Source organism: Triturus cristatus, chromosome 11, assembly GCF_964204655.1.
Source record: "Triturus cristatus chromosome 11, aTriCri1.1, whole genome shotgun sequence".
Classification (NCBI taxonomy): Eukaryota; Metazoa; Chordata; class Amphibia; order Caudata; family Salamandridae; genus Triturus; species Triturus cristatus.
Genome location: NC_140594.1, coordinates 1093664310 through 1093736398, shown reverse-complemented (window position 1 = coordinate 1093736398; position 72089 = coordinate 1093664310). Strand labels below are relative to the sequence as shown.

Here is a 72089-nt window from a genome sequence, read left to right as displayed (position 1 = left end):
GGTGATGGGCAAGCACACAGGCCAAGAAACATCAACCATTTGAAACCTTAAACTGTAATTTGTAGTGGAGAGAAAGCTGTAAACCTTTGCAGCCTGTACGATACACGCATGGGGGATGCCAGCATAAATGTGAATGTCAAATTAACAGGAAACATTAGCAGGACTTAGAGGAGTGGCCCGGCCCGGGTTTTTCCTGCCATGGACGGGAGCAGATGGGCCTGCCCTTGGGCTGGGCATCGCCAGTGTGTGGCTTGTTTACGTCATGCACCACGGGAGATATAAAGGTGCTTTATAGCGCTGGCAGAGGCTGTGGGAAACTACAGGCGGCCCCTCCTCCTCCTGGAGGGCATGGTGTTGTGGGACAGCAAGTCCAGAAGATGGCCCTGCACAGAGCCAGCAAGTGGTGTTTCCCGCCCTGCGGTAAAACTGAAGGTGCTTTATAACGCTGGTGGAGGCTGCTGGAATCTGCAGGCAGCCCCTCCTCCTCCTCAAGGATATGGCATTGTGGAACAACAAACACCAAAGTTAGCCCAGCACAAAGTGCTGCCTTTGGGGCATGTCCTAAAATTGTGTGAAATAAATGATTACATATTTGATTAGTTTTAAAATCAACAGGTAACTAATTTTAATATTATTTGAAAAAGTTTATCAAAAGTTAAAATGTCTTTTACATGAATTGAAAAAAAAGTTTAATTACATTTACTAAATATAAATTACAAATATAATTACTAGTCAGGGTGTTTTTATTTTATTTTAAAATTATTTATAAAATAAATCAATAATTTAAATTATTTAATTACTTAATAAACACATTTTAAGGAGTTAATGTGCTCTAACATTTATTTTATCACTTCCATGGTAAAATACTTTTTGTAATTTATTTAACAATTCAATTTTACAGTAAAATAAAAAAATTAAAAAATGTAATGTCGTTGTGCCTATTCTTTTCACAGGGCGCTTTCCAATTGGCTTGTTGAGATCTTCTCTTTGATGCTGGAGATCGCCACCAAGATGAATGAAGTTCCTACATGTGTGTGAAAAATTGCAAGTAGTAACTTTTTACACTAGTAAATTTGGCTCCACCCCTTGGTTTCAGGAGTGGCAGACATGTAAGTTTACACATTGGATTAAAATTGTGATTCGCCTATTACCATGACTAGAGAATCTGGATTTCATTAAAGACACGGAGGCTGACATTGGCTGCGATTGCTTACGAGCATCCCCATGGCAACCAGCCTCGCGATCGTCAGGGGACAAATCAATCGCATTTTAAAGGGCAACTCTAACTACTTAACCACTATTCTGCCCTTCCTACTCTTAAGAGTTCATTACCGGTCTCTTTTTATAACTATATGAAAACAAAAAATATGTCTGACTCTGATTCAGAGGAGGCTAGCGCCACTATTCCCAATTTTGATAAAGAGACCTTTAGAAAAATGTTGCAAAGGGAAATGAAGTCATGCATGTTAGAGACCTTAGGACAGGTCATTCCTCCTAAAAGACCTCTTCCTACTCAAGAAGACGAGGTTAGTGAGATTCTCATTAATGATGATTCTGAATTAAGGGGTAAACAAATTAAAAAAAGTACAAATATTGAACTAATTACCCCTCTGAGCACTCTAGGAGGTCCTAGCACCTCTTCAAATATGGGAGGTCTTAGCACCTCAACTCTGAATGGAGGTCCTCACACCTCAATCTCCCTGGGTGTCCCTAGCGGCACAACATTTGTGGGTGCCCATGGCAGCACAAACTACATGGGTGTCCCTAGCGGCACAAAATCTCATAGTGCTCTACTTAACTTGGGAGATAACCCCTTTAGCAACAACGACGAATTTTCAGATGTCCCTGATGAGTACATCTTAGATTTGGATGAAGAAGATGATAATTTCTACAAAACAGAAGAAGACCTTCCTACATCTTCTAAAGATAACATTCTTGACCCCTCAGGGGAAGAAATGTTCACCCCTTAAACCTAAGGCACCCTAGATCTTCAGAATGGTGCTCTCAAGACCACGTTTCAAAATGTATTAAAAAATGGCTTCGCAACCTCCTAGAGAGGGAACCTAGGAATATTCTCAGAGCAGAATTCTTGAGGCCTTCCATTGAAGATAAGACTTGTCAGACTCCCAATCTGGACCCCGAGCTAATAAATGTTCATTTTAAGCTCGGTCATGACCCTAGAAAAGGCATGGCAAAATTCCTTAAAGGTTGCCAGGACCGCCTTCTTGACGTCCTTGGCCCCCTCGCAAGAATACTTGACTCAGCAGAAGAGAGCCATATCCGTGGCACACCCCTCAACACTGAACTTATCAGAGGCTGGAGCCAGAGAGCCATAAGTCTCTTAAGTAATGCCAACGCTAGCCTTAATGCCGAAAGGCGCAGAATAATTCTTACTAAAATTCATCCCAAGCTTAGTGATATGGCCGATAAAGAACCATCTAACAATCCAAAAGGCCTCCTTTTTGGTGAAGACCTCATCAAGTCGCTTGGCAAATATGTTTCTACTTTTACAGCCCTAGATAAGGGCCAGCAAAATATGTAAAAGTTTTTTAACAATAACCTTTTTGGACGGGCCGGAAGAAGAGGCCTTTCTTCCGGCCGGTTTAACCAGAGGACCTATCAAAGATCCCGTGGCTTCGGATGCGGATACCAACAATTCAACACCCCTACCTTCTTCCCCCAGCATGGGAGAGGAACATGTTCGAGAGGATTTAGATCTCGTGGCTCCTTTAGCTCCAACCCACCAAGTAAGTATCTTTCCCCTCCCTCCTTCCCCTTCTTTTCCCTTAAAGGTGGGAGGCAGACTCAAACATTTTTTCCAAAATTGGAAGTTGATAACTCAGTATCCAGGGGTCCTAAACACTGTCAAGGACTTTATGATAGATTTCGTCCAAATACCCACACAAACCTCTTTCCCAAGAGACATGCCTCTCTCTCAAGACAAACAAAAGATAGTAGAAGAGGAGATATCTTCCATGCTCCAAAAAGGCGCAATAATAGAGGTCCCCTTGGATACTTTAATATTTATAAGTACGTTATTCCTCATAGAGAAAAAAGGGAAAGGTTGGAGACCCGTAATAAATGTAAAACAACTCAACAAATATCTAGTCTACAGACATTACAAGATGGAGGGTATCCACCACCTGAGAGACCTCCTCTTGAAGGAAGACTGGTTGGCCAAACTGGATTTAAAGGACGCCTATTTCACCATTCCTATGGCCCAAATCCACCAACCTTTCCTCCAATTTATGTGGAAAAATCATCTTTACCAATTCCAGGCCCTCCCTTTTGGGCTTTCTTCTGCCCCTTGGTGCTTTACCAAGGTCACGAGAACGGTTGCCTCTTTCCTAAGAGAAAGAGGTATCCGCCTTATCATATATCTCGACGACATTTTGATAATGTCACAGGACCTTCCACAAATACTCCATGATCTGAAAACCATAGTGGATCTCCTAGAGAGTCTAGGATACATTATAAACAAAGAAAAATCTATCATGACTCCCTCCAAATCTCTGGAGTTCCTCGGCGTCACAGTAGATACCTCCAAGTGCCTCCTTCTTCTCCCTTACGCCAAAATAACAAAGATCAAGAAAGAGATAAGACACGTCTTGAGACAACAAGACCTTCCCCTGAGGGAACTAGCCAGACTTTTCGGCCTTCTCTCCTCCTCTATTCAGGTGATTTTTCCAGGGCCTCTGAATTATCAGGCCCTACAAAGGATAAAATGAAGGGCCCTAAGATCTGGTCTCTGGTACTAAGATCAGATTAGCCTGGACCAGGAAGCCCAATCGGAACTAACCTGGTGGCTAGACAACCCAGAGGCATGGAATGGCAAAGCAATCTTTGGTTCAGAGCCAGATTTTGTTTTAGAATCAGATGCTTTCCTCCACGGTTGGGGTGCATGCCTTCTCAATCAGAACACGGGCGGGATCGGGTCCCAAGAGGATTCTTCTCACCACATAAATTATTTGGAGCTAACAACTGGCCTTTATGCCCTAATGAGCTTCAAACATTCTCTCCAAGGGAGGTCAGTCATCTTAAAGATGGACAACATATCCGCGGTTGCTTACATCAATCGTCTGGGAGGTACCAAATCTGCCGACCTCTCCAATCTAGCCAGGAGACTTTGGATGTTCTGTCTGGAGCACAAAATTGCGCTCAAAGCAGAATACCGTCCCGGGAAGTCGAACATCTCTGCCGATTGAAATTCCAGATTCCTGTGAGATCACAGCGATTGGAAACTCAATGTTTTCATTGTCAGAACCCTGAACAAGATCTGGGGCCCACTGGAGATAGACCTTTTTGCGAGCAGACTGACGTCACAACTGGAGAAATATTTCAGCTGGATGCCCGATCCCGGTGCCCTAGCAGGGAACGCTTTTCTGCAACCCTGGTCAGGAATCAATGCATACGCATTTCCTCCCTTTGCCATGATCCAAAGCGTCTTACAGAAAGTGAGACAAGACCAGTGCTCCATTGTCCTGATAACTCCGTTCTGGCCCTTTCAGGCATGGTTCCCCACCACTCTGGAACTTGCATGTAACCCCCTTCCTAATCCCTTCACAAGAGAATCTATTTACAGACGTAAACAGAGATTTTCATCCCCTAATCCAAACAGGGAGTTTGAACCTTCTTGCTTGGAGAGTGTCAGGAGATCCAACGAAATCTCAGGGTTTTCGACGTCAGCTGCAACTCTCCTCAGAGAGTCTTGGGCCCCAGGCACTCACTACAGATATAACAACATTTGGAAATTCTGGGTTTGTTGGTGCCTGGAAAGCAGCTTGGATTCCCTACAGGCTCCTATCGTTGACGTAGTGAACTTTCTGGTCAAACAATTTGGTAAGGGTTTAAGCTATAGGTCTGTCAATTGCTATCGATCGGCCATCTCCGCTGGCCATAGACTTGTCAATGGGAAAACGGTAGGTAAAAATGCCATTGTTTGCAGAGTAATGAAAAGCATTCGGCTAAAAAGGCCTCCAAAACCCAAATATAAAACCCTCTGGGATGTAAACTTAATCCTGGACCTTTTCAATTCATGGCCAGATAATTCCCTTCTGAACAGGAAATTCCTCTCCTTCAAGCTTGCTACTCTTCTATGTCTTATCTCCTGTCGTTGACTCTCTGACATCAAAGCCCTGGAGATCTCTATCAGATCTTATAACATCTTTGGGGTCAAATTCGATATTTACAGAAGAATCAAAACCATGTCTGATTCAATCTTCTATCCACGTTTCGACCCATGCCCAAAACTCTGTGTGGTTGAATGCATGCGAGTATACGATCAGAGAATGTCTACTCTTCGCCCCGCAGATGAGAAACAACTTCTCATTTCCTTTGTTAAACCTCATAAAGCTATAACCTCAACTTCCATTGCTAGATGGGTTAAATCTGTCATGAACCTAGCAGGTAATGATTTAACAAAATGTCAAGCTCATTCTGTTAGAGGTGCTATGGCCAGTAAATCTCTATGGTCTGGAGGTAAGTTGGATGACATTCTTAAAGCGGCCGACTGGTCAAACGCTAGCACCTTTGCACGACACTACTGCAAGCCTATCGAACATATGTCTAATGTTGTGTTACAAAGCTACCAACATGCATAATGTAGCCTCCGTTCTTGTAATGAAATTGCTATTCTCCTATTACCATGACTAGAGAATCTGGATTTCATTAAAGACACGGAGGCTAACATTATCCCACCCATCCCATTCCCTAGTGTTTGGTGATTTCCTCACCAATACTTATTTGTTTATATTGATACCTGTGATGCTTTTGAAATAACTCTTATTTCCTTATTTATCTAGTTGTTATATTCTTTGCTTGTTCTGGAGAAATTTACTGGTCTCTCTCTTTTCAGATAACCCTTCATCATAACCGCCCGTCGCTGTGGTTTACTCCTCGTTTGGTTACTTCCTTCTTCACGCCTCCACTAGGATCCTTTAGAAGCTTTAAAAGCCTACAAACCGAAATTTCAGAAGTTTATCATATTTCTGAAGTTACTTATTTCCCCTCGTCATTTAAAAGAGGCAGATTTTTGTCAGCTCATGCCATTTATTTTCTTTCAATGTTCTTGTCTGGAACCTTTGTATTGTGATGTATGCGGCTGCTTGGAGACTGCATTAAAAGATATTACATAATCTAGCATAATGTAGCCTCCATTCTTGCAATGAAATTTACACTGAGACAAAGTGCATAGCCACACGGAGTAAAGTTACTCCAAAGTGAAAGAGTACATTTTGCACAATTTGGCACCCTTTCTTGAATTACAGTGATGAAAATGGTGGAAATATATAACTTTGAGTGAATTTTGTCAAGTTTTGATAAAAATGGCCAAGATGCATATTTTTAAAGGCATTGCAAGAACTGTCTCTCGCCGTAAAATCTCAATTGCTTTAGTATGGGAAATGCTAACCTGAACACCACTGAACAGAATTATACCATCTTTATCCTTCTACCTGCCACTAATGAATATCTGTAAGCTTTAATCACAATATGTTGTGTATGGGTTTTAGAAATATTTCCCACAAATCTAAATTTGTATGATAGATCTGTTTTGCCAGTTGACCTTAAGTACCCTAATATCCAGGATCTTGTTAAAAAATGAAATCCCTTATTCAGGGTCTATATTCAAGTTTGGCACATGAGATACTCCATCACAAATGTGGAGTAATCCCTGCCACCAAAGTGCATTTAAGTCTCTAAATAAGGTCTTCAGTGTATAGTAGTGAGCTCCATGTACAATTTTTAAAACTCCCATTTTGAATTAATAGATCTCTGTAAATACCTAAACGTTAAGTATGTTTGGCACAAAGTTTGCATTTTTAAGCATATGGCGGCGTCAAATCATGCAGTGAAAGAGGCATGATGTTTGGACCACATGTGAACATTAAGGGGCTTATTTACAAGCTCCTTGTGCCACCCCTACGTCACTTTTCCCATGTTAAAAATGACGCAAAAGTGGCGCAAGGGGCTTGTAAATCTGCCCCTAAGTGCTGTATTGGCCAGGAGAATCAAAGATTCACTGTTGCTATATGAATACGTTCTTCAGCATTCTTTATACTTCAATAATGTAGGGTATGCCTCTGTTTAGTGCACCAGAGAGAATTCAAAGAGCATTTTGGGCCCGATTCACAGAACTAACTGAAGACAAAATCCTAAACTTACTACTTTTGGTATTCACAGAAGTTAGGATTTTGTCTTAAGTTTGTCTTAAGACAAACTTAAGACAGACTTAAGACAGTCTTAAGACAGACTTAAGACAGTCTTAAGACAGACTTAAGACAAACTTAAGACAGACTTAAGACAGACTTAAGACAGACTCAAGTTAGGATTTTGTCTTAAGTTTGTCTTAAGTCTGTCTTAAGACTGTCTTAAGTCTGTCTTAAGACTGTCTTAAGACTGTCTTAAGTCTGTCTTAAGACTGTCTTAAGTCTGTCTTAAGTTTGTCTTAATACCAAAAGTAGTAAGTTTAGGATTTTGTCTTAAGTTAGTTCTGTGAATCGGCCCCATTGTGTTTAATGACGCGTATCACCGTTGTTCAGTTTTGCAAAAGGAAGTCTTTCCATATCAAAATGCGTTCTGTTATTTAATCGGATGAAGTTTGCATAGGAACTGTAGGATGGTCATCTGCAAACCAATGGTGTTTCACAGATCACTGGGACTGTCTTTGTGGTCCACTGTAGCATGTGAATGGTAAAACTATGCATCAATCAACTAAGAGGGTCTGGTCTTAGAGTGGCTTAAAACGTATAGTCTATGCTGAATGTGCACTTCTTCTTAACAGTAGTGGTTATTTGTGTTGAAATGTCATGATTTTATCAAAATATTTTGTCCTTTTGATGGTCGGTGTGATGAGAACCCTAGCGGCAATGGGTGCTGGTCCTGGCAGATCAAGGGATTTACCAGGCCCCTCAAGAATAGAAGGATTAGGAAGAACCAGAGTTGGTTCTTCAGTTAAAGTTAAAATTACATTTTGATAACTTAAATCAGCAATTTAAGCAACAAAATAACTAAGCATCCACAGCCTTGGGCCTACCCCCACCAGCTGGTCTAAATGCAGTTGCAGCAGTGTTTTGTTTATTGAGCAAGACTCTCTCAGTAACTGATACATAAATATTATAGACACTGCCTCATTTCAACTGAGACTTGGACTACTCTTGAAGAGAGATGACAAAGAACCACTGTCTTTTGATCCCAGTTGTTTACAAACGCTTATAAAACTTATTATTAATAGCCCGAATATCACAAATTAATTTTCCAGGAAACGTTTTTGAATCATCACACATCCAAGAAAGAATCTTTAAGATTCAGAGATTTTTGATTTATGTGCCTGCTTTGCATTGGTAATGTCTAAGATAGAAAGGTTATGCTAGGTCCAAGTAAAAAATATTATATTTATTAGGTTAAATAAGATCAAATGCAAGGTAGACCATTTGGTGGCACAGTACATTTGGGCAGGCAAAATAATTGTTTACACCTAATCTGTAAAAAAAGGGTTATTATTCAAAAGGAGCCACGACTGACCTTGAGTAATAATTAAAATCCTTGTCAGGGTGAGCCCTAAAAAATCCTAAATTAACCTGATTTTTCGGGCACTTTTTAATGTGATTGAGTGCTATTCAGATAATGGAGAAGATTGAATGACTATTTAAGGGGAACAACCTTTACAACGCAACTTTTACAATGCAATACACTTACAACGCAATTTTTACAACGCAACATCCACTACAACGCATTCCATTACATCGCATGACACTACAACGCATGTTTAAAAACTACCTTTACAACGCATTCCATTACATCGCATACTACCTTTACAACGCATACCATTACAACGCATAATATTACACTACACTATCCAACACTTACCCTACTGTTGCACCCCCTGGAGTTAGAATAGTAATTTTTACCCCTATAGTATCCAACACTTACCCTACTGTTGCACCCCCTGGAGTTAGAATAGTAATTTTTACCCCTATACTATCCAACACTTACCCTACTGTTGCACCCCCTGGAGTTAGAATAGTAATTTTTACCCCTATACTATCCAACATTTACCCTACTGTTGCACCCCCTGGAGTTAGAATAGTAATTTTTACCCCTATACTATCCAACATTTACCCTACTGTTGCACCCCCTGGAGTTAGAATAGTAATTTTTACCCCTATACTATCCAACACTTACCCTACTGTTGCACCCCCTGGAGTTAGAATAGTAATTTTTACCCCTATACTATCCAACATTTACCCTACTGTTGCACCCCCTGGAGTTAGAATAGTCATTTTTACCCCTATACTATCCAACATTTACCCTACTGTTGCACCCCCTGGAGTTAGAATAGTCATTTTTACCCCTACACTATCCAACACTTACCCTACTGTTGCACCCCCTGGAGTTAGAATAGTAATTTTTACCCCTATACTATCCAACACTTACCCTACTATTGCACCCCCTGGAGTTAGAATAGTAATTTTTCCCGCTATACTATCCAACACTTACCCTACTGTTGCACCCCCTGGAGTAAGAATAGTAATTTTTACCCCTATACTATCCAACACTTACCCTACTGTTGCACCCCCTGGAGTTAGAATAGTAATTTTTACCCCTATACTATCCAATACTTACCTTAAATGCAATGTAATATTATGCGTTGTAATTGTATGCGTTGTAAAGGTGGTATGCGATGTAATAGAATGCGTTGTAAAGGTAGTTTTTAAAAATGCGTTGTAGTGTCATGCGATGTAATGGAATGCGTTGTAGTGGATGTTGCGTTGTAAAAATTGCGTTGTAAGTGCATGTGTTGTAAAAGTATGCGTTGTAACGTCATACATCCACTATTTAATATTGAATTCAATACTATCAGTGTCAACACAGCCTAGAGGAAAGTATTTGCTGGTGCCTGGAATTAAGCTGGCTCTGGAAATATTGCTTATTTCAACTGCTGTTGTTGCTCTGGAACACAGTTCTCATAAGAACATGCCCCACTGAAACCTTCTTGTATAATGTCGGAGAGACCCTTGCATGAAGAGTGTTGCATTAATGCCAAATGCCAAAACACAGCCATCATCAGCAGGTATAAATGTGCCATGAATTACACTCAGCCATTCATACCATTGCTTTATCATATTTCCCCTAATGCTTCAAAGGAGATCTTCATTATTGCCAGATAACTGTTGAATTGTGCCTGTGGCTCCACCTGAATGTCTCCCACCGTTAATGTCTACAATGACTTTCTAACTTCTTTTTTAACAAAATCAGTTTTCCTTCATCACCATTTATTTCTCTCAGCAACTCTTCTGATCATTCTTAGAATATAGACACGCTTCTTTAGGATTAAAGAAATGCCTCATCTTTGCACAAATCCTTTCTGGATGGATGCACTTAGGCTATTTTTCTCCCTCTCCATAAATCAGATTTTTGCACCATCAATAGTGGTGTTTCCCAGGTCTGTCCTCAGAGACACTCTTTTAAAATATATGTTGTATTTTTGCCAAATTTAAGGACTAAGGTAATCCCTTTCGTCATCCTCGGATGACATGACACAGCAAGGTAGAACCCCTGAGGGTACCTTTGGGGTGTATATACACCATATCTTTGCTGGGGCAGGCAGAGGAGAAAGACTTCCATGCTGACAAACTGATGCGAGACGCTGAGGTTCCTGCATGCAGACACTCCAGCACGCAGTAGTCTGACATCCCTCGCGGGGTGTCCATCTCAAGACCAAGACGGGGTCCTTCATTCTCTCACACCAGGTAATGGGGTTGGTTTCATCCTATGGGGATTCTTGGCTCTACAGCTACATACATGCTAGGAACTCTTAGGTACGTCTGGTATGGGTTGCATTGTAGGAGTTTGCATTATTATTGTCATGTATTTATATACCTGCCTATATTAATTGTTTTAGCACTATGGTAGAAATCTGCCATCCATTTACTCTGTTGGTCCTTATAATCATTTATATGTCTTTCTGTCTTATGGTTGTTTCAGCACACCTATGTTACACTAGAATGATGCTGATTCAATAAATGCTTATTGATAACATCCCCATTTACTCTGTGTATCTATCTGAGACAAAGTGAGCATGAGTGACTGTGCGAAAAAGTACTGTACTGTTTCCTCGATTGCTGATGGAACAGAGTTGTCATGTTCAATAGTTGCCAACATCTATTCTCTCTTTGGTAAGAGGGGTTCATAGTGGCACTGTGAGTTAGCTGGTAAACAGGTGAACATATCCAGTGGGGGTGTCTGGAATCAGTCTGGACACCAATACCACAGTTTCTGTTGTCTAAACATGCCGATCCTATATCGATTTATAGGAACTACACAACAGTAGATCCGTTTCTTATGTGATCACTAAGGGGCTGATTACGATCTCGTCAGAAACCATTCCTACCGAATCGGTCCGGAATGCATTCTGAACGATTCAAATCGAGCGATCTGGATGCATTTGGATGCTTCCAGATACGATTCGGTCAGACTCCCATTGACTTTTGACTTCAATGGGAGCCTGTGTTCCGAACAAATACACAGGCTCCCATTGAAGAAAGGGGTGGTTGGGGAAAATCGGGCACCCTGTGGCCGGCACCCCATGGTGCCTGCCACACTGTGCATGGTCTGAAAGATGGGTCCCTTGGTTACCCCCACGGTACTGATTCAGAAGACACCGGGTGAAGGGGGGCCTGCTACGAGCCCCCAAAGACAGATTCTCGCAGCCAATTCATTCCGGAGAAACCGATTCGGAAAGGCTGGCCGAATCGGTCTTTGTAATCGCACACTCAGAAACCGAGTCCATAGAGCTGTACGATTCGGCTCTGAATGATGCGACCTGTCCGAATGCTTTTCGGAACCGATTCGGACATCCCTAACGGGTTATAGGCATCGTCATCGGTTGTTGGGAAGTGTGTACAATTCAGTCGGAAACAAGGGTTCTGCATTGGATTCGGCAAACCTGAATCCGATTCAGAACCCTTGGAAAGGCATCATAATCGACCTCTGAGTAGTGCAATAAACATCCTAGGTCACTACTGTGGCACACTACTGTTATGAAGCAACATAGAATTGTTAGTGGATCTATGAAACTTTTCCTCACTGAGTAGTTTCAAAGTGCAAACCACATGAACATTGGTTAGATGGAAGTATTTGCTAGTGATGGTCCCCTCCTTTTCCTCCCACTGCATGTTTCATCTCCTCTGAGCAGGTGAACATTGGCAGATTATTTATCCTCCAGAATTGGGCAAAATGTTGAGTTGTTCCCAATCTCAGGTAGACAAGTTGTGATATAAGAATTTGGGGGAGGAATACTGATCAGAATTAAAAGTATCCCCCCATAAATCTGGCAAACTCATAATGAGGGTTATAAGCTATATTTAGTGCGATGGGTTTAGTAACCCACACAAAGTCTAACCAGTAATGTGAATGTAGCACACATACCTCAGATGGAAGTGTTTAAGGTAACTTCAAACATTTTCAAGGCCCATTTCAGCTCTGGCCACGGAGGGAGAGCCACTGCTGTAATGAAAAACGATTAAGGTCAATTTGGGTTGTATGCGAGGTTTAGGGTAAGAAGCTAAAGTTAGCAACTGCCAGTTCACTTTTCAAGCCATTTGACTTTGAACAAATATACAGAAGGTACATCTAGATGTATAATTGTTTGTCAATGTGAGCATTCTTTTTTAATGTAAATTCCAAAATAATCTTACATTTGCCAAAGGGTGAACAAATGTGGGGGATTCTTACTATTTGTTAGTGAGTCGTGCAAAAAAATGTGTTTCCTAGTAGAAGGTGACAATGGCAGCAAAATAAAATTCAAACCATCAGGTGTGGCTTTGATGGATGCAAATACAGCAGGTTTTATTTTCCACGTCCCTCTCTCGTAAGGCAAATTTATTTAAATGAAAACCACATGGTTCAAGTCCTCATGCTCCAGGTTTCATTTTCCTGTGATCACCAACACATTAAGAGTATACAAATGTTGGCAGGAGGACACAGAGCAGAATATGGGTTCGATTCAGTTCCTGATTTTATCTTACTATTTAGAATGTACAATGGCTTTCCAAACTTTAAATAAAAACAGTATTACATCACCATCCCCCACCACCTCCACAAGTGCCCACCGGTATTTGCACAGATACAGGAAATACAGTGGAATAGCATAGAGTAGAATAGCTTAGAGTTTAGTGGTGTGCACTGGAATGATGTACAGTGGAGTGGGGTGGAGTGAAATAGCACATAGTGGAGTGGCACAGAGTGAAGTGGCGTCTAGTGGACTAGTGTAGAATGGAGTGGGTAGAGTGGAGTGGTATAGAGGGGAGTGGCCTATAGGGGCGTGGCATACATTTGAATAGCGTAGAGTGGAGGGCTGTACAGTAGAGTTGCATAGCCTGGAATAGCTTATAGTCGAGTAGCATACAGTGCAGTGGCAGAGAGAAAAGTGGTGTAGAAGGGAGTGGCATACACTGGAATGGGGTACAGTGTAATAGCATACAGTGGACTGGCAAGCAGTGGATTGGTGTTCAATGGACTAGCCCAGAACTGAGTGGGGTAGTGGCATACTCTGGAGTGGTGTAGAGTGGAGTGGCATACAGTAGAATGGTGTAGAGTGAAATAGCATATACTGGAGTGGCATATAGTGGAGTGGCACACTCTGAAGAGGCATAGAACGGAGTTGCATACAGTGTAATAGCATACAATGGACTGGCGTAGAGTGGAGTTGTGGAAAGTTTAATAGCGTAAAGTGGAGTGGGATAGAGCAGAGTGTTAACAGTGGAGTGGCATAGAGTGTAATAGTGTATAGTGGAGTAGCATACAAAGGAGTGCCATATATTTGAGTGATGCAGACTGGAGTGGCATACTGTGGCATGGGGTAGAGTGCAATAGCAGAAAGTGGAGTGTCGTACATTGGAGTGGGGTGCAATCAATTAGCGAAGAATGAAGTAGTGTAGAGTGGAATTCCATGCACTGGAGCGACATACAGTGAATTAGCGTACAGTGCAATGGAGTGGAATAGCATATAGTGTATTGTTGTACAGTGAAGTGGCCTACAGTGGAATAGAGTAGAGTGGAGTGGCGTACAGTAGAATTGCATTGAGTGGAATAACGTGTAGTGAAGTAGCGCCCAGCAGAGTGGCATACAGTGGAGTGACGTTGATTGGAGGTGTGTACAGTGTAAGAGCATCGAGTGGAGTGGTGTATAATGGCGCAGCATAAATGTTATAGAGCACAGTGGAATGGCATATGGTGGAGTCTCGTACAGTGGTGATTCATAGAATGGAGTATTGTGGAGTGGCTACAGTAGCCTGGCATATGGATGTATGTGAATGTTAGCAGCAAAGTAGATTATGGTGAGCATAGTCAGACAAAACAGCAAATTATGCTGCCTTTTTTTCTCCAGATTTACCAATGAAAGCAGGGTCACTGATGATGGCCTTGCGTTGCTTTTTAAATCAGACTTAAGTATTGCATTGCCCATGCAACACTATGTGTGATGCTAGTTTACTGCAATCCAATAATACAGCTCGTACTTAGTTGCTATTAGGGAATGTTAAGGATTCGCTAGATTAATTACGAATCCTTCATGCATAGGCATTTGCGAACACCAAATAGCGAATCCTTAAAAATCGCTATTTGGTACTCGCACATGATTACCTTGAGGCATGTGTCCCTTAGCCCCCTAACTGCTGGGCATTCCCCAAACCCCAGTGTTGATTGTTTTTTTGACTATTTGAATAGTTTGCCCTTAGGACTCCCTAAACCTTTTCTACATAAGGTATCCATGCCAAGTGTTTGTCCTGTTTTTCCAACATCTTGTGGATTCTTAAGTACCCAAGGTTTGTGGATTCTCCTGGAAGGGACTGAGAAAATAGGTAAAATATAGCAACATTTTGAGTTTTGGAGGAAAAATAGGAATGGCATCAACAAACAGTTTGCTCAGCTAATGTTTTTTCAAAGAGGTTGTCCATTTTCCTATTTTGTGCTCTCAGCCTACTTCCAGTTTGTGGTGGAAACCAGTTTGAACCCCATGGGTGATCCAGTAAAGCTGTAGATGTAATTCCAAATACAGCAATGGGTCATATATGTAGATCCCTCAAGGAGTTCCCGAAGAAACCTACTGTTAGAATAAAGAAATATCGAAAATGAATAGGTAAAAACAGCCATTTGTGACAAGGTTTTCAATGGTAAATTTTTGTCTCAATCCCCGATTTACAAAAACCATATGCCATTACGTCCACAAGAACTTTCCGGTTGTGGGGTTGCATAGAGTTTAGAGGTTCTTAAAGAACTCAACATACCCAGAGCCAACAACTGAGCTGCATTGTGCAATGGTTTTTCAGTGTGTACCAAGTATAGGCCAATTCATATGGTGAAATAAGTTGAGTGAAAAATGAGTATCAAGGCAACCTATGTATTTCTGAAATGGGCACAAGATATGGAGTTTAACAACAGTGGTTATTTGTACAACTCTGGATTCGAGGGTACCCATACTAGCATATGACTTAGAGGGTATTTTTCATAATATCTTCTTTCTTTCACACTGGCTTACTTTTGGAAGGGAGAAATGCAGCGAAATCCAATTGGTAATAACAAATGTTCTACTATTCTATGCTCACACATGACTTCAGATAAATACAAGACCTCACTTGTGTGGCTTTGCCTTGTGCCCATGACAGGAAATGGGCCACAACGTAGATGCATCACATTTTTCCCCTGAAAATTGACCCTTTTTTCCAATGCGGGTAGCTATGGGTGTTGGGCACTAGCTCAGATGGCACCTAGGTAAACCTAGCAAACCTGTACATTCTTGAAAACTAGACACCTAGGGAAATCTAGAGTGGGTTCACTTGCATGGCTCTCATCAGCATTTTCAACCCAGAATCTTAGAGCCTTTTGTGTTGCGATCTCTTGGTCTACCCACAAAAGTAGGGTACCATTCTTATTGGGAGAAGTGTGGGAACTCAAAGCTGTAGGAAATATGTGGCTCACCCACAGATTCCAGAAGTTTTCCTCCCAGACACATGAAAAAATATGAGTTTTTAGTCAACCTTTGATGTTTCAGGGCATTGTGGGTAAGAAAATGTTGTGGGATCCATGCTAAGCACACCACCTTGGACTTTCAGGGGTGTCTACTTTTCAGAACTGTCTGGGTCTGGTACGTTGGTGGCAGCCTACCCAAACCCAAACCCAAAAAGTAAGGCCATTCACCATTGCAAGTGAGATGATATTAGGTATTAGCCACACTCTCCTGGCCCATATATAAAAACAACACACCCCAAAAAATCAAATGCTTGCCATTGGGATGGGATTCTTTAATCCACAGAGGAACACAAAGAATGAAATGTAAGGGTGGGGCCTGATGTTAGGCTGGGCCAGACCCAACCCAATCTTTTATTACAAATATATTCCTTCCATACAGTGGGCTTTTTAAACAACAGGGCCTACTTGGGGGCGAACCTCCAGTCTGTCCCTGTTGGGGGGCAAAAAGACTGGAATGCCAGAGTGCAACACCTGCATCGCTTTCTTTTGCCCAAGGAAAAATTCCCTGGTGTCAGGTGGGTTTACTACCCCAATTTGGGAAGATATGGGGCTTACTACCCAATTGTGACAAGCCTCCTATCTGCCCCTGGGGGAAGAAAGCCACTATTGCCCCTTCTGGGGTGGTGGTATGGTTTGATGCAAGGGTAGGCCACCCCTTCTTTTTGATTGTTTTGGCACTTATTTGAAATCTCAGGCATTAATTGGCTTTCTGACTCACAAGGGGTGGCAGATTGGGGGTGAATATCCCTATCTACCCACAGGGAGCGGAAACTCTATTGGGCTGCGGGTGGGGTAGACACAAGCCCATGCCCAGGGGGGATATCCCAGCCCCAAACAAATATTTCATAAATGCAGTCCCTGGTATCTACAGGATTTTCTGCCCCTCTCATCAAATTGGGGGCAATCATCCCATCCACCCAGAAGTGCAGAGAAACTGTCAGAATATTTCTTTGGGAGTGAGGGCATGGCAATGCCCGTGGTGGCCAGCCCCACCCCTATGTGTTTTTTATACTAATCCCTGGTGTGTAGTGGGCATTCTGCCTCCCCAGCGCAGATGGGATAGAATCCACCCATCCATCCCCCAGATGGAAGAAAGACTGTCTGACTCGGTTGTTGGGGTGGGGGCACAGCCATGGGGTGGGCAAACCCTACACACTACACACATATATATATATATATATTATATATATATATATATATATATATATATATATATATATATATATATATATATTTGCATCGTATCTAAATCTCCTATTACTAGATCATAGAATATGTCAATTTTATTTCCAGGATGGAGCGCTGGACAGATTTTGGATTTCTTTTTGAAATCAGTTGGTACTCATTTGCTGGTATTCACCCCCATTTCTTCCAACATTTGAGTGTCTGAAATTTGGGAGTTGTCCGTCTCATTTGCCAGGTCATATGCAATTTGTAGATGCGGCATTTCAGCAATCGAATATGTTCCTGAATCTTTTTGTGTTGGTGGTTGGTTCATTGTTTGTTCGCGTTGTGGTGGAAGCTTAGCAAAAAAAAAAAAATGTATTTCAGCTTTCTGATGTATTTGTATACATCTATTTTCGTTTCTATTGGATCTTGCTGTTTGTCGGGACAGAAACATAATCCTTTATTCAGGAGACTGTATTCTATTTCTGTCAGATTGTCTCGAGATAGATTTATGACTAGGTTTGGGCTTTTGACTTCCTTTAATTTCATTTTCTCATAACAATACGGTTCCTCAGATTGTATCTTCCGTTTTTTCCGGGAGCCTCTTCTTGTCTACCTTCCTGTTCTCTTGAAAGAATCCCCTTCCCCTTGCTCTCATTCTTCCAAAGCCTCTTCCTCCAGGTTTGCTTCTTGGTGTTTGCTGCTCCTGGTATAGCACCCTCATTTCCTCTAAAAAAGAGAACTTGCGTGGTCCCAAGGCTCTTTGTTCTCCCTCGCTTAAGTCTAATTCAGATTCGCTGGTAATTTGAGTATTGGCGTCACCTTTATCTGTTTTCTTGTGATCCCATTGTTGTTTGAATACCTCAAATCTTTTAGCGAAAGTAAAGATGGTCCCATATTCATAATCATCTTCATCCCTGCGGAATTTCCGATGTTTTCGTTCTTTTACTTCATTCTCGTGTTTGTCAAGGTTGTGGTCCATATCGGCTCGTAGTTTGTTTATTATTTCGTTATCCTCATTTGATGACTTTATTTGAGTTTCTATTTCGGTTATTTTATCATGCCATTCCTCCACATCTTTCCTTGCATATTTAATGATGATTAGTATCATATTTCTCGAGCAGGTCATATTATTTTTGCCCCATTCCTCAAGCATCTCAGGTTTAGTGTCCGGGTGATTAGGTAGGGTGAAGATGCGGAGTCCCCTAGGTGCCATTTCACATTCCACATATTTTTCTCGGGTGATGATCTCCCAGCTTTTTGAGATTTCCTTCCGCAGTAATCTCTCAAGTTGTATAAACAATTGTTTGGTTGTAGTTAATTGAGGCTTCGTTGATTTGCCTGCTTCCTTTGCTGCTGCCAATACCGTTGAGCTTCTCTGAAACATGCTCTCTGCCTTTGATGCACGCTTGACTGCTCTTTCTTCCATTACTCCTTGTTTAACGTTTTCTTATGTGTTATATTAACAATAGCTATAATGTTGATTTCATAGCTTAATTTCCCAATTTTTCGTTATCCGCAATAATACTTTTCTGATTATATTGATTGAACCCAGTGTTGCATATCCTGATTGTTCAGAACTTCCTGTTGCGTTAATCGTTGTAATTAAGAGTGGGGGTAGCCGTATTACGATCAACCCCATATTGCATCTGATAACATCAAGCCAAAAGAGGTTTGAGAACGTCAGTAATAGTTCTCTATACGTTGTTACACTTGCGCCTTCTTTTACTTGGTAGCAATGTCCGGACGCTTTTAACCTCACTGCAGCCTAAACAGACCTTATCCCTGCAAGCACTGCAAATGCGCTCTTACCTGGGAGACTCCCGATCGTCTCAGCGTCCTCCGACCCTGCACGCCGATGCTCTACCCGGTACTTGCGGAGCGTTTGGTCAATTCCTTTTCCTTAGTTGCTCGATTCAGCGTGTTGGCGATACTTCAATCATTTTGGCAAAAGTTGAATCATTAATCTCCAGTGGCCAGTTCTTTACTCCCTTCGATGTTTATTATCCACAAGCAACTTAGAGGGTGACGCTGGGCTCTCTCTCGTTTCTTTATTAAAACGCACAATGTCCCATGTGAGAGGAGCACCTTGACAGTTGGTGCCTGCGGCGAGACCAGGACAGTGCCCCGCTATCTATTATCCCGCAAAGATGATCACGCAGCACTCCTATTGGCTTCGAAAGGTCTTTATTCGAATGCAAATCTCCTACGCGTTTCGAACTCTGTTCTTGATCACGGTAGTTTTAACAAGAAGTCCTTTATCAGTTTTCTGTTTTTATCCGTATGCACGCTGCTATTCATTACAATGCATTCTGGGTAGGGTAGTTTTTCATATAGTTTTCATCTACAATGAACTTTATTGATCCATTTTATCCTGACAGGTTGGGGCGACATTGCAGAGATGATCATGTTTTATGAGCACTAACAGGTGTGCGAATCTAATACGCGCACTTCATGTGTTGTGTAAGACAAATACGATCGGATTTCGAAGTCGGATGAGCCGATCAAAATCAGTGCTCCTGTGTGGATACTTGGTCCAGCTGGACCAGTTATCCACACAATTTCCCATAGGAAACTTTAGACACGGGTATAGCAAGAACTGCTGAACGGAATTGCACCAAATTTGGCAAAAATGTACTCTTTGGCTCAGAAAGCGTCCTTTTAAAATATGGTTTAAATCCGTTCAGTAGTTTTTGAGAAATTAAGAAATAACAATAGTGATATCTAGAGGCACGGAGAATCCGCGCACCCTCCCGATCACAAGCTTAATGCTAATTGGCTGTCAACACTCCAAACCAGGAAGTGTTGGCAGCCATCTTCACAGAGAAAGAAAACAAGAAGAGGGGGCAGGGTAGAAACACCCTGAACCCCTAGGCCTGCTCAGGGGGTCCCACAAGGACCCCCAGGGCCAAAAAAAGCATATTTTAAAAAAAATAATCGGCGAGATTCAGCCGAAAATAAAAAAAAACAAAGCACGCTTTGTTTAATTAAGCCCGGTCCCGGGGGGCAGTTAAAAAATGTGGGGTGGGGCCCAATCCCCCCACACTGCCCTGGGGACCGCCAACTCCCAGGGGCTTGATCAAAGAGGTGCGGGGGGCATGCAGCCCCCCCGCTGCCCCAGGGACCTCCACCCCTGGGGCAAATTTTTAAATGTGTTGGGGGCCTCTTAGGCCCCTCCCCAGCCCTGGGGACCGCCACCTCTGGGGCTTTTTAAAAAAATTAAAAATAAACCTATGTGGGGGGCTCGAGCCCCCCCACACACCCCGGGGACCACCACTTCTCCAGGGCACTAATTATTCAAATTAGGGGGTCCGTTACGGACCCTCGAGCCCCGGGGACCACCACCCCCGGAGTTTTGCATTAAGGTGGAGGGGGGCCGTGCGGCCCCCCGCCTGGAGCCAGTGATGGGACCGCCACCCCCCAGGGCCGGCTCCTGCAGTGTCCCGGGGTGCCCACCCCCAGGACACTGCTGTTTGCAATGACAGGGTCCGTGGGAGCCAACTAGCCTACCAGGTACCTCCAATATGTGCCAGGGAGCTGCGTTGCAGAGAGGTGTTCAGAGGCAACGCTCCTTTTTACACCTCTCTGCAACACAGCTCTGTGGCGCTTACTAGAGGTACCTGGTGAGCTAGTTGGATCCCAGGGACCATCAGGATTCAAGGAGACTTTATCCCCCTACTCAAAACGCGCCACGGGGTGCATTTTTGATCAGTGGTGAAGGGAGGGGGCAGGGCCTGAGGTGACATGTGTGCAAACACACCCTGTGGTGCGTTTTAAGTTGGGGAATAAATTCCTCTTCAATCCTGAGGGTCCCTGGGGGCCAACTAGCCCACCACTTACCTCGAGTATGCATCACTGCGCTGCGTTGCAGAGAGGTGGCCCAGGCCGTGCCCCTTTTTACACCACTCTGCAATGTAGCTCTGTGCCGCTTACTGGAGGTAAGTGGTGGGCTAGTTGGCCACCAGGGATCCTCAGGACTCAAGGGGACTTAATCCCCCAATTTACAATGCACCAGGGGGTGCGTATGTGCAGTGGTGCAGGGAGGGGGCATGGCCCCTTGAATCCTGAGCGTCCCTGGGGGCCAACTAACCCACCAGGCACGTCCAGTAAGTGCCACAGAGTTGCATTGCAGAGAGGTGTAAAATGGGGCACGGCCTTGGACCACCTCTCTGCAACACAGCTGTGTGGTGCTTACTGGAGGTACGTGGTGGACTAGTTGGACCCAGGGGCTCTCAGGATTCAAGGGGACTTAATCCCTCAACTTAAACCGTGCCACAGGGCGCCTTTGCACAGCGGTAAAGGGAGGGGGTGGGGCCAGAGGTGACGTGTGCAAACACGCCCTGTGGTGCATTTTAAGTTGGGGAATTAAGTCCCCTTCAATCTTGAGGGCCCCTGGCGGCCAACTAGGCCACCAGGTACCTCCAGTAAGCGCCACAGGCCTGCGTTGCAGAGAAGTGGTCCAGGCCATGCCCCTTTTTACACCTCTGTGCAACGCAGCTCTGTGGCGCTTACTGGACGTACTTAGTGGTCTAGTTGGACCCCAGGGACCCTCAGGATTCAAGGGGCCTTAATCTCCCAACTTAAAACGGCCACAGGGCATGTTTGCACACATGTCACCTCAGGGCCCCCATCCCTTCATCACTGTGCAAACGCGCCCTGTGGCGCGTTTTAAGAGGTAGTTTTAATCCCCCTGCCCTAATATGTACTAGGGACTTACAGAGGATGTCATGCTAATCACAGGGGTACCCCAACGCATAGTGTTCCCTAGTGTATGTAGGTGTTTTCACTGTATTCTAAGTGTCTTATAGCATAGCACTGGCTTTAGGCCTGGTTAGTCAGAGTCAGTTACCACCAGTATCCGTCTGAAAAATTTTGTGGGCACAGGATGATTTTGTATCAAGGCCTGTTTCTGCTCCTCTGTTGGTTCTTTCTGCACATGTCTTGATTCTTTCTGCATTTTCTTCGTCTTTGTGGACTTCTTTTGTTTCTTTCTACATTTCTTTTGCTTCTTTCTGTGCGTGTTTTCTTCTTTCTTCACATGTCATACTTCTGTAAGCATTGTTAGAAACTAGCATTTAATAAACCTTAGAAATTTACCGAAAAAACCATGGGTTTCAGGCACGTTATAGTTAGATATTAGCATTTAAAAAACCTTTGAAATTCACTGAAAAAACCATAGGTTTCAGGGGCGTTATAGTTAGTTGGACATTTCACTTGCGCCCCCGCAATTCACTGCTGATGACGTCACATATTACATCAATCATGACATGGTCAGTGACATCACTGATGACATCTCCAATGACATCACTGATGACATCACTGATGACATCATCCACGTGATAATCTGATGCACATGCTGATGCCCTAATATAAACTTTGATACACGCACTCTAAAATACAGACTACTATTTTTGAAACCATACACAGAACAATACCAGATACTACATACCATCCACTATTTCCTAGGTCTACACACACATCCAGTCACTTATACACGCAGTTACTCATCAATACAGTACTATAATATGCACTCATACACCTATACATACAGTCACACTCCGCCACTCATCCATAGAGTTACTCACACACCTAGTCAGTCATGCAAAGAATCAATCACATACCCATTTACTCATGTATACAGTTATACACACCAACTCCGTTATTTATACACACACCACATCGCTTGTTTATGCAGATACTAACACATACTTACTGTCTTATACAATCACTGATACAAGCAGAAACTCATTTATACACCCACTCTTCAAATAACTTACTCTCATGTATAGTCATTTACATACCGCAACACTCACATATACTGCCTTAAAACATATGTAGTTAGTCACAAATATACCACTGAGACATTCATTCACTCACCAACACACCCATACACATACTAACTCACCAATACAGCCCTTCCAGATGCACTTTTGAATCCATACAACCAGTGAATCACCCACTCAGACATCTATGCACAGAGTCACACACCCCCACCCACTCACACAGACACTCATGCACCCATATAGATACTTAGACAACAAATCAATAACCCATATAGACACTCATGTAGCTACTCACCAAACCATGCAGTTGCTTACACACCAACTGAGAGACTAATACAGACTTTCACACAGTTTATTCACTAACCCATGCATTCAGTAAGACACGTTCAATCACTCACTTATACAGTCAGTCACGTACCTACTAAATAATCCCTTCAGGCACTTGTTAAATCCACTCATTCTTCAATACACCTTGGCATAGATATATATGAAAAATATTTAAACTTTACAGAAACACACATTCACTGGATGATGTCATCAGTGATGTCATTTGAGATGTCATCAGTGATGTCACTGACCATGTCATGAGTGATGTAATATGTGACGTCATCAGCAGTGCATTGCGGGCGCGCAAGTTATAGTTAGCTCAACTAACTATAACAGGCGAATTTCTCTGGTTTTCTATGAGTCAAATGTCCAAGTAACTATAACGTCTCTGAAACCTATGGTTTTTTCAGTGAATTGCTAAGGTTTTTTAAATGCTAATTTCAAACTATAACGTCCCTGAAACCTATGGTTTTTTCAGTGAATATATATATATATATATATTTTTTGTCAATGTCCTTAGTGTCTAGTGGGCTTTCTGCCACCCTGGTGGCATACTGGTGGTAATCACCCCATCCACCCTCCAGGGGGGGCAGAGAGACTGTCAGTATATTTTGTTTGCGGTGGGGGAATGACTATGCCCATGATGAGCAGCCCCCAGCCCATTGTTTTCTTTTAATAATTCCTGAGGTCCAGTGGACTTTCTGCCCCTCCCCGAGGGGACAGAATGCGGCTGTCACCACATCCATCCACTGGGGGGGCAGAAACACTGTCTTGATGTTGGTGTGGGGGCTGCCCATCATGTGCATGACCATGCTCATGATTGACAACCCCCACCCCTATATTTGTTTTACATGTCCCTGTTGTCTAGTGGGCTTTCTGCCCACCGGAGCTGCAGATCGGGGATACTCACCCTATCTGCCCCACAGGGAGGGGCAGAAAACTGCCGACATATTTTGTTGGGAATGGGGGCATTGCCATGCCCATGATGGGCAGTCACCACCCCTATATTATTTTTTGGTAAGCCTTGGTGTCTAGTGGGCTTTGTGCCCCCCTGGGTGTCAGATTGATGTAATTACCCCCATCCATCCTTCAGGGGGGCAGAAAGACTAATAGAGTTTGAGAGTGGGACGAGCATAAGCCGCTCCCTCCAAATCCCTTGTCTAGTGGGTGAATACCTGCTTGTGGATCTCTCTTCTATGGAAATACCCACGCAGGGATCCACAAGGCAAAGATATCATTTTCAACAGGAGATTCTCCCCTTTCCAACCTGTCCCCCCAGTCAGTGCTCAGGGGGCTGAGATATGCCAGCCAAGCACTGATACAGTGATTTATGCAAGCACATTGGCCCATTTTACTTTCACTTTAGTGTAATGACATCAGCTCGCCCTGCGTGTTGATCATCATTACACTAAAAGAAAAAAAGACTTATGTTGCTCAGGAAGCTCACCCCAAGCAGCCCAAGTTTAAAACAGAATAAAGAATGACATCCAAACTGGCCTGAATTCAGTTGAGGGTTTCCTGCCTTTCAGCAGTTCGAAAGGAGACGCACCTGTAGTGCAATGTGGTGTAGTCACATAGAACCACAACATGGTTCTCACAGCAACAGGTTCTGCCCTGTTGTGGGCAATGGCCCACCGTATGCAATCACCCAAAAGCCTGTTCACACGCTCAACCAAACCATTGGTTTGTGGGTATTAGAGTGAACTCTTGAGATGATTGATGGAACTTTCTTTGAAAGCTGAAGCCACCTCAGTGGGACAAATTGTACCCCATTGTCAGAGACTATGGTTTGAGGGAACCCTTCCCACATAAAAACTTCCATAAAAAAATCCAACATAAGCTTTAGAATCAGCACTGGCAACAAACTTTACTTCAGGCCACCTGGAGTAATAATTGACCAGGACTAAGGCAAACTGAGACTGATGTGGTAAAACCTGGAAAGGGCCCATGACATCAATCCCTAGTTTTTCCCACGGTTTTCAGGCAAGGATATGGGATTTAAAAAAGGAGGGAGCGAAAGGCGCAATGTCTTATCACTGCTGGAGCAAATGACACATTCGTGTTCCATAGTGTCAATGTAAAGATCCATTTGAGGCCACCAAAAATACTCACGCACTCTGCGTTTCGTTAGAGTGGCACCCAAATGTCCTTTGTGTGCTTTTGTCAGCAAACCTTCCTGACATCAAGAGGAGGGACACTCTTCTCTGATCTGAGCACTTAACCATTTTCAACTGACAATTCATCACACACCTTGACAAATGGTTGGATGTCAACATCGACATGCCTTTCTCTTGGCCAACCATCTACTATATATTTGATCACGCATTTCACAATATCATCTTGTTCCATAGCTTTTCTCCACACCATTTCATCAATAGCACTCGTATGTTTGATTTCTACAGCTGCAATTATGCAGTCATCAAAATCATTGTCAATACAGTGCTTATTTTCACCCTCAGATTCATCGTCCTTCATGGGGAACCATAAAAGAACATCAGAACGGATGTTCTTGCTACCATAAATGTGTTCCACATTGAATTAAAACTGCAACAGCTTGGAGGCCAATCTGGCCATGCCAGGCGTATTGTTTCTGTTAGAAGTGTTACCTAGGATAGCTACCAAAGGTTTGTGATCGGTCTGTAGTGTAAATCTTCTATTCCACAGATAACACCTAAACTTCTCTATGACCCAAGCAAGCCAACAATTCCTCCTCGATTACGGAATAGTATACCTCTGGTTCTCTGAGTACTCGAGGTGCAAAGCCAATGGTGCGTTCTTCATTGTTAATAATTTGAGTGAGAATCGCACCAAAACCATACTTGCACGCATCAACGATCAAAGTGCATGGTGCAGCCGGATCATAAGGTTGGAATGCTTTGACCACACTCAACATTTTTTTTAGCCATTCAAACTCAGTTTTACACTCTAAATCCCAAACAAACACAGTGTGTTTTTTTAACAAATTTGAAATTGGACGTACATTTGTGGCATAGTCCAGAATAAAACGTGAATAAAATTCACTTAATCCTAAGAATCATTTGACAGCAGATTTATCACAAGGTGCAGGTGCCTGTAAAATATAGCTTTGACCAAGCCTGGTCTTGGCTGGACACCTGTGCTGGAATTCATGTGCTCCAAGTACTCCACCGAGTTTTTACAAAACTCAGATTTTTCACGCTTGAGAACAACACTCTAATTTTGAAAAATAGACAACACCTTATTTAAGATTTCATCATAAGTCTTCCTATCATGGGCATGAATAAGAACATTGTTCTGAAATATTGCATTGTTATTCAGCCCTTTCCGTAAGTTCACCATAAGGCACCGCGCGGTGCCTGCCACCTTGTGCATGCCAATGTAGGGGGTCAAGTGCATCCACCCAACCCCCACCCTCCTGGGGACCCGCAATGGGCCCCCAAAGTTTTAACCACATGCCTTTCCATGGCAGAGTCTCCGCCATGGAAAGGCATCCAACCACAGGCATACTAATATGGATGCCTGTGCCTGCAAGGAAATGCCACCATATTGTGTCCCTTTTCCGCTCTGCCGGCAACCCGACCGGCGGAAAAGCAGTGGACGGTCTTTCCATCCGCCGTGCTGCCCCTTGCCATACTAATATGGCGGGGGTGAACCAGGGACATTTGGATGGTGTATCACCACCACCGGCCAGGCGGTGGCGATCCACCCGATATCATAATAGGCCCCTTAGTTTCTATTTAGACAAAATGCTAACAATGAGCTTTCCTGTCGCTAACATCAATTAGTAACCAGGGGCGGCCAGCATGACCCACGAGTAGGGGGGCGAGTGTAGGGGTTGCAAGCGGGGCTTCTCCGAGGGGGGTAGGGAAAAAAAACTTCAGGGCTGGTTCCTTGTCTCTGCTCCTGCTCTCCTGAGTCAGTTTCTAGGAACAGGAAGCAGGCAGCCTGGCTCCTGCCCCCTAAGCCAACCACAATGCTGCATATATGTGGCAGCGCGCCGGAAGGCAAGGTCACCAGAGTTTTTAGCTGCTGTTTTTTTACGGTGTGATGCAATGCTCATGAACTGTCTATGAATTTGCTGCTGACTTTTTTATATAATGCTTGTTTTAATCATTTTAAATAGTTACCTTGCACTTTCACTTTCTTTCTCTCGCCGGTCCCTGTTCCACCGCAGCTTGGTGCTGAATGAGCGGAGGGACGTGGCTCCTCCTTCAGTTCACATACTTCCGCTACCAGGGGCTGTATTTAAATCGCATGTGTGCTCGGCCGCGCAGCGATAGGTGGCAGCGCGCCGGAAGGCAAGGTCACCAGAGTTTTTAGCTGCTGTTTTTTTATGGTGTAATGCAATGCTCATGAACTGTCTATGAATTTGCTGCTGACTTTTTTTATAAAACGCTTGTTTTAATCATTTTCAATAGTTACCTTGCACTTTCTCTCCCCGGTCCCCGTTCCACCGCAGCTTGGTGCTGATTGAGTGGAAGGACGTGGCTCCTCCTTTGGTTCACATACTTCCGCTACCGGGGCCTGAATTTAAATCTCATATGTGCACGGCAGTGCACCGGACGCGGCCAGTGGGTGCGCCGAAGGCGCGCCTAAGGTAAGCCCGTCTGCACCCGTCCACAGCCGGTTCGCGTCCAGCGCCAGCCATGCTGCCAAGGTACATTGCTGTAATCTGGCAACTAATGTGTTCCCCCATCACGTGCACTGAGTGCAACTGGGTTTTAGGAGCCACAGCAGGTTATCCAGGGAAAATGGACTTTAAAAGGGGGCAGAGTAAGCAAGTTGAACAGATTAGGGCATGCCTAATAAACTGTAGATCCTAACCTAAGCATGCGGAGGATTTATGGGTATGACTGGCAGAAAATGAGTGTGAGGTTATGTTCTTGACAGAAACGTGGATGAAGGAAGATACCTTAGCAGCAGTGGCATTAGCTATTCCACAGGGCTTTAAAATTTGTTGTGCGAATAGGGAGGGAGGAAAAAGAGGTGTGGGGTGAGATTATATTAAAGAATTCCTGGGATATAGCTTCCTCAGCGCTGTCAAATATGGATGTGATTGAGGGCCTTAATTTTTGTATCAAGATTAACCCTACAACCTCCTTTGCAGGGCTATTGGTGTATAGACCTCCAGATTGCCTGCCAAACATACATCCGTAACTTTGCAATTATATTGCTCAGAAAACTCTATTGTTCTCTAACTTTACTGCATTAGGGCCCTTCAATCTGCATGTAAATGACCCCACCTGTGCCCAGGCAATGCAGCTGGTCTCTTCTCTCGCTGGAGCTAATCTGTCTCAACATGTCATACTTCCCACTCATAAAGCAGGGCATACCCTAAATTTGGTATTTTCCAATATACTGTCACTAAAGATGGAAGCACCGAGCCAATTGGCCTGGTCTGACCATTGCCTAATTCCCTTTTCTTTTAGCTTGGCAAAAACCCATTCTGCCTGAAAGTTCTCGCTACTTTTTAAAGAGAAACTGGAAGAAGCTGAAGGCTGAGTTCTTAGGTCCAGTTTTGCTAGCCAGCCAACCTTTACTATCCATGGACCCCAATGTAGATACTCTGGCCTCAAATAAATGGATCGCTGTTGAAGTAGAGTCTACTGCCCCAGCTAGAGTCACTAAATCTATGAGAAAATCGCCCTCAGCCCCATGGTTCTCAGAGTCGCTTAGGACAATGAAAAACAGGTGCACACGCCTGGAACAACAGTGGAGGGTGGACTATGATGCAACTGCTAAAATGATATATAAAAAGAAATCCCTGAAAGAAATGCATAAATTGATGAAGGAGGCTAGGAGGGCTCACATTGCTAAGTGTATTGATAACGCTGATAAACCTAGTAAGTTAATTTTCAAGGCTGTCAATTCCTTCCTCAAACCTCGTGAACTGGTGATTGATGCCCTGCCCTCTGTGGCACTGTGTAAGAGAATTTCTGATTTTCTTTGATAGAACATTTGTAAGGTCTACAATTCCTTTTCTGCAGTAGTTGAAACGGCCAAAGTAGATTTGATTGAAAGGAGAGTACCAGTGCCTCTATTTCCTGAATTTGCTCCTATCTCCCAGAAGGAGACACGGGCTGTGATCCGGGGATGCAAGTCAGGCTCTCCAGATGACCCGTGCACCCCAAATGGTGGAATGAGTTAGCACATTTCTCCACCATGTGTTGTCCAAAATATGGAATGCCTCCCTTACCTCCGGTATCTTCCCTGATTCATGGAAGTATGCCACTCTCTTTCCCCTTAAGATGAAACCTAATGTTGATTCAGGGGAACTGAATAATTTCCCTCCTGCCAGCAAAAATGCTAGAAAAGGTAGCGCAGCGACAATTGGCCAATTTCATTGAGAGCTACAGTATCCTGCACGATACCTAATCTGGTTTCCACCGAGAGGGCGTTATTAGAAGTGACTGATTCAGTAAGGATGGCGTTGGATTCAGGGGCATCAGCGATGCTGGTGCTGCTGGATCTTTCAGCAGCATTTGACATGGTAAACCACTCAATACTGGTTAAACGTCTTTCGGACATCGGTGTTGAAGTCATTCCTCTACAAGCGCACACAAAGGGTGGCTTTACAACTATATCAGTCCAGCCGCAAGCACTTATGGTGCGGGGTGCTGCAGGGGTCGGCCTTAAGCCCGTTGATGTTTAACATCTATCTGGCCCCATTATTTTCACTGACAGCCAACTGGGGTGTGAAGGCAATTTCCTACACCCAGTTGGTTTTCCCCTTTAATGATCAGTCTGAAGATTCTTTTAAGAGTTTTAAGGGTTGTCTAAAAGATATTGCTCACTGGATGAATAACAACAAACTTAAACTTAATGCCGAAAAAACTGAAGCGATGTTTTTCGGTATAAACCAGCCCCCTGCTGCAGACCTTTGGTGGCTGGTGGAAATTAGTTAACCCCCACTCCAGTAGGCACTGCCAAAAACTTAGGAGTAAAGTGGGAGGCTGACTTATCCTTCTCAGCCCAAATTCAGCAGGTGACAGTCACCTGCTTCGGCAGATTGAGAAATTTGCAAAAATGTATACATCTGCTGCCTGAGAATTGCCACCGGGTCGTAGTCCATGCCACAGTGACTTCTCAGCTGGAGTATGTGAACGGCCTCTACCTGGGCCTTCCGGCCTACCTTGTGAAGAAGCTTCAAATGGTTCAAATTGCGGCTGCGAGATTGATTAGACGTGTTCCATTCCGGCATCATGTCTCTCCGTATATCAAGTAACTACATTGGTTGCCAGAAGCCAAAAGAATCATATTTAAGGCCTTAACCCAAGCTTTTCTGTCAATCCATGGAACTTGATCCAGTTATTTGAAACAACGACTAGGCGCTTACAAGCAGACTGGTGCACCGAGGTCTAATTCTCAGAATCTGCTCTGCACCCCATGAGTCAGGAAAGCTCGGTTGGGTGGCAGATCTTTTATGCTCGGGCGTCCATGCTATGGAACTCTCTGCCTAATGTTTTGCGCCAAACATGGCTTTTTAGCCTAGATTAACTTTCTTGGAGCCTTCGGTTGCGTGCTACCTGTTGCTATAGCACTGGGACACCTCCACTGGAGGTAGCTGCTCGTGCTCTACAAATGGCTGTATTATTATTTTTATTATTATTGGTCTCAGTGCTGCGACACAGCGCTCAGTCACGGCCTGTAGGGGTGGGCATGTTCTCCATGCAGGCTGTAATGCATCCTGCATGGAGAAGGGAAAAGTGCGCATGACTGGTTTGGGAGGCCCAAGAAGGCCGACCATCCACTGCGCACTTGAGTGGGCAAACCACTCCGCCCCTGCCCTGCCCCATGGGCAGAGCAGCCCCGCCCACCACCCCCCTAACTGAAAGATATTCTCATGATATGTTTCCTCTTTCCGAACTGCTTGAAAGCAGTGGGGCGACGCCATAGCGAAGGAGCCACCACTGTTAGTAACACAAAAAGAAAAAGATAAAAATAGCACAGCTTTTCGCTTCGTACCTACATATAATACATGGACGTTTGCAAAATATGCAGAAAAATCTCATCTCTCGCTTTCTTTTCAGAATCAAGTTGTGACATCATTTGTCACCTGTAATAACATAATGATATACATCTTATACTGTAATAAGCTCCTTAAGTTGATTTGTGATGGTGCAATGCCTTCTACCAGCGGTCAAGAAGCAGAATTACAACTGTGTTTTACAAGCTGAAAGAGAGAACTGGCTTTGCATTTCTTCTGGAAGATTATTACCTGAAATAAAGTAATTTGCTGACTTTTCACTCTGCTACTGTTTGTTGCAGGAATGCAGGAATTATTACTATTTAGACCAGTTTTGCAATATGATGCAAATAATATAGGGCTAGATATTAAAAGAAAGGATTTATTAACAGTTGTCTCAAATTGTGCATCAACTGTTACCAAATGCATTCTGTTTTTGTAAACTCACCTGTGCACTAATAGTTCGGGTCGCAAAATCCTGATACGTAGTGAGTTACAATTCAACCTCACGATAATAAAGTATGTCACAACTGCGACCTACTAGGAATCGCTGAAATCACAGATCCCAATATCTGTTATTGTTTTTTAATAAAGTGATTGTTTTTTTTTATGCAGGCCATTTCTTTAAAGGATAAAGGGATGGGTTAAAAAAAACAAAAGTTAACTAATATTTTTTTAGACTAGGCTGTGGTCCCTGGGATCATGTTTAATCATGATTTGCCATCTATTATGGTTAGTTAAACTGATTAAAGGTTATTATTGATTGATTGATAGCTTGATTGATATATATTTATGTGATGTATTCTGAAAATCAGATAAAAGAGTATATTACTGACGCTGAGCCAAAAAACATAATGGCTGTCTGCCTGTTTAGGAAATCCTCTCTATCACATTTGTCAATTAGCCATTCCTGTGAGTTCATGGTATCCTCTGCCATTTGTACAAATATCTTCAATTCAAAAGGGTTTATAACAGTTAATTCTATGAATTCTAGGAATTACCTTATTTCTTGTCTATAAGAACCTCCATTCAGAGGCACATTTACTATTATTTAATGCAATGTGGCGCAGCAAGGGAACTAGCTGCGAAGTTGCAAGAAAGGGACACAGCAGAAAAGCTCCATATTTACAAAGCATTTCTGCTCACTCCTTGTGCTGGAGATCTTGCACTATAGAGCAAGAGTGCCTACATTATGGGCAAGATTGTTTTTGTGCAGGAAAGGACGTCTTCTTGCACAAAACAATCCTTGGAGGCATAATCCTATTCTATGTGTTGCAGAATGCTCCAGACATGGAAAGAAGAAGTAACAAGAAACAATAAATGATGATCTAATCTGCGGTGAATGATTCACTAAGCGATGCTCTGAATTGAAAATTCAAAAAGGAAACTAGGAAATTCTGGAATTGAAGTTAATATTAGGGGGCACATTTATAATTCAAAATCAGCTTTCCCAGTGCTTCAAAGTTTTAAATTGTGATCAATTATCATTCAAACACATGTTTAACATAGGACTATGTTTGAGCACAAAAGTTCAGTTAACTCAAATACAGATGAGAGCAGAAAGCTGTCCAGGGACATCACATCATATTTGTTTCACAGATATTTTAACTGAGCAGGAGTGTAGTTATCATTGGTGCAGCAGGTGCAGTGGCCCAGAAGTCCGAGGTGTGTGTACCCATTGAAAGACAAGTACCTCCTTTCTACCACACTGGGGGCAGGTGGACAGTTTTCCTTGCTTGCGTTAGGGTCCATGACTCTCTAGCCATGTCACAGGCTCAGCTCCTCATTTCTTCCAAGGTTTGACAAACTTCCAGAAGGTTTGCCTCAGTTTGGTGTTTCCCAGAACCAGAATGATGGTTTGTGCAGGAATACAGAACACAATGATGACCTCAAAAATAAAACGGAAACAAAATGCTTGTAAAAATAACAAAGCACACTGTGCAAGGACTTGTAAACTGCAGGTCAGGAGGAGTGACCCCACCATCCTGGCTGCCCCAAAATGAGCTTCCAGTCGGGGCTTACAGAACCCGGATGAGTTCTCTTTCATTCGCCGGGTGTGTCTGCAGAGCGACACAAGGATGAGTGTGATGGAAGTTATGTCAAGCAGAAGAGGCGAGATGAAGCCAAGGAAACCACCTACATACTGATGTGAAGTTCTTGCTTTCACGTCTTCACTCAGCATAGAAGAGTTCGCTGTGAGATTAGTTGTTGATTTCTGTGGATGTTCTCCTCCTGAACTCAAGCACCAGGGCACACTGAGGAAGAAGGATCCAACCACAGATCCCAGGAGCAGCCAGGGCACCACCTTAGAGATCCTCGGCTTTAAGAAGAAGAAAAGGCGATTGTTGAAGTCTACGATTTTCACACAGTAAAAGACACAGAGCCAGGTGATGAACCAGGAATTACAGCCACCAGACCACGCTTTCAGTTGATTTAGGGCTTGTGCTACTAAAGCACCGGGAAAAACTTGTGACAATGTCATAGTGGCATGCCTAAGTCCTAATGTTGCACATTGATAACATGTGCAGGAGATCCCCAGAGCCACTAAGATGAGGTAGCAGGTGTCCAGTTGTTTCCCTTTAACCCTGTCCTGGAGAATGAAAGTCATAATGAAAGAGCTGAAGAAAATTCCAATCCCATATGTTACTGAAACGATAATCAAATATTCATTCATGAATTCATCTTCCGTCATCTTCATTTTTTGATCTTCTTGCAGATAAGGTCACAAACAGCAGCTCTGTTCTGTTCTTAGGAGAGGTGGTGAGTGAGTGCCCCAGGCAAGGGTTCTTTCCATGGATTCCAAACTCCCAGCAGCTGCCCCAGGTTCAAGTTACCAACAGAACCATCCTCTCAGCAAGTCTAAATATGACTGAATTGATGCAAATCAGGTGGTTTGCATTTTCTACTAACATCATTCACAAGGCCAAACCATTTAATTTACCACCTAGCCCTACGAATGTCATTCACCAAATGCATGCAGTAGGTTTCAATGTCCTATGCTCACAAACACAATAAGAACATTACTGTACATGTAAACAGAAGATCATCTTGGTTGTATTTTGTTTGGCATGGTCCCTCAATATTTTAGGGTTTTGAAAATTGAAAATAAAAAAAGAACATTTATTAGTGATTTCACATCATCATTCACTGTGTAAAACAGTCATCCTTGCAAATGTATTTTTATTTTTTAATTAGTAAGGCACACAGTGCACACATTAATAGCTTCTTTGCACTTGAGAGCAAATGCAGTAATCAAATACTGCACACACTACAGCTATGCATGACTGGCCTAACCTCCTTATCGAAAGATGCCCATAATAGTAAAGCTAACCCATGATTGGGTATGGAGGTACTTAATGCATGATTATTCCTGACCAAAGGCCTGACTGCCTCCCAGATCAACTGCGTTCTCAAGTTTTCCTGTCAAGTAGGGCCTATTACATGTGTGCTAATGTTTATATTGGCAACAAACTTTACATTGTTGATCCACAACAATGCATAACAAAATCTTATGTGCCAATGGAGTGTCTGCCAACTCTTCCAGTGTAGAATCATTGGAGACGGCTTGTTCACCTCAGAGCAGCTATCATCAGTTCTTCTAGAGACCTTCTTCATTTAGGGGTGTATAGCATGGCTCTCCTGGCAAGGTAAAATTAGCAGTGGCCCTGATCACAGTGAGTTTTCTCTCCGTGCAATAGGGCCATTGTACATTATGTTTCTCAAAAACAAACCCCGCTTTAGGGTGATATCTCTAAGAGGCAAAAAATGTGCATGTAGTCCTAAAGTAATATGGCAATCCGGCTGGCATTCAACTTTGCTGAAAGTGGATGCACCTCTGGCAAAATGACACCCTCTTACATAGGAGAAATCTTTGTACAGGGCAGTTCTCTACTGTGATGGTGGAGACTACTTTTGGGGGTGGGGGACTTTAGCATGCAAGGTGTGAGCCACATGTTTTTATAAGAACTGCCTCCATCTGAATTCTGCATTAAATTTCCGGTTGTGACACACTGTTTGCTGCCTGTTCTTTGGCTGGTGTGCATTTACATCGGATGCTTGTCACCTGTCCTTTGCTTTCCAGGCCAACAGCCTAAGTTGCACCATGCAACAATCTGTTTGTGCAAGCAACAAAGGCCTCTCTGTGTCTGATCTGAGGTGAATCCTCTTGGTATAATCAAATCCAGAGTTAGTCTGCTGCAGGTTTAAAACAGCTTATTGCTATATTACATTGGGGGGCCTCACTTCAACTTCACTCGTGTAACATTATATACATTTTCAAACAATGATTTTTTATTATTCTTGTTAGACCTGGCATCATTTGTGTGATTCCCCCCAAACGTTTTGTCTTCAGACCTCTTGTTTTTGCTGACTTTGTTTTTGCTGGCCTTGGGACTCTGTGCACTTTAGCACTGCTAACCAGTGCTAAAGTGCTTGTGCTCTTGCCCTAAAACATGGTAACATTAGCTTACCTCCAACTGGCACTGGTAAAGTGGCACCACATGTGCCCAGAGACGGTAAATTAAATACTACGAGTGGGCCTAAAGCACTGATTGTGCCACCCTCTTAAGTAGCCCTTTATACATGTCTCAGGCCTTCCACTGCAGAGCCTCTGTGGGCAGTTTTAAACTGCCATTTCGACCTGACAAAGTCAACCTTTTACCAGGCCCAAACCTCCATTTATAATACAGTTTTGTACGTTTCTTTACTTATTTTATTATGTGTTTTTTTTGTTTTAATTTTTGGGTTATTATTGCTGATGTTTTTTTAATTTTATTTTGATAGTTACTTTGATTTGTGTTGTTTGAAGTATTTATTTAAATTGTAATATGTTTTTTTTACTTATATGTAATTTCAATCAATCAATTCTTCTTTATTCGATCTAATAAAAAGATCATAAAAGCACAAGATAAAAACAATACAATAAAATATGCATACGAACATTCTTTATCACAGCATTACAATCACATTATAGTACAATAAATAGTTCAAATAATCGCTACAATTCATAATTCCAAAAAACTGCTAAAATCGCTTTTTATCTACTCTCCATTGATTTTCGACTTTGGATGGCCATCTTAGAAAACAACATACATTAAAACAGGTTTCAGGACTATTCAACAATTAAAGATAAGTTAATGCCACCCTACATTGTGGAAAGCAAGCTTAGGGTCTGGGCGGTCGGACAAGCGACTGACCGCCATCCTGTATGGAACCGACTGGCCGACAAGGAGTCGGCGGCCCCACCAGAACAAATTACAATCCGACCACTGTGGAGGCAGTCGGAAACATGCCTCTTAGCATTGAGGCTTGTGCTGGGCCCAAAAAAGGGCTGCAGCACAGGCCTTATTGCTAAGAGGCATGTTTGTAAACATCCCTGCACCTTGTGACAGGCACCATGCGCTGCCTGTCACATGGTGCAGGGATGTTTAAGAGGGCACCCCGGACACCATAGCGGAGGACCATGGGCAAAGGGGGGCCCGCTAGGGGCCCCCAATGTCACTTTCTGCCGGCCTTTTCATGTCTGGCAGAAAGGGAAATTGTAATTTCTACGGCAGTGCCTGAGCAGGCACCGACCCTATTGTAGGGATTGCAGTCCCTCTGACAGTCCGACGGGCTTCTTCAGCCCGTTGGATGCGAGGCGGATGGTCCCTCCGGCCGCCGCATCCTAATGTAGCGAGTGGGCCTGCAGGGGTCGATGGCGGTAGGACCACCACCAATGGCCTGATGGTGGCAGTCCCACCTCCATCATAATCAGGCCCTTAATTAATAACGGTTTAAGACACGATTGAAAGAATTGACTGTAAAATCCACAAAAGAATATAAAGTGCAATAAAGACTGTTCCGACTTATCATGACAGGGAAGGAGTACTGTACTCCATGTACCTTCTGTTCCATAAAAACGTGCTAGACGCCAGACCATGCCTGACCTAAATCTAAATTAAGGGACCTTGCCCATTTGGTTAGCTATAATGTTAAATACAAGGCTGTGTCACATGTTGCAAACATGGTATGGTAATGGCAGATGGTAAGTATGCTTACTAGTAGCCTCCTGAATCCTCAACGTAGTAACATACTCTAAAAATCTATGCTTGACCAATTCTTTAGCAGTTTTAGTGATCAGCGAAACAATCAGGGAAGCCAATATCATCCAAAGTTATGCAAACATAGCTCAACCAAGGTATAGCAGAGCCCCTATCCAACTTCATACAGTCTTCAATAAGTGATCTCTTAAAACTAGCCTCCTTATTACTCCATACACTGACCCAGGGGAGCTAATTTAATGCGATCTATCATATACTCTAGATTTAGTTCAGAATGCAAGATAAAATAGGCACTCGAGGGCGGGAGATTTAGCAAGTTTCTACAGATTCTATTCTCTTCAACCTGAATGGGAGCAGCATTATGGAACACCCAAACCCTGGCTCCATAGGTGGATGTAGGTACACATTGCATTTGATAAATGTTAAGGAAAGAAGTAATAGGAGACCTACCATCCCTCTTGGCTAGTTTCGTCAAGCAGTATTTACTTGCATCTGCCAGGAATTGCTTGCATCAAAATCCAGCCCTAGATAAATAAATTAGTAACTGCACTTAGCTGCTTATCACCCAAGTTTAGTAATGGCCCAACTTTTCTACCCTGGCTGTAAGCCATAATATGTGACTTCTCATTTTTTTTTTCATATATAGGGTTTCATAAAAAGAACAGAAGATTATATCAGATTACGAAGTGCTGGCGGGGTTCTTGCCTACAACACAGCATTGTCGGCATATAATTAATTAGAAATTGTTGGTACATCCTTAGTCGAGTCCAATAAAGTCACACTTAAATTAATATATAAATATAAAGTAACAGGGCTAACACACACCCCTGGCACATTTCACTGGCTGGAGAAAAGGTTTTGGAGAGTTTGCCTGATTGACCCTACAGAACCCGTGCACTCAAATTTTCATGGAGGCCATTAAAAAAATTCACCAACGAAATATCTGCCTACAAATTAATTAACATCAGCCATAATTTGGTTCTATTTATAAAAATTGAATGCGGTGGAAAGGTCCATGAAGTCTAGGTACAGCGGACAGAGCCTGGTGACAATATACTTCCTTACTATCAGATGTAAATTCAGGCATTGATCCACTGTACATAACCCAGGGCGTAAACCGTATTGACAATTGGATACAATTCTATTATCCACAGCCCATGTCTGCAAGCAAATAAAAATAACCCTCCCCAATATCTTTATAGAAGTATCCACCAAACGGATAGGTCTATAACATTTAGGTGACACCCTATCACCTTTTTAAAAAATACGCACAATTATAGATAGGGACCAGGACTTGGGGATAGTGCAACATAAAGAGTTATTAAAAAAGGTTCATGAGTAAGGGTCCCCAGAGTTCAGGGTTATATTTGTAAAGATCCATAGGGATCCCACTGGGGCCTGGCGCCTTGCTGCCGGGGCTTGCTCGTATAGCATCTTCAACTTCCCCTGTAGTACACTGTTATAGGCTAGTTGCAGTAGAAGAGATAAAAAGGTTTTTCAATGCATCCTCTCATTCAATATCCCTTTCTGAGTGATAAATGCTACCAAAATGCTCAACCCAGTTATGTCCTTAGATATTACAAATTAAAAGGGGGTTTGAAGTGGCATTGCACAATATAACCTGTTTACTGTGTCCCCAAAAATCTTACAGCCAGTTCTAACATCTCCCAATCCTTAAGAAACAATATATGTTTATTTATGTCCAACAGTCCCCCTGTCTCAGAGAAATAGGATATGGGAGAGGATAGTCAACAGGGTGAACGCTGAAACACCTTGCATGCAAACAATGGATGATATCAGGAACTGGTACTATGATGTGCAAAGGAGGGTCAAGAAACTGCTGGGCAGGGAACACACCCAAAGCCAGCAGACTGGTTGTGGCCCTCCTGCACCACCTGTGCACTTCACTTCGTGGGAGGAGAAGGTGTGTGCCATCCTTCCGCCTGAGAACATCCATACACTCACAGAAGCACCTGCGACTGGTAAGTAGCCAATCCACATTCAAATAAAGTTACCAATTACACCCCTAGAAACATCACTGTAAAGGATAAACTTAAACAAATTACTGGTTTAACATATAAAAAAAGCTAGAGTCAAAGAGCATGCGATGTGTATGTCATTTTGATAACAAATATACCTACAATTAAACTGAAAATGCACCAAACTATTGCCATGTAAATACTTCTCACAAACTCACACCAAGGCTGTGTGCTCCAAACAACATGCACCAGCATCTGACATCTTGCCAGTACTTTTCTATTCACTCACAGGAAAGCTGAGTCACTGGTAGGCTGTTTGGAATGGCTGGGAAGGTGAGTGTGGGCACAGTCCTGATAGTACTTGTAGTCACAGCAAACACTCCTTCTCATACACAGCCCAAACAGATCCACTAGAGCTATGCATCCCTCACAGTGAGTGCAATCAAATGTACTAGCAAGATGGCTGACACTGCTGTATGGTGTCTGGAGACAAGGGTGCCGATTATGATCCGGTAAAAACCGGGTACGAACCGTCGGTCGGAGCGTATTCTCCGTCCGACTCGTACCCGGTTGTAAAACTTTACAAACATGGAATTACGATTCGCACGGAAACACCATTTCCGTACGAATCGTAAAAAACACCGACCGACGAAAATATGCATACGAATGTGATCCGGGAATGCTGCGACGTGACGTCGGGACGCTTCCAGGCAGCATTTCACGACCCAGGAAGTACGATTCGAACCGACAGCAGTCCGGACGGCAATATTTTCACGTTACCCAAAAAGTGCCGAAAAAGCGAAGTACGGCGCGAAACGACCAGAGTAGGTGGCCCGGTAAGCGCCGTACCCCCCCCCAGCCCCGTAAGTTCGAGTCGACCCCCCCCTAGCCCCCGTACGTTCGAGTCGACCCCCACCCGTGTATGTACACCCGTGTACGTGTCGAACTGTACGTGTCGAACCCCCCGTGTATGTACACCCGTGTACGTTCGAGTCGTACCCCCACCCGTGTATGTACACCCGTGTACGTGTCGAACTGTACGTGTCGAACCCCCCCGTGTATGTACACCCATGTACGTTCGAGTCGTACCCCCACCCGTGTATGTACGGTGCGTACCCCCAGCGCGTAGTACGCGGGTACGACTCGAACGTACACGGGGGGTTCAACACGTACAGTTCGACACATACACGGGTGTACATACACGGGGGTTCGACACGTACACGGGTGTACATACACGGGTGGGGGTCGGCGCATACATACGGGGGCTGGGGGGGTCGACTCGAACGTACGGGGGCTGGGGGGGTCGACTCGAACATACGGGGGCTGGGGGGGGTCGACTCGAACGTACAGGGGCTGGGGGGGTCGGCGCGTACATACGGGGGCTGGGGGGGGGGGTTCGGCGCGTACCGGGCACCTGTTTGGACGTCTCCATGGTTGCTATAGGAGTTCGGTGCGGACGGTCTTTTTACCATACGGTTGTAAAATCGGACGCCCGGGACGGATCGTACTTGCACGGTCGGACTTCGCTTTTCATGTTTGTACGGTAAATCGTCCGAGGACGTGTCGGACACTTTTTCCGACCCGTGGACGTGTGGGGAATAATTCCCAATGCAATTCGTATGGACTTTTTCCCATGCGAATCGTACTTGCCAGTTTGTACGGCACTTGTACGATTCGTACGGTAAAAAGACCGGATCGGATACGAGTCGTACGGGAATTTTTTTTGCCGGATCGTAATCGGCACCAAGGTCTGAGGGGAGTTGTAGTCAAGTCAAACAAAATGCACCAGCATCAGGCACCTTGCCAGTACTTTTCCACTCACTCACAGGAAAGCTAAGTCACCGGTAGGATGTTTGGGATGGATGGGAAGATGGGTGTGGGCCCAGGCCTGATGGGCAGCAAACACTCCTCGGTAAGTAGACACAATATCGAGTTTTAAATATGGTTGTGTCATAATATCGAGTTTTAAATGTCAATAGTCAAAAATATCGTTGATTAAAATATCGATGTTAATATTATCGATTTACTGTGTTGTTTAAAATATCGTTGTAAAAAATGTTGATTAATAAAATATCGTTATTAAAAGATATTGTTTTGTTAAATGTTGTTTTTTGTATTGTAGTATATGTTTGTAAATGTTATAATAATTGTTAATAAATGTGATATTTATTTTTGAAATTTTGTTTTAGGAGCGGGATGTTGGGTTTATAGGGAATAAGGGTGGGCAGTGTTTTAAAAATGTATAATTTCAAATTTAAAATATTCAAATTAATATTAATGAAAGTGTAATTTTTTTTTAGGTGCGGGATATTGGGTTTATAGGGAGTAGGGATGGGGAGTGTTTTAAAATTTAAAATTATAAAAATTTAAATGTTTAAATTAATATTAATGCAATTAAAAATTACTTTTTTATGAGAAGGATTTTGAGGTTTTGGGGATAATGTGGATTGTTTTAAAAAACAAATTGCAAAAAGTTTATAAAATAAAATTTATAATATTTAAGTTATTTATATTCAAACTTATGAGTGCAATTTTGAGTTAAAAGGAGATGAATGTTGTTTTTAAAATAAACTAAACTAAGAAAATACATTTTGAAATGTACTTCTACTAAGTCTAAAATGTATTGTCATGAGTGGGATGTTTTTTTGGGATTAGGGGTGTATTAAAAAAAATGAGATATAATCTAAAAAAATATTTTTTAAAATATTTTATCCATATTGAGATACATTAATTAATTTTAGGGAAACATTGTGTGTATTGAATATCATTTATGGAATTACAGTTAAATATCTTTTTTAAAAAGTGAAAATAAAAAATAAATATTTTAAATATTAAATTATGATTTGTTGTTAATAATTGATAATAATATATTAGTCAATATTAAAATATGATAAACTACAAAATGTGTTTAATGTAAAGGTGTTTTGTCTTGATATGGTATATATACCTATATATATATATATATATATATATATATATATGAAGATAAGTCCTGAACTCCCAATCGAGCTGGGGAGTCTAGAAACAGGTACGGACCACGAAACCCACACGTTGTTGTTTGTCCAATGAGAGTACGCCAAGCAGTTTAAAGTTTCATTTCATTTCTGATTTATTCCATATAAGTCAGACAAGTGTCCGCCTCAGACGCGTTTCGATCGCCTCCGCGATCTTGATCACATGACGCGCTGAGACCGGACCTTCCTTTAAAAAGATAGTTACACCCAATCAGTTTCTTCGTGCTCAATAAACATAAACAAAATACTAGAGAACTGAGTAATCACCATGAATCTGATGTGAATTAATTTCAAAGAGTTCAACACTCCAACCATTCACTAAAAATAGTGCAAATCATAATGAATGAGCATACTATGACTGTAACAAATATCCGGCAAGTGCCCCAGAATTAATTAAATACAGTTGTAGATCCCAATCAAAATTGAAATAGACTAAAACATTAATCCACAGTTCATTGGTTGAAAATAATGCAGTTTCAGGCTCATATTCTCTGAATAAAAGCTTGGAAATTAAATAAACAATAATTGCTTAAAATCCTAAAATGTAACAAATATAAGGATGAAAGAAAATTAAGGTAATAGAACAGTGAAGGGAGAGAGAAAGGAGAAAATGAGGTAAAGCAGAAGACAATAAAGAAAAATAATCTTGAAGAAATAAATTTGATATTGAAACTGCCATAGAAGCATAAAACAACTAGATGTATATGTGACTAATCCAAAAGTTTATAACTCATCTACATAGAAACAACATATCCAAAGGATCAGATACCAAGTTGATACACTATTATAAAAAATTATGCAGATCCTCACTCGTATTCATCCCATTTGGCATTTTAGTGTCAAGCAATAGGATGAAAGAGGATTCTAACTGGCGAAGTAGTTTCTCTCTGTTACCCCCACGGATGGAAGGGGGCACTGCCCCAATGACAAAATATTTTAAGTCACTGATTTTGTTGGAGTGAACGGCTTTAAAATGTCGGGCAACGGGGTACGTGGAATCCGAGTTAACAATCGCACGAAGATGTTGCAAAATGCGATTGAAAACCGGTAATTTTGTACTGCCCACATACTTGAGATGGCAAGTGCATTCAAGCACATAAACTGCATGATCCGTGCGACAGGTGTAATGGTGTTTTATTTGTATTGGAATGTTACTGAACGCTGTAGTGTATTCAGAAACATTGGTTCCAAATTTGCACGCACGGCATGTAGTACATTTGAAAAAGCCAGAACGTGATAACCAAGTGACTGTTTCCGTGACTTCAGGATTAGATTTAACTAAAGCATCCCTCATAGAGGGTGCTCTCCTAAATGTGATGTTTGGTAAGTCAGGCAACAAAAATTTAAGAGTCATGTCATATATATGTATATATATATATATATATATATTGTAGTTAATAAACATGTGTAATAATAATTTTAACTTTAAAATAGTGTATGGATTAATATTTACATTTTATTTTAAAAATGTTCACTGCTTTGGTTTGTAATTATTAAATGTTTTAAAAATGTAAATTAATAACATTGTTTTAGATTATTATTATTATTTTTATATTCATTTTATAATTCATTATAAATAATAATAAAAATATTAGTAAATTGAAAATATGTTAAAAAATGTTGTTTACATTTTTGTTTAATTGTGAATAGGTTCATATATATATATATTATATATATATATATATATTATTTTTTTTAACTGTTTTATCTTATATTTGCTTATGATATTTAATTTTTGGGTATTTTAATATTATGTGTATGTTGTTTTGAACTTTCATTGAGTTTATATAGTTTGGTTTGGGAATAGTAAATTATATATGTTTTGTGTCCAGCACCTTCCCTGATTTATTTTTGATTGAAGTGGGAATAGTAAATTATATATGTTTAGTGTCCAGTACCTTCCCTGAATTAATATGGTTTGGAGTGGGAATAGTAAATTATATATGTTTAGTGTACACCTTCCCTGATTTATTTTTGATTGGAGTGGGAATTGTAAATTATATATGTTTAGTGTCCAGCACTTTCCCTGAGTTAATATAGTTTGGAGTGGATATAGTAAATTATATATGTTTATTGTCCAGCACCTTCCCTGAGTTTTTTTAATTGGAGTGGGAATAGTAAATAATGTATTAAAAGGGCGGAGGCATCGCCTGCATACATCGATCCGACATCGCTATTTCGAAGTTTCACTCCGAACCCCTGGATTTGTGTGAATACCTTGGGATCTTCATAAAATCTCCTGATAACCACCCATACAAACTACATATAGTTTACCATCCCCCAGGTAAGAAAGCTGTATTCACAGACAAACTTATAGAAATCATTACAACTAACTCGACCACACGCTCCAATGACATATTCCTTTGCGACTTCAATCTCCACTAGGAAGACCCTGTAAATAAACAGGTCAACGCTATCAAGCTGACCACTCCCTGATTCAAGCTGTCTCAAAGCCCACCCATTCCAAAGGTGCTACACTTGACTGGGTCATCTCCAAAGAAAAAATGGTTGAATCTATCTCGATGACCCCCTGCAACTGGTCAGACATTATCACCTCCCGAATTCCCTCCGCTAAAAAGAAAACTTACTCGCACCAAATCAATCCCAGACACTGGATAAGAGACATGAAAAACCTCAACTGGAACAATCTAGCTTCCCTCTGAGAAAGTAATCACTCCTCCTAATAACATGTCAGACGTCAGTGACCTCACTGATCACTACAGCTCCACGATGACCAAATTATTTGACCAAGTAGCCCAACCAAAACTCAAAAGAATACCGGTCAAAGACAAAAACTAATGGTTCAACGGACCCCTGAACAAAGAGAGACGTAAACTGAGACTAACTGAACGGAAATGGAGACAACATCCCTCCTCCCTCCAACTCAAACTCCTAAGAAAATCTAGAAACTCCTATAACAAAAGTATTCTACAATCAAAAAAAGGACTTCTTCAGATCGGAACTAGACAATGTAAAAAATAGACCGAAGAAACTCTTCGAAATGCTAAAACAACAATCAAACAAACTGGCCAAAACCACACTCATGAACTCGAAATCTCAGCTAAGTAGTGAAGAATTCTCTTCATTCTTCCCAGCTAAAAGAAACTCCCTCCAACACGAGCTCAAGACGGCAGCAATCAACTCAGCTAACCTAATGAACACACAAGACGAAAATCCTACCTAACTTGATCTACCTTTGCCTAAAAATAACTCTCACTGGTCTACCTTCAAACTTTATGATGTAAATGATAGCTCTAAAACACTAGCAACCATCACACCCTATAACCATTTTAATGACCCTCTCCCTTCAAACTGCCTTCCCCGCATCTACCATATCATCTCCCCTCTATGGACCAAAATCATCAATGCTCCACTCTCGCAAGGACACATCCCGGATTGCCTAAAATTGGTCAAGTCACCCCTATCCTAAAAAAAACTACCGAAAACCCTTCCAACCCTAATAACGTCCGACATATAACCAGCATTCCCATGCTAGTCAAGATCTTGGAAAAATGTGTTCAGCAACAATTAAACCAACACATCACAGATTTCAAACTACTGAACGACTGCCAATCGAGTTTCAGACCCGATCATAGCACAGAAACAGCAATTTTTCATATTGTCGACAATGCCCTACTCGCTCTCGACCGTAATGAAACCTGTCTACTAGTCCTGATTGACCTCCCATCAGCTTTCGACACTGTCAATCATGACAGAATTCTAAAAAGAATGGAAATCAGGATGGGACTATCTGGCACAGTCCTTCAATGGTTCAAATCCTTTCTGGAAAACAGAACACTAACGTTCAAGGTGAATAAAAATCTCTCTCCCTCTTCCCCTAACGTACTGGGAGTACCACAAGGCTCAACCTTATCTCCTGCGCTATTCAACCTCTATGTGGAACTACTGCAGCAGGCGAATATCTCCTTCCACATGTACACGGATGACACTCAACTTTACATCAAGGTCACTTCCATTGAAGAGATCAAGCTGATGAATCAAGCTCTTAAAAAAAACGTACATTGGCTTACGACCAACTTCCTCAAACTAAACTTGCAAAAAATGGAATTTCTTTTCATCTTCCCTCCAAAAAACTCTCCAGTGACAGAGCAATGGACCAACTTGATCACTGCTCTAAATTGCACTCTGATTCTGGTAGACTCCACCAAAGTGCTTGGAATCACACTGGATAAGAACCTGTTGGCTAAAAATGCCCGCTTTCTCCTCAGCTATCTCAGAAAAATGAAACCTTTTATTGAGAACCCTGACCTCAAAACTGAAGTTTAGGCTTTAGTCATATCGAGGCTGGAGTATGGATGTACCACCCTCCCGGGGCTTCCCAAAATCTCAACAGCCCCTTTAAAGCCTGTCTCAATGCAGCAGCAAGACTCCTAACAGCATCTAGGAAATTTGACCATATCTCGCCTCACCTGAAGGCGCTCAACCGGCTTACCTACGAAGTTAGAACTCACTTAAAAATGGCCTGCATCTCTCATAAAGCGTTACACCACAACACCCCCTAATACCTATGCCATAATCTTACTATATCTGGAGGAACCAAACACTCCAGGAGCTCCGATAATCTACTCCTGAAACCTTCACGCTTCAGTAAGAAGAAAACTTTTGACAGAGCCTTCTCCTGAGCTGCACCAACAATATGGAACTCAGTACCTCTGTTTATCAGAAGAACCTCTTCAGCACCATTATTCAAAAGGGAAGCCAAATCATTCCTGATGAGAAAATTCCTCCTTGTACTCATTAACAATCCTCACAGTCTACTCTTCCCATGTTTGAAACCCTTGCTTCTATTATTATCTCGTACTTGAACCTGTTCCCACTGCACCGAACAATTCATCTCCATTATCGCTTTGTTACCTGTCGAACCTTGCCAAAATGTTTTTTTTCTTAGTCTGATCTGTTGTGTACACTTACTCTACTTTGTATTGTAAAACGCTCTGATACCCTACTCAGAGGCGTGTTCGCGCTATGGAAAACTCTAAAAATGAAAAATTAAAAATATATATATTTAGGGGCCCTTTAGGATGGCGGTCGGAAAACCACCCCGACCACATTGGTAGTGCAAATCAACCGCCCGCCGGGACCACGGAAAAACCAGCGGTACAATTAGGATCAACCGCCCCAAAAAAATGACTGCAGCGGAACGAGGCAAAGAAAAAACGCCCATAGTGGGCGGAGATGGCTAAAATCTGTCCGCGGCGGTCGTATTCGCGGCGGAAAATCACCAAACCGCCACCATGACAGCGGAGACACCGCACGGAAAATTAGGATATCCCCGATGTGACCGCGGTACGTTCCGCTGTTTCCGACCGCCATGATCACCAAGAACACATAACACAACCCAATGACACAACCACATGGCAACTACAAAAATACAAGTCCCAGGACAACCCACACAACACACCTGACAGCAACACCCCATTTAGACACAGCCACATAGCTGAGTATAAAACCACCTGACCACAATCCTTTGCAATACTCCACAACTGAAGGGCCCAACACCAGAGCACAAAGGAGAGGCAAATCCGCACACCATCACTACTCACACCACACACAGCACCACCACCACTCCCACACCTGCACCCCTAACCCCTCTGCACATCACCACCACCCCCACCACTCACACCCCTGCACCTAAACCCCTTTGCACATCACACACCCTGGCAACACAGAAAATGCCCAAATTCACAGAGAGTGAGTTGACAGTCATGGTAGATGAGATAATAAGAGTAGAACCACAAGTGTTTGGTACCCTGGTCCAACAGACACCATTAGCCACAAGAGCACAAATGTGGGCAAGGATAGTCGATAAGGTCAATGCAGTAGGAACCACCCCAAGAACAAATAAGGAAATCATGAAGCGGTGGCATGACTTGAAGAAGGTTGTGAAATAAAAGAGGATCAAGAACCGTGAGCTGGCTCAGAGGACTGGCGGTGGCCCTCCCATTCCACCAAAAACATTCACTGCATGGAAGGAGAAGGTGCTTGACATACTGCATCCAGAGTCTCACAGGAATAGCCAGGGGAGTGCAGGCTGGTAAGTACAAACAAATGTAGACATTTACACAGCTATGTACTGTCCAGCTAAACTACAAAGCTACATCCCAGAGGCCCAAGTGTATCCATATGCACCACAATATCCAACACATGTCCCACAGATGTAACATTTGCTCCATCTGAATCACCCCAAAGGTAGCCAACATTTACAGGGTTGTATGTGTCCAGGCAAACAGCACTACAACCATGCACACTGGAGCACTTCCCCCAACCCAGAGGCATTTGCCAGCCATTGAATGGTTCACACACACCTAACAGGTAGGTAGCCATCTTCCCAGGGAGGGCTGTTTGGGGGTGGGAGGCCTGCAACACAATCCCCACCAGGCCCCCTGTCCCACCCCTGAGTAGGATGGAGCACCCCCTCCAGAAGCATGAGGCAGAGATTGCATTGCTCACATCAAACTAACAGGTATGTAGCCCTCTTAACAGGGAGGGGTGTTTGTGGGTGGGAAGACTGCACTACAACTCCCACCAGGGACCTTGTCCCACACCTGAGCAGGATGGAGAACTCCACACCCAGAAGCATTTAGAGACCTGTTCCCTAGGAGGGCTGTTTGGGGGTGGGAGGCCTGCACAACAACTCACACCAGGCCCACTAACCCACCCCTGAGAAGGATGGAGCACTCCCCCCCACCCAGAAGCATTTGCCAGCCATTAAATGGTTCACCCTCAACTAACAGGTAGGTAACCATCTTCCCAGGGAGGGCTGTTTGGGGGTGGGAGGCCTGCAACACAACCCACACCAGGCCCCCTGTCCCACCCCTGAGCAGAATGAATCCCCCCCCCCCAGAAGCACATGGAAGAGATTGCATTGCTCACATCAAACTAACAGGTAGGTAGCCATCTTAACAGGGAGGGGTGTTTGTGGGTGGGAAGACTGCACTACAACTCCCACCAGGTACCCTGTCCCACACCTGAGCAGGATGGAGCACTCCACACCCAGAAGCATTTGGAAGCCATTGCCTCACTAAAAACAAACTAATAGGTGGGTAGACCTCTTCCCTGGGAGGGCTGTTTGGGGTGGGAGGCCTGCACAACAACTCACACCAGGCCCTCTGACCCACCCCTGAGAAGGATGGAGTACTTCCCTCCACCCAGAGGCATTTGCCAGCCATTGAATGGTTAACCCTCACCTAACAGGTAGGAAGCCATCTTCCCAGGGAGGGCTGTTTGGGGGTGGGGAGACTGTACCACAACTCCCACCATGCCACCGTCCCACATCTGAGCAGGATGGAGCACCCCCCCAAAAGCATGTGGCAGAGATTACATTGCTCACATCAAACTAACAGGCGGGTAGCCATCTTAACAGGGGGGGGTGTTTGTGGGTGGGAAAACTGCACTACAACTCCCACCATGCCCACTGTCCCACACCTGAGCAGGATGGAGCACTCTACACCCAGAAGCATTTGGAAGCCATTGTCTCACTACAAGCAAACTAACAGGTTGGTAGACCTCTTCCCTGGGAGGGCCGTTTGGGGGTGGGAAGCCTGCACAAAAACTCACACCAGGCCCCCTGACCCACCCCTGAGAAGGATGGATCACTCCCCCCACCCAAAGGCATGTGCCAGCCATTGAATGGTTTACACTCGCCTACCAGGTAGGTAGACCTCTTCCCTGGGAGGTTTGTTTGAGGGGTGGGAGGCCTGCACAACCACTCACACCAAGCCTCCTTGTCCCCAGCTCATCAAGATGGAGCACTCCCTTCCACCCAGATGCATGTGTCAGCCATTGCACTGTCCTCTTCAAACTAACAGGTGGGTAGACATATTATGCTTTCCTGTCCCACCCCTGAGCAGGATAGAAGCCTACACCAAACACACACACACACACACAGATGTGTCATAAATCCAAACCAAATGTTAAAACATAACAGGTGAGTAGCCAGTACATGCACCCAACCATTCCTCTCAAATAGCATGGTGCCATATGACAACACCAGCCCTCTCATCGCACAAATATACACACCAATACCATTGCCACTCACCGTGTGCAGACAGCTAAGCAAATTAAACTGTCACAGCAACCAAAGTGTGACACACCAATTAACATGCTGAAGAAAGTCTGTGCACAATCATGCACAGCACTGAATGCCATGGGTAAGTGCCAAGGGGCCAGAGCAGCAAGGACCATATGAAAACAAAGAAAGCATGGTTGGTGGTACAAATTCAGATATGCACATGACATGACAAAGGTACGCCTGAGATAACAATGGCCAGTTCATGCCCAAATGTAAAGTCTGCCAGGGCAGAGTAATCAACAAAGAGGCTTCACAGTAATTCTTTGTTGTGGTAGTCCCTAAATGGCAACATGTCCCTGTAATCACAAAATATGCACGTGGCGCATGGTATATTTTAAGCAAAACCAAAGGAGATGATGGACGGAGTGTTGAACATTGCAAGCACTCACCCCCGTCAACTAATCTGGGTTTAATCCATCATCATTCTTTAGCTCACTCCAGTTCAGATATTGCCATATGCAAATCAGTCTGACCCTGTGCCTCATGGGAACAGTCCAACCCGAACTGCCAAGTCATGTCTTCCCTGGACCGGAAACAAGCATCCTGGGACCAGTTTCTGGCTAATCGGCCGTCATCAGCCAGGCTAGCTTGAATCCAGTGGCAAAATGAGCAAGGGACCCACGTCTGGGCATACCCTGCTAATTTAGGGCGAACAAAACAAAACCAAAGGAGATGATGGACGGAGTGTTGAACATTGCAAGCACTCACCCCCAGTCAACTGATCTCAAAGCCCACCCATTCCAAAGCTGCTACACTTGACTGGGTCCTCTCCAAAGACAAAATGGTTGAATCTATCTCGACCACACCCTGCGACTGGTCAGACCATCACATTATCACCTTCCAAATTCCCTCAGCTAAAAAGAAAACTTAAACGCAACAAATCAATCCGAGACTCTGGATAAGAGACACGAAAAACCTCAACTGGAACAATCTGGCTTCCAACATGTCAGACGTCAGTGACCTCACTGATCACTACAACTCCACGATGACCAAATTATTTGACTAAGTAGCCCCACCAAAACTCAAAAGAATACCGGTCAAAGACAAAAACCAATGGTTCAACGGACCCCTGATCAAAGAGAGACGTAAACTGAGACTAACTGAACGGAAATGGAGACAACATCCCTCCTCTCTCCAACTCAAACTCCTAAGAAAATCTAGAAACTCCTATAACAAAAGTATTCTACAATCAAAAAAAGGACTTCTTCAGATCGGAACTAGACAATGTAAAAAATAGACCGAAGAAACTCTTCGAAATGCTAAAACAACAATCAAACAAACTGGCCAAAACCACACTCATGAACTCGAAATCTCAGCTAAGTAGTGAAGAATTCTCTTCATTCTTCCCAGCTAAAAGAAACTCCCTCCAACACGAGCTCAAGACGGCAGCAATCAACTCAGCTAACCTAATGAACACACAAGACGAAAATCCTACCTAACTTGATCTACCTTTGCCTAAAAATAACTCTCACTGGTCTACCTTTAAACTTTAGGATGTAAATGATAGCTCTAAAACCCTAGCAACCATCACACCCTATAACCATTTTAATGACCCTCTCCCTTCAAACTGCCTTCCCCGCATCTACCATATCATCTCCCCTCTATGGACCAAAATCATCAATGCTTCACTCTCGCGAGGACACATCCCGGATTGCCTAAAATTGGTCAAGTCACCCCTATCCTAAAAAAAACTACCGAAAACCCTTCCAACCCTAATAACGTCCGACATATAACCAGCATTCCCATGCTAGTCAAGATCTTGGAAAAATGTGTTCAGCAACAATTAAACCAACACATCACAGATTTCAAACTACTGAACGACTGCCAATCGAGTTTCAGACCCGATCATAGCACAGAAACAGCAATTTTTCATATTGTCGACAATGCCCTACTCGCTCTCGACCGTAATGAAACCTGTCTACTAGTCCTGATTGACCTCCCATCAGCTTTCGACACTGTCAATCATGACAGAATTCTAAAAAGAATGGAAATCAGGATGGGACTATCTGGCACAGTCCTTCAATGGTTCAAATCCTTTCTGGAAAACAGAACACTAACGTTCAAGGTGAATAAAAATCTCTCTCCCTCTTCCCCTAACGTACTGGGAGTACCACAAGGCTCAACCTTGTCTCCTGCGCTATTCATCCTCTATGTCGAACCACTAACGAACTACTACAGCAGGCGAATATCTCCTTCCACATGTACATGGACGACATTCAACTTTACATCAAGGTCACTTCCATTGAAGAGCTCAAGCTGATGAATTAAGCTCTTGAAAAGACCGTCCACTGGCTTACGACCAAGTTCCTCAAGCAAAACTTGCAAAAAAATGAATTTCTTTTAATCTCCCCTCCAAAAAACTCTCCAGTGATAAAGGAATGGACCAAGTTAATCACTGCTCTAAATTGCACTCTGATTCTGGTAGACTCTACCAAATCGCGTGGAATCACACTCGATAAGAACCTTAATATGCAAACACACATCAACCTGTTGGCTAAAAATGCCCGCTTTCTCCTCAGCTATCTCAGAAAAATGAAACCTTTTAGTGAGAGCCCTGACCTCAAAACTGAAGTTTAGGCTTTAGTCATATCGAGGCTGGAATATGGATGTACCACCCTCTCGGGGCTTCCCAAAACCTCAACAGCCCTTTTGTCGCAACGTAGCAACAAGACTCCTAACAGCATCAAAGAAATTTGACCATATCTCGCCTCACCTGAAGGCGCTCAACTGGCTTCCCTACGAAGTTAGAATTCACCTAAAAATGGCCTGTATCACTCATAAAGCGTTACACCACAACACCCCCCAATACCTATCCCAGAATCTTACTATATCTGGAGGAACCAGACACTCCAGGACCTCCGACAATCTACTCCTGAAACCTTCACGCTTCAGTAAAAAAAAAACTTTTGACAGAACCTTCTCCGGAGCTCCACCAAGAATATGGAACTCACTACCTGCGTTCATCAGAAGAATCTCCTCAACACCATTATTCAAAAGGGAAGCCAAATCATTCTTGATGAGCAAATTCCTCCCTTAACTCCTTAACAATCCTCACAATCTACTGTTCCCATGTTTGACACCCTCGCTTCTTTGATTATCACGTACTTGAACTTGTTACTACTGCACCGAACAATTCATCTCTATTATCGCTTTGTTATCTGTCGAACCTTGCCAAAATGTTTTTATACTTACTCTAATCTGTTGTGTACACTTACTCTACTTTGTATTTGAAAGAACTCTGATACCCTACTCAGGGTTTTGTTTGCACTGTAGAAAACTCTAAAAATTAAAAAAATAGAATATATATGTTTAGTATCCAGCACCTTCCCTGAATTAATATCGTTTGGAGTGGGAATAGTAAATTATGTATGTTTACTGTCCAGCACCTGTCCTGATTTTGTTTGATTGGAGTGGAGCTAGAAATGCGCATGCGCGGGCCTCTGCGCATGCGCATTTGTGAAGAAGAAGTTGCCGCTGAAGGAGGAACTGGGAGTGCCGGGATGCCGCACCTCAGGTAAGATATTTTCTTACTTTTAAATACTTTAATTTATTTTAAAATGAGGGCGGGCAGGAGCCGGGTGGCGGGCAACTCTGCTCCGCTGTGGCGTGTGTAGCGCTGCCTGCTACGCCTACTTCGTGCCCCACGACGCAGGCAGCACTATGCACACTCCATGGGTGGAGCGGAGTACTACGCCCACCCTTAATGTTTATGTGTATTTTGAAATGATGTTACAGTATATTTGTGCAGGAGGGATTGTTTTGTTTTTTAAACAGGTTTTTGTCGATTGGAAGTTGCTGTTGGGAGAAGTATGCTTTCTTTTTTTTAAGGAACTGTGTATTAGTTTCTAGTAAACTAATAATTATTTTACAGTTCCTAATTTTCGGGTAGTCCGGGAGCGTTTCTTTTTTTAAATACATTTTTCGGAATTTTTATGGTTTCAAGTATATGGAGCTATTGCCAGTGGATTCTTTTTTCTGCAGTTGTATTTTTTCATTTTTTGGGGGGATTTTTAACTAAGTTCTGGGAATTTTCTACATTTGGATTTATTTATGGCAGTTTGGACTACATTTCTTCAGCTACAAAAAAAGGAAGTAATTTTAAATTATTTATAATGGGAGGGAAATGTAATTTTTGTAATTGTTATTGCTATTTTTATTATATAAAATATAATTATTATGTCAATTTTTTTAAAAAGATATTTTAAATTAATTGACAAAATCATTATATATTTGATGTTTGATAAAAAAAATGTATTTGTCTAATTATTTTGGAATTACGATTTTTCTGTGTTTCTTTTTCATTTTTTATAAGAAGGGTTTTAGCTATTGTTTCTAGGTATTCTAGCCCTTTAGTGTTTGGGTAGAGTCTTTGTATTGTAAGTACTCAAACATTTGCTTTGTTTTTTTGGTTAGTTTTGGGCCTTGCTGGGTTACAGACTGTTCCATTCTTAGTTGTTGGTAGCTTTGTTATTTTTGTATTGATTGTAATAATTTATGTAGGGTTGGTTGGGTTCTGCCTGTTGTGGCTTGGAAAGCGTTATGCCATTCTTCCACAGCAGTATTAGTTTTTGCTTCTTTGTTTAAGGTACAGTTATATACATTCCACCATGGAATGTGGTATTTGGGCTTTCTTCTGTGTCCAGATCTGTGCAGCCTTCCCACCCAGGTATCCTCGAAGTCGAAGTAGTGGACCTAGTTTTTGTTCATTTGTTTGGTAGTAGGGGCTTTCTATTAATAAATTGTAGTGTTCTGCTACAACAGTGATTGGGACGTATGCTAGTGCTATTTGTTTTTTAATTTCATATGCAAAATTGCTATTTGTTGCATATTCTACACTTAGGGCCTGATTCCGATGTCGTTTGGCAGGCCCTCCCAGTTGCGTCCGGAGGCGAACAGTACAACCGACAGATATTGGGAGCCGGTTAAATCACATAACGCAGCATGATGCAGAAAAACCTTCACTCACCGAATGATACGGTCACCCCGATTCTGTCCTCATAGTCCAAACGAAAAGCCTCCGGAAACACAGAAAGGAGTCGTCCGGAGCCATTTGCAAGTCTGATTCCAAATGCCGAAGTACGATACGTACTTTCCATATGCCGAATCCGTCGCTACAACCAACGCCTCAGAGCAGCCGAAAGGGGAGTATTTCAGCACCGATTCGCAGCGCAACACGATTCCTGCTGAACAAGATGTGCAGCCATGAATCCTATTGTGCATGTAATCCTCATACTCTACCTCTCCGAGCACTACTACAACCGCAACCGACACGTTTGTCGCAAAAGGCAAGTACGACACCTACCCATACAGCAATGTTGAGTCAATAGGGGGATGGCAACTACCTACAGCAATTTCCAGTCAATATGGGGGGTGGCAACAGCAATGTCCAGTCAATATGGGGGATGACAACTACCTACAGCAATGTCCAGTCAATATGGGTGGTGGCAACAGCAATGTCCAGTCAACATGGGGGGTGGCAACTACCTACAGCAATCCCCAGTCAATAGGAGGTGTGGAAGGATGGCAACTACCTACAGCAATGTCCAGTCAATATGGGGGGTGGCAACTGAAATGTCCAGTCAACATGGGGTGTGGCAACTACCTACAGCAAGGTCCAGTCAATATGGGGGGTGGCAACAGCAATGTCCAGTCAACATGGGGCTGGCAACTACCTACAGCAATGTCCAATCAATAGGAGGGGTGGCAACTACCTACAGCAATGTCTAGTCAATATGGGGGTGGCAGCTACATACAACAACGCCCAGTCAATAAGAGGGATGGCAACTACCTACAGCAATGTCCAGTCAATATGGGGGGTGGCAACAGCAATGTCCAGTTAACATGGCGGGTGGCAACTACCTACAGCCATGTTCAGTCAGTATGGGGGTGGCAGCAGCAATATCCAGTCAACATGGGGGTGGCAACTACCTACAGCAATGTCCAGTCAATAGGAGGGGTGGCAACTACCTACAGCAATGTCCAGTCAATATGGGGTGGCAAATACCTACAGCAATGTTCACTCAATAGGAGGTGTGGCAATTACCTACAGCAATGTCCAGGCAATAGGAGGGATGGTAACTACCTACAGCAATGTCCAGTCAATTTGGGGGGTGGCAACAGCAATGTCCAGTCAACATGGGGGGTGGCAACTACCTACAGCAATGTCCAGTCAATATGGGGGGTGGCAACAGCAGTGTCCAGTCAACCTGGGGGTGGCAACTACCTACATCAATGTCAAGTCAAAAGGAGGGGTGGCAACTACCTACAGCAATGTCCAGTCAATATGGAGGGTGGCAACAGCAATGTCCAGTCAATATGGGGGGTGGCAACAGCAATGTCCAGTCAATATGGGGGATGGCAACTACCTACAGCAATGTCCAGTCAATATGGGTGGTGGCAAGAGCAATGTCCAGTCAACATGGGGGGTGGCAACTACCTACAGCAATCCCCAGTCAATAGGAGGTGTGGAAGGATGGCAACTACCTACAGCAATGTCCAGTCAATATGGGGGGTGGCAACTGAAATGTCCAGTCAACATGGGGCGTGGCAACTACCTACAGCAAGGTCCAGTCAATATGGGGGGTGGCAACAGCAATGTCCAGTCAACATGGGGCTGGCAACTACCTACAGCAATGTCCAGTCAATAGGAGGGGTGGCAACTACCTACAGCAATGTCCAGTCAATATGGGGTGGCAAATACCTACAGCAATGTTCACTCAATAGGAGGTGTGGCAATTACCTACAGCAATGTCCAGTCAATAGGAGGGATGGTAACTACCTACAGCAATGTCCAGTCAATTTGGGGGGTGGCAACAGCAATGTCCAGTCAACATGGGGTGTGGCAACTACCTACAGCAATGTCCAGTCAATATGGGGGGTGGCAACAGCAGTGTCCAGTCAACCTGGGGGTGGCAACTACCTACATCAATGTCAAGTCAAAAGGAGGGGTGGCAACTACCTACAGCAATGTCCAGTCAATATGGAGGGTGGCAACAGCAATGTCCAGTCAATATGGGGGGTGGCAACAGCAATGTCCAGTCGACATTGGGGGGCAACTACCTCCAGCAATGTCCAGTTAATAGGAGTGGTGGCAACAGCAATGTCCAGTCAACATGGGGTTGGCAACTACCTATAGCAATGTCCAGTCAATAGGAGGGATGGCAACTACCTACAGCAATGTCCAGTCAATATGGGGATGGCAACTACCTATAGCAATGTCCAGTCAATAGGAGGGGTGGCAACTACCTTCAGCAATGTCTAGTCAACATGGGGGGTTGCAAATACCTACAGCAATGTCCAGTCAATATGGGGGGTGGCAACAGCAATGTCCAGTCAACATGGGGGGGTGGCAACTACCTACAGCAATATCCAGTCAATATGGGGGGTGGCAACAGCAATGTCCAGTCAACATGGGGGGTGGCAACTACCTACAGCAATGTCCAGTCAATATGGGGGGTGGCAACAGCAGTGTCCAGTCAACCTGGGGGTGGCAACTACCTACATCAATGTCAAGTCAAAAGGAGGGGTGGCAACTCCCTACAGCAATGTCCAGTCAATATGGAGGGTGGCAACAGCAATGTCCAGTCAATATGGGGGGTGGCAACAGCAATGTCCAGTCGACATTGGGGGGTAACTACCTCCAGCAATGTCCAGTTAATAGGAGGGGTGGCAACAGCAATGTCCAGTCAACATGGGGTTGGCAACTACCTATAGCAATGTCCAGTCAATAGGAGGGATGGCAACTACCTACAGCAATGGCCAGTCAATATGGGGATGGCAACTACCTATAGCAATGTCCAGTCAATAGGAGGGGTGGCAACTACCTTCAGCAATGTATAGTCAACATGGGGGGTGGCAAATACCTACAGCAATGTCCAGTCAATAGGAGGGGTGGCAACTACCTACAGCAATGTCCAGTCAATAGGAGGGGTGGCAACTACCTACAGCAATGTCCAGTCAAAATGGGGGGTGGCAACAGCAATGTCCAGTCAACATGGGGGTGGCAACTACCTACAGCAATGTCCAGTCAAAAGGAGGGGTGACAACTACCTACAGCAATGTCCAATCAATATGGGGGTGGCAACAGCAATGTCCAGTCGACTTGGGGTGTGGCAACTACCTACAGCAATGTCCAGTCAATATGGGAGGTGGCAATAGCAATGACCAGACAACATTGGGGGTGGCTACTACCTACAGCAATGTTCAGTCAATAGGAGGGGTGGCAACTACCTACAGCAAAGTCCAGTCAATATGGGGGTGGCAACGGCAATGCCCAGTCAATATGGGGGTGGCAACTACCTACAGCAATGTCCAGTCAATAGGAGGAATGGCAACTACCTACAGCAATGTCCAGGCAATATGGGGAGTGGCAACTACCTACAGCAATGCCCAGTCAATGGGAGGGGTGGCAACTACCTACAGCAATGTTCAGTCAATAGAAGGGGTGGCAACTACGTACAGCAATGTCCAGTCAATATGGGGGGTGGCAACAGCAATGTCCAGTCAACATGGGGGTGGCACCTACCTACAGCAATGTCCAGTCAATAGGAGGGGTGGCAAGTACCTACAGCACTGTCCAGTCAATATGAGGGGTGGCAACAGCAATGTCCAGTCAACATGGGGATTGGCTACTATCTACAGCAATGTCCAGTCAACATAGGGGTTGGCAACTACCTACAGCAATCTCCAGTCAATAGGAGGGGTGGCAACTACCTACAGCAATGCTCAGTCAATATGGGGGTGGCAACAGCAAGTCCAGTCAACATGGGGGTTGGCAACTACCTACAGCAATGTACAGTCAATATGGGGGTTGGCAACTACCTACAGCAATGTACAGTCAATAGGAGGGGTGGCACTACCTACAGCAATGTTGAAGAAAATATGTGCTTTTGTTGGGGGATACACCGTATGTGTATACGCATATGTGGTTTTGTGTGGAAATACCCACATACATGAAGATGCCTATCTTGTTTTTGGGGGTAAATACTCCCATACATGAAGATCCCTAACTTGATTTTGGGGTAAATGCCCTCATACATGAAGATGCCTAACTTGATTTTGGGGTAAATACCCCCATACATGAAGATGCCTAACTTGATTTTGGGGCAAATATCCCATATATGAAAAGGCATATATTGTTTTTGGGGTAAATACCCCCATACATGAAGATGCCTAACTTGATTTTGGGCTAAATACTCCCACACATGAAGATGCCTAACTTGATTTTGGTGTAAATACTCACATACATGAAGAGGCATATCTTGTTTCTGGGGTAAATACTCCCATACATGAAGACGCCTAACTTGATTTTGCGGTAAATGCCCCCATACATGAAGATGCCTAACTTGATTTTGGGATAAATACCCCCATACATGAAGATGCCTAACTTGATTTTGGGGCAAATACCCCCATACATGAAGATGCCTAACTTGATTATGGGGTAAATACCCCCATACATGAAGATGCCTAACTTGATTTGTTGCAAGCCCTGCTTCACGCAGCAGAGGTGGATGCGCCGGCTCTGATCTGTAGGGGGAGGATGCGATGACTTTGGCTTTCATTGCGTAGGTTTCTTAGGGGGAAGCTTCACGCACAGGTACGATGCGACGATCTTCGATGCAGCACGATGCGCGGCGCAGCGCGGACTTCTAGCGCTGCAACCCTCGATGCGTCGCGGTGCACGGCGTTGACTTCCAGCGCCGCAACCCTCGATGCGTCACGGGACGGGACTCTGCGTCGACACACGCAGCGACTGGATACTTTCACGCACCGGTAGTGGTGCGGCCCGCAAACTGGTTCTGCGACGACCCTCGCAGCGTCAGGAATCTTCACGCACCGGAACGATGCTCGACGCACTCGGCGATGCGGGGACTCCGGGTGCTGCGATGACGCCGTGATGAAATTCTCCTCGCACTCTCGTTCTTGCGACACGCAATCAGATGATGCGTTGGGTACCAGTTACTCTTTTTCATGCTTCTGCTTTCCAGCTCCCAAAACACAACAAAAGGACCTCCTGAGGTCCCAAGACTAGGCAAGCACTCCAAGGCAGGTCAGAACTCCCTCAGCAGAGTTCCAGGGGAGCTGGTGGTGAAGTCCTTTTGTTCCTGGGACTTCTTAACAGGGAGCCAGCTCTACTCAGGCCCTTGGAGATCAGAATCTAAAGAAGGGGACACAGCAAAGTCCTTCCCCTCTCCTTGGCAGCAAAGCAAAACAGCAAGCAGGCAGTCTTCTCCTCTTCAGTTCCTTCCAGCTTTCTCCTTGGCAGAGGTTCCTTCTTAGTTCCACAGTGATCTAAAGTTTAGGTGTCTGGGGTCCTCTTCTTATACCCCTCCAAGTCTTTGTCTCTCTTTGTTTCAGTGGGGGGATTCCCCTGCTCAAACCGGTTCCTGGGTGTGCTCTGCCCTGGAGCACCTGGTTCCTTTCAGAGTGAGGGGCAGGGTCGTTAGACGCTCAGCAGGAGGTGGAGCCTTCTTTGTGCTGGCAGAGGCAGAGTCCTCAGCCTGACCAGCAGGGGGTGGAGCCAGCATTGTGCTGGCAGAGGCAGCCCTACTCAAACTCAGGGGCTACTCCTCCCACCCATCTAAAGCAGATCTCCCTATTCACCCTCTGCTGACTCATCCAGACTCCTGGAGCCACCTAGCCCATCACATGACACCAGTCAGCCAATCTGCACACAGGCACACAGGAAGGTTAAACAGGAGAATAGCTACTTTCTAAAAAGTGCTATTCTCACACAGTGAATTTAAAAACCATCTTGCTAAAAAGATGTATAATTAAATTCTGAACACAAAGATACCAAACTTGGGTTTTCTATCTTGCCTTTAGGGGAAGATAGGCATGTAAACAGCCTCCCCCATTCTGTCCTATAAGATAGCCTCTCAGCAGTGAAAAACGAAAATGGCTGCAATTCACTACCAGGGCATGTTACACACCTCAGTACATGCCCTACCTTTCAGATACACTGCACCCAGCCCAGGGGGGTACCTAGGGCCACCATAGGGATGCCTGACATGTACAGAAAGGGAAGGATACGGCCTGGTCAGTGGTTGCACTGGCCAGGTCGACATGGCAGTCCTGGACTGCACATAGGCACTGCAAGCAGGCATAAGACATCATTTTAGAGCTACTCCTGTGGGTGGCACAATCAGTGCTGCAGCCCACTAGTAGCATTTGAATCACCAGCCCTGGCACACTCAGTGCACTTTACTAGGGGCTAACAGGTGAAACAAATATACCAATCATGGATAACCAATCAATATAACAATTTATACAGAGAGCATATGCACTTTAGCACTGATCAGCAGTGGTAAAGTGCCCAGAGTCCTATTACCAACAACCACGGGTCAGAAAAAATAAAGGAGGAAGAAGCAAAAAGTTTGGGGATAACCCTGCAAAAAGGGCCATTTCCAACATGCCCTCATACATGAAGATGCCTAACCTGATTTTGGGGTAAATACCCCCATACATGAAGATGCTCAACTTGATTTTGGGGCAAATATCCCATATATGAAAAGGCATATATTGTTTTTGGGGTAAATACCCCCATACATGAAGATGCCTAACTTGATTTTGGGCTAAATACTCCCACACATGAAGATGCCTAACTTGATTTTGGTGTAAATACTCACATACATGAAGAGGCATATCTTGTCTCTGGGGTAAATACTCCCATACATGAAGATGTCTAACTTGATTTTGCGGTAAATGCCCCCATACATGAAGATGCCTAACTTGATTGTGGGATAAATACCCCCATACATGAAGATGCCTAACTTGATTATGGGGTAAATACCACCATACATGAAGATGCCTAACTTGATTTTGGGGCAAATACCCCCATACATGAAGAGGCATATCTTGTATTTGGGGTAAATACCCCCGTATATGATTATGCATATCTGGTGTTTGTGAAAATACCCCTATACAATAAATTTCATTACCTGGGTTGGGGGCGAAAAATAAAGTAATAACAATGGACATGAACAATGTAACTTCTGTTCCAAAAATAAAATCTTATATCAGTACATGTGGAGTACATGCTGCAGGTATTTCCACATAAACAATCTCACACGGTATTGTCAATGAAAGGTATTCACACACTGTTGCAGAAAAACTAAATGCTATCCTTGAGGAATGGGTAGAGTGGAGATTCAGCTGCACCACAGGGCCACCTGCGTACCATGGTTATGTGGACCTTCATAGACCACCACAATGGACTCACACACTTACACAGTCCCAACCAGGACAATGTAACATTAGGTCACAATTTCCATGGAATACCATCTGTTCTTTGAATTGAGGCTGCTGGTCAGCCTTTGTGGCAGAACCCCCATGGTGCACTGCCTTACATGCATTGACAGAGGTAGTGTCATGTTGAACACACAAACTTCATTTTCAGGGCATGACAGGTGCAGGGATTTGGCCTCAATGTAGGGACCTTGAAGGGAGGGAAGTCACAACTGGACAGTCTGACCCACATACCAAAACATTGATCTGCAGCATCATTCATTTAACTACAAAACATTTGTCCAGTGAAAACATACATGCCACGTTCAAGAGATGATCACACATTGTGTGTCAATTATTTTGAGAGTGCCTGAACATCATTGTGATCACAATCAGAACATGTGTCAATAGCATGTTGTGTATGCAGGATGAGGGATTTTCATCATCAGGTGGTTACAGTCAGCATGCTAAATTCTAGGGGAATAGCACATTTGAACCTAGACAAGGAATAAGAATAAACACACACATGTGTGATCACACAGTCAATGCATACGTCCACTACAACACAGAAACATTACAGGACAACCCCAATCAAATTTACTAACAAAAGTAAGAATTTGTGATGCATTTCACACTCCCCTTTGGTGCCTGGCATGCCCCCTAGATGCCCCTCCCAGATATTGTTTTTTAGTGAACTGTAAACCATGTACAATTACTAGTGTAAGTATACAATGATGTTAGTATTGCAGGGATTGCATATGTATGAGGGAGTATGTTCCCCTTGACAGTATGTTGACAGTATGTTGTCTGGACTTTTGTGTCTACATGTTATATGTGTCACCATCCACATCTGTTTTGGCTATGAGTGTGACAAGAAGTCAAATACCTTTACTCTTTTACAACACAATTGCACATAGGTCATACTATCATATGTCAGCATGCTACAAGTGTCTCACAGCGTAAACATTTTGGAGAAGCATGCTGCATATGTTTAGGATGTGCAGAAGGACACCTGCCTCATCAATACACCTGGATACATATTGAGTTTGATTAAACTGCATTGACTTTGGACACACCCATGTACACAAAGTGATGTTACAATACTAGTACTTGAAAGTGGTGTACCTATATCTGTGTCTTCTACAGATCTGGTAGAATGGTGGCAATGACAACCTTGCCACAGAAAGGATGTGTGTCCATCTACTATGGAGATGCTACAAGATCGGGAGTTTCCACAGTGCTCTTAGTTGCCACACATGGGAGGATGTGTTTATGGGAATATGCGTCCTAGCTGCAGATGTATTATTAATGGTTCATGTTGCATGTGCTGAGCTTGTTTAAACAAGGGTAAAGGTGAGAGTAACTAGTATTTAAATTTTGGTTTGGAGTGGAGATTCATACGTCGTGGTGACAGAACAAATTTAGTGATTGTCAGAGAGTGTAAGGCATAAGTTCAGTTCATAGGCAGATCTTGTGTAGGAGAAATGAGGTTTCCACATTCACCCTATGTGAGTGTTTACAGATGCAATGAGGTGATTCAGATTATACAAGTGGATACATCCTGTGCAAGGTATGGTATGAATAGGTAGATGTGATAGGTGTTAAACCACTTAGACAAGGTTTTAATCTGGCAGGAGATGAGAGCTGTAGTCTGTGCCTGCCTCTACAATGAGGGATGACTGTACCTGGGCATTTCCAATGAGTGAAGTTAGTTGTTGATGTGCATAAATCAATGGTGGTATGGAGCATGTGTGTCATATGTGGATGTGACAGGGCCACAGTGAGACAAAGTTCAACTTGTTATTTGTGACAAAGTAGATAAGTGTATGTAAAGGGTATATATCATTTGTGTAATTTAGGGTGCTAAACAGTGACATATGAGGTGTAGTATAGTTGATGCATGTTATTTTCCAATATGTGGAAGCATTCGTTTAAGAAATGACAATGTAAAGAACCTTAAGCAGAGTATGATGGGTGTCTGTTCATATGCAAATGGCTGAGGACATATCCATAGAGCAATGTAAGTGTCTTGTTGTGAGAAGTGTTGATGTGTTAAGTGAGCATGTCAGAGTGGGTTATGATGCTGCACGTTGTTAAATGAGTGCAGTCCAAGACATTATTGAAGGTGCAACTGGGTATGAGAGTGGTCCATTTGACGTGTTACGTTTGACATTTGCTGTGAGGAGTACAGTACACTGTGCACATGTCATGTATGTGAAAGGTGTCGTGTACTTAGAGAGGAAGATTGTTTCTGTGAATGTAGGTGTTGAGGTGAGGAGGGCAGTGCTGTGCGAGATTGGGAGGATGACTTTGGAATTGTTTGAGTACACTGATTGAGCTTGTGTGTCAGACATAATCTAAATGCACCAGAGTGTGCTTATGAAATGCTTGTATGTGCATGATAGTTTTGTAAGATGAGCATGTACTTTGAGGTGGATGTGAGAGGGGTCATTACAACACAAGTGGAGATCATGCAGGCCATGAGGTAACATTAAAATGTACATATGTGTAGATATTGTGTATGTAAGTAGGCATCAACAGTAGCCAAATAGAAAATGAAGTAGTGGAATGTGTTTGCTGCAGCTTGCTGTCTGCCACTGAATGTTCATGACAGATTGTTGTAAAGGCCGGTCTGAGTACACTTGCATGTACAAAAACCTATTGTCCTCACAGGGCAATTTGCCCCCACCTAGACTTGCCTTTTCTGAGTTGTGTGTGAGCAGCTGTGTGGAGTTACCCTTTGTAGGTAGTTGTAGTCACTGATTGTTCTTTCTTGCCCTTGCTTACTGCGTTTTGATAGAGGTGGTGACTGCTTATATTCCCATGTCATGATGCAGGAACAATGGATGACAATACATTGTTTAGAAGGCTATAGCCCCCTCAAGTGAGCAGTCAATGATGTGTGTTGTTGTGCCACCTGCATCAGACTACTCCAGAAACGCATCCCCACACTTCACAGTAGACTACACATGCATGGTTGTGATTGGCATTCTGACATTGTGACTTCAAGGTATGTGGACACCAAGGGAGATGGACTCATTGTGATTCTATATTAGCTTGTGCTTTGGTAAACAAAGTGCACGGATTACAAACACACATGTGACACTGGAATATTACACCCTGTTCCAATGTGTGTTTGCATTGTCAATATTTTGTAACCTCTAATCGGGTTTTGCAAGGGTAGTCCTTGTGTGTGTCCATGGGTGCTCTCATTTTGCACAGTGGACACTGCCCTAGAGCATGATGTCAAAATGACTTTGTGGAATGTCTCTTTGACATCTTCATAGATTTGGAGACAGTGTTTCGGTGCCAATTGTGGACAAACCAGACTTCATTCTGCACATATCCCTCATCCTCACAAGATGTACCCATAGCCCCTGGCTTGAGGATGGCTGTATCAATTCTGTTTTGGAGCCACAGAGTAAGCCCACCCTCACCAGTACTGTCAGCTTATCTTACCCAATAGGCTGCGCACAAGACCCTCTAACACTGTCGGTGGATTCTACGTCCTGAGACTCATGCATAGTCCTACTACTCTGCAGGGCACAATATGCACATTCAAAATGGGATATTGCTTAGCGGAACACACTACAGCCTGAGGAGGACGATGCAGAATTGCTGTGAGTGCCAGTCTCCAAAGATGGCCGTGTACGCATACAGATTGGAAGTTGTGTGCAGTGACTGTGTCCCACATTGTTGTCAGCCCATGCTTCTTTCAGTACAAGATGTATTATGTATACAAATAATACATTAACAAATGTGACAGAACCACTTCTAGTTTGTTGTATTGGGAGGCCCAGTAATCAGTACAGAATGGCAGGGGCTGTGGAGTAGTGTGTTGTCTGGGCGAATATCATATAGGCTTTAATGCACACAGAGGCATCACAATGTCATACTTTTGTGCGTACATTGTATTTCTGCTGCCCTACGATGTATCAGTGTGTGTTGTGGTGGACTCATGCATTAAATTTGTGATATATGCATATGTGGGGTTAGGACAATTCCTGTTCCTCCGTCAACAGTGTGTTTCTAATACCATTTTTGCAGGCTAAGTGTACCTACCTGATGATGACATTCCCTCATTGGACATGCACTGTAGCCTCTGTGCTTTTGGCTCTCAATGGAGGTTTCACAAAGACACACTGCTGGTGATCAAGATGGTGGAGTTTATGTTGGACTGTCCAAATGAGACTTGCCTCCCTGCAAGGCCCCTACATACGATGCAGCCTCCCTGCACCTGCCATGACCTGAAAGTGATGGGCGGATGGGGAAAATTACACTGCTTCAGTCAAGGCACGCAAGGCAGTGTGCAAAGGTGAGAATGCTCCAAAGGCTGTCCCCCAGTCAAAATTAACAGCCAGCTGGTGAGCGCACAACATACTTGTGCCACATTGCAGGGGTCTGATGGGGACTGGTGACATAAGTCAGTCTCTTCATGTGTTTTACAGGGGCCCACAACTGTGGCCCACAGTGACCCTAATGCCATGGACCATCAACCAAGGTCCAATTTCACACATAGCCAATCCAAGTTTTGCCCCCATCCCCAGGTTTGCCTCTACATTGCTTGGGGTATTAGACCCCCAGCCCCCCTTTGGGTATGAATTGCTGTGGGTATTGACCTCCCCAATCCCCATGTTTGCCTCTACATTGCTTGGGGTGTTAGCCCCCCTATGGGTATGAACTGCTGTGGGTGTTGACCCCCCAACACCAAGTTTGCCTCTACACTGATGGGTGTGTTTACCTCCATTTCCAGGTTGCCTCTACATTGCTTGGGGTATTATCCCCCAGTCCCCCCTTTGGGTATGAGCTGCTTGAAGTATTAGCCCCCCCAATTTCCTATACATTGCTGGTAGTATTCTTCCCTCCAATATGGCTGTATTTGCGCCCCTGCTTTATCTTTTTATAGTCCTTCATGTGGTAGTTACATTATTGTGTAGGGATAAGTGCCGGACTTACCGTCTTTGATGACAGCATCGGTTGCGGTTGTAGTAGTGCTTGTAGATATAGAGTATAGAGATGACATGCACAATGGAATTCATGGCTGCACCGTCTCATTTGCAGGAATCGTGTTGTGGCTCGAATTGGAGCTGAAAAACTCACGTTCTGGATGCCATGACGTGTTGTTTGTGGTGACCGATTCAGGACATAGGTAGTACGCATCTTACTTGGGCATTCGGAATTGGCTTTGGAAATGCCTCCAGACTACTCAATTCTGTGTTTCCGGAGGCTTCTCGTTTGGAAAATGAGGACGGTTTCGGAGTGACGGAGTAATTCGGTAAGTAAAGGGCTTTGGGCATCGTACTGCGTCGTTTGGAGGAACCAGATCCTACTACGAGTCGGTTAAAAGGTCTGACTCCAGATGGCTTTGGGATGGCCTTTTGAATGAGATCGGAATCGACCCTATAATTGTGAACATTTTTTTGTTTAACACACAATGCACATTTTTATTAGATGAAAAAAATTATGAAAAAATTAGTTTTTTACTTGTTAAGACATATAACACATTGAACATATTTTAGAATTTTATTGAATGGATTTATTTTGTAATTGTTTTAACATTTTGAACAGAATATAGCTTTGTCTATTTTTAATATATAGTGCATACAAGTAGAGAATTAAAAAAAAACATTTACATATATTTATAATTTTTCACAACGTCTTTTTAATAACATTTATTACAATAAATTATTTTAGATATATTATTGAATTTTCAGTTCTTTAGTTACATTGTTCAGTTGTACATAGACATATATATTTTGTATATTTTGGTGAAAAAATTAAATTTTATATAGTTTTTAACATGTTTTGGAATGAAGAATATTTTTCATTGCGGTTAAGTTGCCTTTATATCGTAATGGCGACTGGTGAGGGGCAATAAAACTATTGTTTTTGCACCGATTCAGTGTCCATCTTTGGGCAAGTTCCAGCAAGATACGGAAGAATATGATATACATATATATATATACATATATATATATAATTTTAGAGAACATATATTATTATTTAATATATATTTTACAAATATTTAAGCACTATACTGTATGTGAAATATTTTTGATACATATTAAATACAATTATATATTTGTATAATATTATTTAATATTTTATTACATTTTGTATATAATGTATTATCTGTAAAACTTTTTTTATACTTAAACAAATATTTTTTAATTGTAATTAACAATGTAAATTATAATATATAGTAAATATTATTATATATATTATAATATTTACAATATGCTTTACAATTTTTGTAATATATTTTCTAATAATATTTTAAATTGTTACATTTTTGGGTAAAAATGTTAATATCCTTTTTGCTTTAATTAGTTTTTACATTGAGTTGAAAACGTAAATAGTCTTTTTCCAGTTAATTAGGCACCCTTTTTTTTGACCAAGGGCCCGATTTCGATGTTGGATGGACTTCAGTCCGTCCGCCATCGATTCTGTACTGGGACCAATCAACCTCCTGTCGGCGGACCCAACCCAGCAATTGGAATGAGACCGAACACTATTCAGTAGCACTCCTATTCTTTACAATGTGAGCATTAATTCCGACCGGAATGCATGCTGTCATTGTAAAGAGAAGAGGTGCAGTTCATCCCTGCACAACATGGCAGGCACCTCAATGTCCAGGGATCAACCGAGAGGCACCATAGGTGCCCCTCAGCCTCCAACCGGAGGACAGGCACTCATGGGGGCCCCCAAAGTCAACTTACGACATCCTTTCAGTGTCGGAACGGCTGGCACATAAAGGCTGGCAGGATCCGACCTTGTAATCCATCGGGCAGAAAGAGCCGCCCTTGGGATTACTGGAGGCTTTCTGAATGGCAGACATGCTCTCCGAGCCATTCGGAAATCCAGTTCGGATTCCTTTCTGATCGACTCCATCCAAATGGGTCAGTCGGATATGAATCCTAACAGCTGATTACGATGCCATAGAAATGGCTCCGAACGAGAGTCAGAGCCATTTACTACGGCATCGTAATCGGCCTCTAAGTCTATTTTGTATTCTATCAGTTTTGTTGTTTGGTCGGTTTCGGAGAAGGAAGTTCGTGGTTGGGAGCAGCGTCTGAACAATTAAGGTAAGTTTGATTTTACTTTTTTCTAAAGTAATTTAAGGTTAGGGGGGAGGTAGTCAGGTATTTAATAGTCTTTCCTTATTCCATCTTACTCAGTCATGCTAAAAACGAGTGATGCTGTACTCTATAATGTAACACACAGAGGCCACCGCTATACCACTCAATAATCTAGGTGAGGGTCACACCTAAGATGTTGATAGAAAGTGTGGTTGAATGCCCAAAAAAATAATTTTTGTATTTTATAAATCCATTATTCACAGAATATATTCTGTGAATCCGCATTCATTTTCAAGGACACTGAATGCAAATGTATACTATTCTAAAGTCTTTTGTTGTTTTGCCAAATGGAAACTTATTTTTAGAACAAATTGATTTTGCAAATAAATAATTTTAAGAAGCTGCACAAGACAACTGAACATTTCCAGAAAGATATCAGATATTCTATTAAAGATAATATCTTCCCATGCCTAAATACTGGTTTATTACCACTTACATTGATAATGCCTTTAAAGGAAATGAGAACTGTTTATTGTTTTGAGCTAAGTAATGGTATTAGTTCTAAAACAATCATAAATTCCTTGCTATTACATCCAACCAGCTACTTTGTTTTCATCTACAGCCATGATGGGTCAAGAAATGTTCACATTTAACAAAGCACTCATAGCGATATTGGTGGTTTCTTTGAAACAAGACATATGTACTTATTTAGTTGCCCATGATGAGAAGCTGGCCTTAAAAATATGGACTAACACTAAACTCATCATTGCATCCACCAATAAAGGGAAGGTATTGTGGTCCGAGATCTGGAAGAATATGGCAATTAACCCTTTAGAGAGTGGAAGCAAAGCAACAGTTTGTCCTGTTACCTAATTATCCTACTCTGGAATTATGCATTTGGAATGACTTCCTGACTCAGGAAGTATTGTTGCAAAGCTAATCAGGGAGCAAGAATTCCAATTCCTCAACAATACGAATATCAAAACCCCTGTGATACATACACATCAGAACTTACAGAAGATTACACCTTAATACCCATGATTCCAATTGTCAATCCTTTCTTCAATCAGTGGCAAAATATGTTGCTTCTTTCATTAGACCTTTTCTCCCCAAAAACATGAACCGTTATAGGGGATCCTAGGGCAATGATTAACTTACTTGAAAGCCACTCTTTCAGTGCAGGCAGGGATCAATCAAAAGGCGCTAGGGAAGGGAGGGGTGCGAGCAGCTCCATAGATCATTCGAAGAGCTAGGTCTTGAGGTCCTTTCTGAATTGGTGCAGTGTCAGGCTTCATCGGATGCAGAGGGGGAGTTCTTTCCAGGTCTTGGCTGCCAGGTAGGAGAAAGATCTGTCAAAAAGGATGAGGTCGCCAGAGCAGAGGTATCTCATGGGGGCGTGGAAGGAGATTTGTTTGTTAAGGTTTTGGGGTCTGGTGCTATGGAGGGCTGTGTAGGCATGTGTGAGCAGTTTGAAGGTTATTCTTCTTTCGACGGGGAGCCAGTGAAGATCGCGGAGGTGTTGGGTGATGTGGTCATGTCGTGGGACGTCGAGGATAAGTCTGGCTGCGGCGTTCTTTATAGTCTGGAGTTTGCGGAGGAGATTTTTGTTGATTCCAGCATAAAGGACGTGTCTGTACTCCAGTCTGCTGGTGATGAGTGCATGAGTGACGGTCTTCCTGGCATCAGGGGGATCCATTTGAAGGTTTTGCGAAGGATGCGGGGGTGTTAAAGCAAGTGAAGGACACAGAGTTGATCTTGTGGTTCATGATGAATGAAGAGTTGAGTATGATGCAGAGGTTGAGTGTGTGGTCCGTTGGGGTGTGTGGGTTTCCTACGGTGAGGGCCACCAGGTATTGTCCCATGCGGAGGGGGTGGAGTCGAGGATGACGACTTCTGTTTTCTCGGAGTTGAGCTTCAGGCAGCTGCTGCTCATCAAGGTTGCAACGTCTTACAAACTGCACCTGGTGATGTTGGGTTCCTTTGTGAGGGAGAGGATGAGCTGGGTGTCATCGGCGTATGAGACTATGTTGATTCTGTGTTTTCTGACGATGGTTGTGAGGGGGGCCATGTAGACATTGAAGAGCATGGGGCTGATGGAGGATCCCTGGGGTACTCCGCATCTGATCTCTGTAGGTTCGGTGAGGAAGGGTGGGAGTCTTATTATTTGTCTTCTGCCTGAAAGAAAGGAACAAATCCCGTCTAGGACTGTTCCCTGGATTCCAGCGTCATGCAGTCTGGTGGCTAGTGTGAGGTGGGAGACGGTGTCGAAAGCTGCTGAAAGGTCCAAGAGGATGAGCACTGTTATGTGGCCTTGGTCAAGGTGGGTGCAGATGTCATCAGTGGTGGCTATGAAGCGGGCTCGGTGCTGTGGTTGCTGCGGAAGCCGAATTGAGAGGTGGCCAGGATGTTGT

General features: G+C 43.3%; 1 protein-coding gene across 1 annotated transcript; it reads right to left on the bottom strand.

Moving 5' to 3' along the window:
- Positions 1 to 33031: 33031 nt before the first annotated feature.
- LOC146786049 (taste receptor type 2 member 9-like) lies at positions 33032 to 33940 on the bottom strand. Its single transcript, XM_085633141.1, has one exon. The coding sequence runs from the start codon at positions 33938 to 33940 to the stop codon at positions 33032 to 33034; it is 909 nt and encodes a 302-aa protein (XP_085489267.1).
- Positions 33941 to 72089: the final 38149 nt, after the last annotated feature.

Bases quoted from the DNA above. Each gene is read 5' to 3' on its own strand.
- LOC146786049 (XM_085633141.1), bottom strand. From the start codon at position 33,940: ATGACGGAAGATGAATTCATGAATGAATATTTGATTATCGTTTCAGTA.